General features: G+C 43.1%; 2 protein-coding genes across 2 annotated transcripts; both read left to right on the top strand.

Moving 5' to 3' along the window:
• Positions 1–38,716: 38,716 nt before the first annotated feature.
• On the top strand, positions 38,717–41,924 carry LOC311140420 (NLR family CARD domain-containing protein 3-like; the record flags this gene model as incomplete). The annotated part of the gene is made up of 5 exons (XM_084175463.1): positions 38,717–38,870; positions 39,168–39,252; positions 39,382–39,610; positions 40,023–41,540; positions 41,920–41,924. Exons 1-5 carry the CDS (start codon positions 38,803–38,805, stop codon positions 41,922–41,924), a joined length of 1,905 nt encoding a protein of 634 aa, XP_084031589.1. The 5' UTR covers positions 38,717–38,802.
• Positions 41,925–45,924: 4,000 nt separating this feature from the next.
• LOC311142004 (stonustoxin subunit beta-like) lies at positions 45,925–59,677 on the top strand. The gene is made up of 5 exons (XM_084177551.1): positions 45,925–46,099; positions 48,915–49,088; positions 56,688–56,861; positions 57,045–57,091; positions 57,521–59,677. Exons 4-5 carry the CDS (start codon positions 57,070–57,072, stop codon positions 58,057–58,059), a joined length of 561 nt encoding a protein of 186 aa, XP_084033677.1. The 5' UTR covers positions 45,925–46,099; positions 48,915–49,088; positions 56,688–56,861; positions 57,045–57,069; the 3' UTR covers positions 58,060–59,677.
• The last annotated feature ends 12,412 nt before the right edge of the window (positions 59,678–72,089 follow it).

The following is a 72,089-nucleotide window of genomic DNA, read 5'->3' as shown; positions in this document are numbered from 1 at the left end:
CCCCTGTGGCATTAACGTCCTGCCAACTGGGTTTCCCTGATCAGTTGGACACTGTTGCCCCCCTGTGGCATTAACATCCTGCCAACTGGGTTTCCCTGATCAGTTGGACACTGTTGTCCCCCTGTGGCATTAACGTCCTGCCAACTGGGTTTCCCTGATCAGTTGGACACTGTTGCCCCCCTGTGGCATTAACGTCCTGCCAACTGGGTTTCGCTGATCAGATGGACACTGTTGTCCCCCTGTGGCATTAACGTCCTGCCAACTGGGTTTCCCTGATCAGTTGGACACTGTTGCCCCCCTGTGGCATTAACGTCCTGCCAACTGGGTTTCCCTGATCAGTTGGACACTGTTTTCCCCCTGTGGCATTAACGTCCTGCCAACTGGGTTTCCCTGATCAGTTGGACACTGTTGCTCCCCTGTGGCTAAATATGGAACTCAAGTCTGTCACAAATTCCTCTCTTCCAGCCTTGCTTTTCTCCTAAGCGGAGTGCCCAAAACAAACTGACAGGCAATAACTTTGTTTTGAGAAATTCTTTAAGAATTTTAAACCAGATGAAGCATGTTTATAAGGTGCCAGATATCTCTCTATACACCCCGATATGCTTTAATCATTATTTTGTTCCATCTGGGTCTGATAAGGTGCTTGTTGAATGGAGGGAGAAGGGATTGGCCACAATTGAAGACTTATACATAGATAAGCAATTTCTGAACAACCCTCGCTGGCCTCTGAGTCTTCATCTGTAGCCAAGTGGATCTGACCCAGAGACTTGCCTTTGTTGCATGTGGTCCCTTTTCTATTGCTATCAGCAATCTGCTAACTTTGGCAAGCTGCATGGTATTCTCAGATAGCCTATAATATTCACACTGCATGGTATTCTCAGATAGCCTATAATATTCACGCTGGACGTGAATATCACGACCCATAAACTTAGCGACTTGGTCCATTTCGTGATCTTGTAAATTCATCATCTGGCAGAGCGTTGCTATCTGTTTTTTAAGTTTAGTTGAGCTGAGGCGCTCGGGATATTCCACTCCGCAGACGGAGGCAAAGTGGCGTAGGCAGTCAGATCCCCTGATGGGTGTGTTGGACGACAGTCTGGCAAAGACATAAGGGTTTTCTTAGGGAACTCCTCCCTGGCTCCTATGTAGTATGAGGATGTTAATAGATGATACCAGACGGTCTGTGAGAAGCACAGGAACTTAGTTCTCCCGTTTGCCTGTGATTTCCAGCCGGATGAAGCTTTCTCTTAGGGACTGCTGTAGCTTTGACAGGCTAGCGTAGACGTCTGGGTGTGTGGGAGCTCTGTTCCTTGACCTGGATGTTTGTAGCAGTAGCCTTGATGCTTCTCCCTCCCTCCTCCTATTGAACAGCATCGTGTCTGTGAGCAGGCTATGATTCAGCCTTATCCACGCTTTAGGATTGGTGGTTTTTTATAGTTGTTGTATTGCGTCATCTTCCACACCCCTGAGGTGAGTATGAAGTTTCTTTACATCTTCTGTAAGAGGAATGAAGTCATCTTTGTTCCATGTAGCTCCTTTCAGAGTATTACGTTCACCTCTTGATACATATGTGTTCCAGCTCGTCTCCAGTAACTCAATGGAATTTTTTTGCACTCTTCTCTGTGTCTTTGAACTCTTTCATCAGGCTTTCACCAACTTGTACTCCTGCAGCTGTTTTAAGGGAGTATCCTATTTTGAAGGTGTTTTGTATTAATTTGTATCACTTAAGTACCCAGCCACATTCCTGGCCCCTGACACTGCCAACTTGAAGTTGGTTGGTACAAGGACTTCCTGAAGAGTCTGCCCATTTGGATCTATCTCTGTCACAGCAAGCATGAATCGGCCAGGTTCTCGCATCTTCTGACTTATATACACATGCTGGGACTTGTTTTGACCATGTTTCTCCTATAACATATCCCCAAATGTTCATATTAGATGGATCATTCTAACGTTGAAGGGCTATCTCGTCTTGGTTCATGTTATGCAGTATACCTTTGCACCCTTGAGTGGCACTGGATTGGATCGGAATAAGTCTTGAGGCACTAGATTGGATCCTCTTATTGTTTTCTAATTTATGCTCTTTATTGACTCTACATGATGCCTCACGCTTCCATAAATCCGTTTTAACAAATAATCCCAAACAGTGTGGGCATGGTAAGTAATCACTTGCTTTCACATTGGTTTCTGGTTGCCGCCAAGTGACCATTTCACCCTCTCCCTGTTCAAGAACCTCTATGTTATGCTGATAGTCCCCTTTGCTGCGCAACTCCTCCAGTAACACTGCCCTGCGTCTTGAGCCTGTTTGAAAACTGAGAGCACAGGCAACTTCAATTTCTTGACTGTGTTTCCTTTCAAGGTGGTGCGGCATTTTGCCGTCAGGCTTTCCACAATAAACACAATAGTGTTTTTTGTCCCACACTACTTTTTTAATTTGTTTGGCACTGTTGGCAATAGGTGCCCTTGATTCAGATGCACTGCATGTCGGGTAGGCGAAGTGATCCCATTTTTAACCATTTAATGTGTCTGAAAGTACAAACTCCGCCTACCCACCGGGTCTGGAGCTCAAATCAAGTGCACCTATAGGCCCACTACTGGCCAATCAGATCAATCAGATTACTGTGTCTGCAGCTTCCTTGAGTGGACAGCAAAGTTGATACTATGAGATTTCAAAACTTCTAAAACCATGACTAGAGAAGAGTCTTTGCTGTATTCTTTGACACAGTACAGTACATGTTGAAGTTTTTATTCAGCACTGTCAAAACTTTTATTCAACACTTTTATAAGACAAGAAATGCACTTCTACCTCCACTCTACAACCAGCACTGCAGTTTCAATGAATGAGTAAAAATGAATGGATTAGTGAGAAAAGGTGGAAGAGATATGAGAGAGAGAAGAGAGGATGAGAGAGAGAAGAGCGGATGAGAGAGAGAAGAGAGGATGAGAGAGAAGAGAGAGGATGAGAGAGAAGAGAGGATGAGAGAGAGAAGAGAGGATGAGAGAGAAGAGAGGACGAGAGAGAAGAGAGGACGAGAGAGAGGAGAGAGGACGAGAGAGAGAAGAGAGGATGAGAGAGAGAAGAGAGGATGAGAGAGAGAAGAGAGGATGAGAGAGAGAAGAGAGGACGAGAGAGAAGAGAGGATGAGAGAGAGAAGAGAGGATGAGAGAGAAACGAGAGGATGAGAGAGAAGAGAGGATGAGAGAGAGAAGAGAGGACGAGAGAGAGAAGAGAGGATGAGAGAGAGAAGAGAGGATGAGAGGAAAAGAGAGGATGAGAGAGAAGAGAGGATGAGAGAGAGAAGAGAGGACGAGAGAGAGAAGAGAGGATGAGAGAGAAGAGAGGATGAGAGAGAGAAGAGAGGATGAGAGAGAAACGAGAGGATGAGAGAGAAGAGAGGATGAGAGAGGGAAGAGAGGATGAGAGAGAGAAGAGAGGATGAGAGAGAGAAGAGAGGACGAGAGAGAGAAGAGAGGATGAGAGAGAGAAGAGAGGATGAGAGAGAGAAGAGAGGATGAGAGAGAGAAGAGAGGATGAGAGAGAGAAGAGAGGATGAGAGAGAGAAGAGAGGATGAGAGAGAAGAGAGGATGAGAGTAGGAGTGAGGGAGGAAACTCAGCAAAAAAAGAAACGTCCCTTTTTCTGTCTTTCGTAAAAATCCAAATAACTTCACAGATCTTCATTGTATAGGGTTTAAACACTGTTTCCCATGCTTTTTCAATGAACCATGAACAACTAATGAACACACATCTGTGGAACGGTCGTTAAGACACTAACAGCTTACAGACGGTAGGCAATTAAGGTCACAGTTATGAAAACTTAGGACACTAAAGAGGCCTTTCTATTGACTCTGAAAAACACCAAAAGGGTCCTTGCTAATCTGCGTGAACGTGCCTTAGGCATGCTGCATGGAGGCATGAGGACTGCAGATGTGGCCAAGGCAATAAATTGCAATGTCCGTACTGTGAGACAGCGCTACAGGGAGACAGGACGTGTAACAACACCTGCACAGGATCGGTACATCCGAACATCACACCTGCGGGACAGGTACAGGATGGCAACAACAACTGCCCGAGTTACAAAAGGAACGCACAATCCCTCCATCAATGCTCAGACTGTCCGCAATAGGCTGAGAGAGGCTGGACTGAGGGCTTGTAGGCCTGTTGTAAGGCAGGTCTTCACCAGACATCACTGGCAGCAACGTCGCCTATGGGCACAAACCCACCGTCGCTGGACCAGACAGGACTGGCAAAAAGTGCTCTTCACTGACGAGTCGTGGTTTTGTCTCACCAGGGGTGATGGTCGGATTCGCGTTTATCGTCGAATGAATGAGCGTTACACCGAGGCCTGTACTCTGGAGCGGGATCGATTTGGAGGTGGAGGGTCCGTCATGGTCTGGGGCGGTGTGTCACAGCATCATCGGACTGAGCTTGTTGTCATTGCAGGCAATCTCAACGCTGTGCGTTACAGGGAAGACATCCTCCTCTCTCATGTGGTACCCTTCCTGCAGGCTCATCCTGACCCTCCAGCATGACAATGCCACCAGCCATACTGCTCGTTCTGTGTGTGATTTCCTGCAAGACAGGAACGTCAGTGTTCTGCCATGGCCAGCGAAGAGCCCGGATCACAATCCCATTGAGCACGACTGGGATCTGTTGGATCGGAGGGTGATGGCTAGGGCCATTCCCCCCAGAAATGTCCAGGAACTTGCAGGTGCCTTGGTGGAAGAGTGGGGTAACATCTCACAGCAAGAACTGGCAAATCTGGTGCAGTCCATGAGGAGGAGATGCACTGCAGTACTTAATGCAGCTGGTGGCCACACCAGATACTGACTGTTACTTTTGATTTTGACCCCCCCTTTGTTCAGGGACACATTATTCAATTTCTGTTGAACTTGTTCAGTTTATGTCTCAGTTGTTGAATCTTGTTAAGTTCATACAAATATTTACACATGTTAAGTTTGCAGAGAATATATGCAGTTGACAGTGAGAGGACGTTTCTTTTTTTTGCTGAGTTTATATGTGAGCAAGCCCTCTCTCCCTCTACTTCCACCTCAACAGTCTGTCTCTCTCCCTCTACTTCCACCTCAACAGTCTGTCTCTCTCCCTCCTTCACTCAGCCAGATGACGTTGTAATGAGCAGCACACCAGGTATTGCAATGAGTGCGGTGCAAGAACCCACTGGGCACACACCGGTTGAATCAATGTTGTTTCAATAAAATGACGTGGTTCAACGTAGAATAGACGTTGAATTGACGTCAGTGCCCAGTGGGAAGTTGCTCACACACAGTCAAGCAGAGTATCTGCTACAACGTGGGAGCTACGAGACCCCAAAACAGAGGAAACGTTTGTCCTCGAGCTTCAACACTCTTAGTTGTTGTGGAAATTGACCCACTGTGTTGAATTCCTGTATGCAACGTCATCTCGCTGAGTAGACCTTTAAAGGCTGGTTTCAATGCTTTCCCTCCTCCAGGACTCAACCATAAATGTTTGCAGATCTGAAGGGTCTGGATAGGTTTAAGCTTGGCAGATCTGAATGGTCTGGATAGGTTTAAGCTTGGCAGATCTGAAGGGTCTGGATAGGTTTAAGCTTGGCAGATCTGAAGGGTCTGGATAGGTTTAAGCTTGGCAGCGGTTAGGTTTTCACTACATTGCTTTGACCTTTACAGGTCGGTACACATCAAATAGTTAGGCTACAAGAGGAAGGGAGTAGAGCGAATTGTAACCAGTTACAAGACTTTGTCAGTGTCAGGTAAGCAGTCTCAAAGTGTACCCTCACCAATTGACCGGATTGAGTGAGTTCTGAACAACCCTGGCTGTCTTCTGATCCTGCGTCCAAGTCCTTTTGGGCCTCTTCCTGGTGTCTCTGTCTTGAATCTTTAGTGTGTTTTTCCAGTCCTTTCCCAGGCTTGCCTGAAAAATACAAAGAGATGGCACATACAGAAGAGTAACAACAAATCCACATATAAGCAAGCAACAACATTACAGCGTTCCCCTTTGCTTTACGCAGGCAGCCGCAGTCTACCGTCACCAACTTACCAGACTGAGTGAGTTCTGAACAGCTGTCACTACAGCTTTCACTGGTTCATACTCGGACTCTGATGCAGCTGATAAATCCATCTGTAAATCAGTGTCACTGTCCTCCTTGTACGTCTGTAATATTGAAATTAAAACCATTAAAATGAAAATTCTATTTTTTTTTCTGTGTTTTGTATCATATTTGTACAACAGCTGATGAAACTATGAAAAAATGTGATCAGTGTTATTTCCTGATAGTTGCTGATTGAAAATACAATCTACACAGAACCATCTAATCAGCACGTTTTGCATTTGGTGGAGTTTTGGCTTGCTCGGTGACATCACCAGGTGGTATAAGTTAATAGACCAATAACAAAGTGAGTTTGAAATCTCTCTGCCAATAACAGCTGATTTTGAGGCTCAATTTCCCTCCCATTAGTTGGATTGATGTCCCGGTCGTCTAAGAGCGAAGGAGACCAAGGCGCAGCGTGTGCAAGAAACATGACTTTATTAATTAAAGTTTCGAACTACAAACAAAAGACGACTCATGAAGTCCACGGTACACCGACCGAAACGGAACAAAAACCCACAACACCCAAAGGAAAACATACAGATAAATATGGCTCCCAATCAGAGATAACGAGCCGACAGCTGACACTCGTTACCTCCGATTGGGAGTCACATGACTACACAAGAACTAACCAAAACCACACACACCCAAATGAACACACCCTATTCCCAACCTAACCAAAACAAACCCCAACAACACGAATACACCCTGGCTCAAATACAAGTCCCGGAGCCAGAGTGTGACAGTACCCCCCCCTAAAGGCGCGGACTGCGACCGCGCCTCAACTAGGGCTAACCCAGGGAGGGCTGGGTGGGCATACCTCTTCGGCGGTGGTTCCGGCTCTGGTCGTGGTCCCCACCCCACCATAGTCACTACCCGCTTCCGTAGCCTCCTCCAACTGACCACCCTCCAACTTAACCCCACCGGATAAAGGGGCAGCACCGGACTAAGAGGCAGCACCGGACTAAGGGGCAACACCGGACTAAGGGGCAGCACCAGGATAAGGGGCAGCACCAGACTAAGGGGCAGCACCGGACTAAGGGGCAGCACCGGACTGAATGGCAGATCCTGGCTGGCTGGCTCTGGCGGATCCTGGCTGGCTGGCGGACCCCGGCTGGACGGCTCTGGCGGATCCTGGCTGGACGGCTCATGGCTGGCTGACGGATCTGGCTGCTCATGGCTGGCTGACGGATCTGGCTGCTCATGGCTGGCTGACGGATCTGGCTGCTCATGGCTGGCTGACGGATCTGGCTGCTCATGGCAGGCTGACGGATCTGGCTGCTCATGGCTGGCTGACGGATCTGGCTGCTCATGGCAGGCTGACGGATCTGGCTGCTCATGGCTGGCGGAAGGCTCTGGCTGATCCTGTCTGGCGGACGGCTCTGGCTGATCCTGTCTGGCGGAAGGCTCTGGCTGATCCTGTCTGGCGGAAGGCTCTGGCTGATCCTGTCTGGCGGAAGGCTCTGGCTGATCCTGTTTGGCGGAAGGCTCTGGCTGATCCTGTCTGGCGGAAGGCTCTGGCTGATCCTGTCTGGCGGAAGGCTCTGGCTGATCCTGTCTGGCGGACGGCTCTGGCTGATCCTGTCTGGCGGAAGGCTCTGGCTGATCCTGTCTGGCGGAAGGCTCTGGCTGATCCTGTCTGGCGGAAGGCTCTAGCGGCTCCTGTCTGGCGGAAGGCTTTAGCGGCTCCGGTCTGGCGGACGGCTCTGAAGGCTCATGGCAGACGGGCGGCTTTGCAGGCTCAGTACAGACGGGCAGTTCATGCAGCGCTTGGCAGACAGACAGTTCAGACGGCGTTGGGCAGACAGGCAGTTCAGGCGCCGTTGGGCAGACGGGCAGTTCAAGCGCCGTTGGGCAGACGGGCAGTTCAGGCGCCGTTGGGCAGACGGGCAGTTCAGGCGCCGTTGGGCAGACGGCAGACTCTGGCCGGCCGAGACGCACTATAGGCCTGGTGCGTGGTGCCGGAACTGGTGGTCCCGGGCTGAGGACACGCATCTCAGGGCTAGTGCGGGGAGCAGCAACAGGACGCACAGGACTCTGGGGACACACAGGAGGCTTGGTGCGTGGTGTAGGCACTGGTGGTACTGGGCTGGAGCGGGGAGGTGGCGCCGGAAATACCGGACCGTGCAGGCTTACTGGCTCCCTTGAGCACTGAGCCTGCCCAACCTTACCTGGTTGTATGCTCCCCGTCGCCCGACCAGTACGGGAAGGAGGAATAACCCGCACCGGGCTATGTAGGCGAACCGGGGACACCATGCGTAAGGCTGGTGCCATGTAAGCCGGGCCGAGGAGACGCACTGGTGGCCTGATGCGTTGGGCCGGCTTCATGACATCCGGCTCAACGCTCAATCTAGCCCGGCCGATACGTGGAGCTGGAATGTACCGAACCGGGCTATGCACGCGTACAGGAGACACCATGCGCTCTACTGCGTAACACGGTGTCTGCCCGTACTCTCGCTCTCCACGGTAAGTACAGGGAGTAGGCGCAGGTCTCCTACCTGACTTCGCCACACTCCCTTTAAGGCCCCCCCCAAGAAATTTTTGGCTAGTGCTCACGGGCTTCCAGCCTTGCCTCTGTGCTGCCTCCTCATATTGCCTCCTCTCGGCTTTAGCTGCCTCCAGCTCTTCACGAGGGCGGCGATATTCTCCCGGTTGTGCCCAAGGACCCCTTCCATCCAGTATCTCCTCCCATGTCCATGAATCCTGTGTAGGTGGATCCTGTTGCCGCTTGACACGCCGCTTGGTCCTAGAATGGTGGGTTTTTCTGTCACGGTCGTCTAAGAGCGAAGGAGACCAAGGCGCAGCGTGTGCAAGAAACATGACTTTATTAATTAAAGTTTCGAACTACAAACAAAAGACGACTCATGAAGTCCACGGTACACCGACCGAAACGGAACAAAAACCAACAACACCCAAAGGAAAACATACAGATAAATATGGCTCCCAATCAGAGATAACGAGCCGACAGCTGACACTCGTTACCTCCGATTGGGAGTCACATGACTACACAAGAACTAACCAAAACCACACACACCCAAATGAACACACCCTATTCCCAACCTAACCAAAACAAACCCCAACAACACGAATACACCCTGGCTCAAATACAAGTCCCGGAGCCAGAGTGTGACAATTGATCCATGTTTAAACACGTTTTGAAGCTATATAGTGTTTGTTTACATTTACTTTGTTTACACACATTGGAGTAAGACAAGCTGATATGTTGAGTTCTTATGGGTACAACAGTTGAACTAAGCTCATGAGGCATTTACAACTTATATTCTTCACGAATCAATGGGTATATATCATTAAATTGCATGTCCAAAAATGGATTTTGCAACTGCTGATTGGCACTTTAAAATGCAGGAGATGCAGTAGGTTGGCTACATACATTGGCAACAGAGAGATTCCTGCTTTTATCCATGTTCTGACAAGAAAAAATGAAAAAATGGACATGTCATTAATAATGTATAGTATAACAGATCTATGGCAGCAACAACTGTCTCTCCCAATCAAACCTGCACTTCTAGCACCGCACTGTCTCTGCCAGTCTTGCAGCAAACCAAAATTGTTAAAAATAAAATAAAAAATAAAGATGTATTTGGATCATCCAAATATCCATATTTGAATAGTGAAATATTTCTAAGAACTATCCCTAGCTGCTATTTCCAAATGCAATCACTGCTAAACAAAATGACTCACATTGTGACTTGCGCAAAAAATAACTCTGCCTGCCACAGCAAAGCTACCTAGCTAGGACCACAAGGCACCACATTTGCATTACAATGTAGCTAGCTACCAGTAGCTAATTTAGCTAGCTAGCCTACCTATGGAGGTTTTAACATTAGGCACAACACAAAATGCTTTCATATGAGAACATCTAAAACATCATAGCAAAGATAAGCAATGCACTAATAAGAACTTCTGAAATGTATTAATGACTAGTCTAGCAACCTTTAGCAGCTAGCTAGCTAGCTAGCTAATTAACCTATCCGTATAGCCAGGAAAAGTGGCTAGCTAGCTAGCTGCTAGCTAACGTAATGCTTCAACATAGGTAATACTTTTCCATGCATCGACAAAATATAACATGCTACATTGGCCCAGTTATTGTTGAATAATAATGAAGCTAGGTCAATTCAATTCAAATAATATAGCTAGTAATTTCAAAATACTTACAGCTGAAATACACTGCCGTTTTCTTTGTGAACATGGTGAGATGGAGGAAGCCACATCCACATGTAGAGTTGTGGGGGAGGGGACACATTTCCCAAATAGACACTGGCTTTGGATCAGGTTTAAATTCCTCCCACTAATGATCCTTGTTAGGTTTGAGTGAGGGGAAGCTGATCCTAGATCTGTATCTAGGGGAAACTTCACCCCAGCAAAGAGAGATGGGGGAAGAGGAGGAGAGAGAGCGTTGCTCTCAGGATTGACAGATCATGTACAAAATCTACCAGTAGGAAATTGGTGACAGAATATAATATCTGACCTTTAGCAGTTCTAATGTCTTCATTTGCTCCATTTCATTAGTCTTGTTGATTGATTGCTGATATCTAGTTTCACAGGTGAGATGGTGTTGATGAATAGCATCCATCCGTTTTAGTACTGCATTAATAGTAATGCATTCATAGACATATAGTTGATACTGGTGGTCCTACCCATCCCCCACTTCACTCCATTAACCCTACACTTGCTGCTCACATGGTGGTTTGTCTAAATGTATCTGACTTTAGGTCAGTTTTTAAGGTTCACAAGGTAAAGATTGTGTTAGGCTGTGTCAGGAGCACTAGTGGTAGTGCTGCCGCTCCCAGATCACACATTGCCCTATATAAGTATATACTGTAGCAAGCTGAACCCAACACCTACCAATTACCACCTTCTGATCTCTTGGTTTAATGGATAAGGTGTTGGCTTGATAGTCGCTGGACCTGGGTTCGTGTCCCGGTTGGAGCTACCCCCTAATTCGTTACATTGGTGTCAGAAGTGGGATAGTGCCTGTGAGGCCATCAAAGAGGCATGTACACATGAGAGACTTGCTATAAAGAAGTGTGGTGGCATGCTCTCCCCAAGGAAGGGGGTAATGTAGCAACCTTAATCCAACATCTAGCCACATCATCGAGAGGTTCGGACCTCTTGGCGTAGCGCTTGTTGGGTTCTGACTTCTAAACATGAAATAGACTTATTCATGTCACTGAGGGAGAGAGGGGAATGTATAACGTTTCCATTCTGTCAGGATATGTTATTGTTAGCCATCAGGGATCCTATTGGAGGAGAAGAGACACAGTCTGGTACAAGTCAACATGACAGCCGTGAGTTGGGGAGGAGTGAGCAATTTGGGCAGAGGTCAGGTTAGATGAAGTGAGGAAGAACATATATCACTAATCTTCTGGATAGCAACAGAGGTGTATTGGCTGTTCAGATGGGGAAGGAGGGGCTCAGCATAGGAGAAAGGGTTAAATACCAGTGCTTGTGTGAATATGTTCTTTGTCTTATGCAGCTGTATGATCCAATGGGTGAATAAACTTAGTTTGAGCTTTACTAAACGTCCCTGAGTTTTGCTAGGTTCATTTAGAACCTAACACGCTTAAGGTGTTGGCTTGACAGTTGATGGACCCAGGTTCAAAACCTGTTTGGGGCTACCCCCTGAATTCACTACAATATATTTGTTTGCCTTCGGGCAGGGAGATCTGGGTTTGAGACGAAAGGGGAATTACACCGTTGCTGTTTGCATAAAAACACTACATTGGTGGAAGCAGTGGAATGGTGCCTTGGGAGAGGTGTGCACATTTCATGGGCGGGATCTGTACCCAGGTGTCCCATGGGAAAAACCAGTGTCTTGACCATGAGGTAATTCCCTCTTGTCCTGAGGGTGACACTGATTTTGAAGTTGAAGGCAGGAGTACCTCATTACCAGATCATGAGACAGACTCATGTTTTCTACACACATGGGATAGTGTAAAAGGAACTTAGCCTAGGAAGCCCATGCTAGAAGTGTTAGGAGGTGGAAGTTAGAGAATTAGTCCAGTAACTGAAAGGTCACTGGTTTGAGTCCTGAGCCAGACAACAAAACGTGGGATTTGATCTGAACTGGCAGATCTGTGACCAACCCCTTCAGAAAGACAAATTCCCTTTGTTCCCTGTAACATGGACTAATAAAGTTGTACTGTACTGTGCTGTGCTGCACTTTATTGAACAGAACCTGAGAGTCCAGCATGTCAGGGGATGGGGGGGGGGGGGGGGGGTGAGAGCAGCAGTGGGGGATGGGTAGCTAGTCCTTGATTGGCTGTAGACCTGGGAGCCACAACTGCCAAGAGAAATGCAATCTACCCTTTTTATCAGCCAAGCCAACATACTGTTTTACACACCATTTTTGTGGACTGTTAATGTTTATATTTAAAATCAACACTGAGTTTTTCATGTTATAATCTGTTATTTATCAAATCTGATAGTAAGAGGTTAACTGATTTAATAGTTCAATATTGAAACCATATACAATATGCACTAGAAATGGTTGTAATGAAAACCTGAGACACTCCTATAGACCTATGGAATTATGAGGGGGGGAAATGATGTATTTCTGAAAGATATCAAGTAATTTGAAGTCAATTCTTGCGTGGGAAACTGCAGTCTGGTTTGTTTGTCTGAGTGAACAGAGCAGTTGGGGGAAGGGAATACACATACAATGTTTCAATCTCCAACTGTCTTGTTTCACAGACTCCTGTGAGAGAGAATATAGTAGACGGTTGCTGTCAAAAAGTGATTGGTGAGTTTTCCTGTGTCCTGTGTTTATGACCTTTTAAGGACATCCTGTCCGGACGTTCTCTTCACTATTTAGGGTGTGCTTATGTAACTTGATAGTGCAGCTGTTTCTTTGAAGTAAAGCACGTTGATGAGGAATATATGATCTATTACGCTGTGAGAGAAAGAGCACATATTTACCTGATTTGTTAAATATTAATAGTTAACAATGAATATGATTAACAATAGTAGAGACATTTCTTAACTACCAATGCTGTGCTTTTGGTAAGGATGGTTCCCTCTAGCTCCCTGCAGCTGGTCTGGGCGTGTAGTCAAGGACATGGGATAGAGATCAACTGGAGGAACAGACAGACCTGGATTGTTTCAATTTCTCGTTGCTTACACACAGACACAAGAAGAAAACATGGTGGCTCCTGATCTGCCAGGGAGGGGCGTGCTTGGATGAAAAGCAGAGATTGTTTTGGACTATTTGCAGAACTTATGAAGAGCTATCGAAATCCTGTTGACTCTGTATTAACTTCTGCCTGCAATTGCATAACTAAAGATATTTTACATATACTCAGAAGCCGTTGTCTGTGTCATTTTCTAAAGTTTAAAGTTTGTTTAAGAATAAGAGAATATCAGCACTGTGCAAAGAACCCTCTACAACATGTTTGAAATAAAAAGTAATGGCCTGGTGATTGATGTGTCGTGTACTGACCTAGTTGAACTTAAAGTTTGAACTGTTTGAAAAATGTGAAACAGTTGGGAATTTTTGTAGTAAACTTATGGAACTGCTGTGTAGTGAGCTTGTGACCCCTTGTAGAATGAAAAAGTAATTTCCGGGTAGGTCTGCCTGAGTATAAGTAAGTGTTAGACTTGTCCTGTGAACACTACGAGTGACAAGAAACCTCAAGAGAGATCAACCACAGAAAACTCCAGAAAACACGTCTCCTAGACCAATTCTAGGTGTGTTGTGTCCTTCATGTCTGGGCCACAAGGACAAAACCATCGATGCCATTCTTTGTGATGCACCTGATTGTTTTAACGGTGGGATTGATATGAGTGGAGGCCAAACGGACGATTCAACAGTGAAGATTTTCACACACAGCTGTCTCAACAACCTTTTTCAGCCAAAAACCGGGAGTTTTTCTCCTGCGTTTCGCATGAGGGAATGTCTTAAGATAAGACTTGCTCTATGTCAGATCTAAAAGGCCCTGAATGGACCATCCCTGCCTGGGTACGCACTGGAAGAGGAAGTCTGTGGGCCAGATGATTTGAAAGTCATACGAATCTCTTCAGTAGCGTAGAGTCCAGACTCCAAAGTGACAATTTTAGGTTGTTCTGAATTCAATAGTGCAAATGCCACCTAATCTGTTAGTTCATATGTATTTTCAAACGCTTGCACAGAGGTCAACTATTGTGTGCCTGTCTTTAGCTTCAAGTGGCAAGATTGGTTTAAGTTGCTTGATATGATGAAACAAGTGCAACAGTTTTTCCACCATCGTGAACATTTATCGGCAAGAAGGTTGATCTATCATCGAAAAGAAAACATGTGAAACCTTGAAGGCCATGGAGAGCCTGCGTGGAAGAGGCAACGTCTGAGTCCCTCACAGCTTGAAGACGGGGATTTGGAGACTGATGGGGGTGTCGGGTTACAAAAGGCCCCTGAAAAGGAGAAAAATGCTGATTCTGCTTTCTTTCTAAGAAAAAAACTATTATAATAATTCTACATTTAAACATGTATTGTTTAGTAAGGTGTAGTATTGTGTAATAATACAGTTTATGATCCATATATAGGTTTAGTAGTAAACATTAGTGTCATAGTTTAATATTCAATATTGTTTAGTGAACTTTAATAACTTGTATATAAATGCTTCCATTTCTGTAGCATCATTTTAGAAGAAAATAAAAGGTTTGAAAGAAAATTGTATTTACCTTCAATGAATTACAGCTCTCTCTCTCTTTCTCCCCCCCCCCCCCCTCTCTCTCTCTCTCTCTCTCTCTCTCTCTCTCTCCACAAGAGCCACTGGTTCTTTGGGTTGTGTGTGTGTGGTGTGTCTTTGAAACAACTGTGTTTTTAACCGGTTTTACCTTTTAGAAAGAGTTCTCAGCTATCCATATTTTAATGGTCAACAGTTTGCTCATCTAGGGGGTCCCTTACACACAAGGGAACTGTATGTACACATGGGGTCCCCCAAGTGTCTTTGAAACTACTTTTTTAAACCTGTTTAACCTTTAACCTTTTAAAAATAGCTCTCGGGGGGGGGTGTCCGGGAATGTCCGGGAGGCATCCGAGGATGGAATGTCCAGTGGATGTCTCAGTCAATTAAAAACAAAAAAGGTAATTGTATTCTTAAAAATGTCCCGTTTTACTGCTGACCTAAACAGATCCATTTGACCCCATAAAAGAGCGTCCGTGGGATGTTTCAGTCAACCAAGAAAAAAGACCCAGAGGACCAGAAGGCCTGAAGACATACATCTTAAAGGCATTTTGAAGGTGAGTTGAATGTTCAATATGATGAAGGCTTTTATATCTAACTATGCATATATATATGCATATATATATATACATATATATATATATATATATATATATATATATATATATATATATATATATATATATATATATATAATTTATGTTGTACATTATAAATGAATGTTTTTAATAATGTATTGTATAAAATGATATAATATATAATGAATGAGCTGTTGTGTTATTGATTTTTTTAAACGAGAATGGACTCTACCTACATATGTATATATCCTACTGTTTATACCAAACAAATGTAAATTTTATGTGACGTCCAAAGTATGTCAGAACCCATGAAATTGCATGCAAAGGCTCAAGAGGAGACCACTGGCTCCACCTAGTGGATGTACCGTTACCCCACAGTTACATAAAAATTACTAGTCACTTGATTGTGTGTGTGTGTATCTACAATGTTAGTATAATATTATATATATATATATATATATATATATATATATATATATATATATATATATATATACCTACATATGTATTTATCCTACTGTTTTTACCAAACAAATTTATATTTTATGTGAAGTGTCTAATGAAGAGTGGACCACTGGCTCCCCCTAGTGGATGTTCAGTTACATCACAGTTAATCAAATAATAACCTAGCCACTTGCTTATGTACAGTATGTGAATATAAAGAGACATGAGACAAAACAATGGACCTGTAGAATGGAATAAGTTATAAGACCTCTGTGATTCATTTCATTTGTCAGTTCTTCCAGCTAATGTGAGATGGTTAGATGACATAACATTTGAGGACACATACTGTAATTTAGCTGGCCATCTTTTCCCCTCCCTTTCTGGCTGCCCTCCCCCTTCCCTTCTAAGTTCAAGGTGGTTTATTTGTCATATACATGGAGTTAACAGTGCAATGAAATGCTGACTAGCAGGTTAACCTCTTGACAACAACAATAGAACAAGTCAGTAGCTAAGTTAATATAAAGAGTAATACAATAGTAATAAACTCTGCATTCATAACTATCCTTAACATACCTGGGGTGTTTCTGGGATAGAGGGTTGATATAAAAGTCAATATAATCAGCAATACAGGAAGATTCTGAGACACAATCACTTACTATTGGTTAGCCGCAGGGAACCGCCAACGTCTCAGGAGATATGTATTTTAGGCAGTAAGTAAAACTGCCTAGGCCTTGGAGAATCTGCCCCAAAAAGATAGACCATCTGTTTATCTGTAATGTACTTATCCTCATATAGTTTACTCACTATCTCCTGGATTCATCTTTGTGTTTTCCGGTTGTGTTGAGTGGGACAATGGAACATAGTGTTTACCATTATCCTATTGTCTATTGGTTTCAAGAAGATATTCACTTTATCCATTGCAACAATCTGAGCCCCCTTATCTGCTGGTTTAATCACTATATTCTGATGTTCAATGTTTCTAGAGCTTGATTTTTTGAAAAATGTGTAAGGTTAAGCTGATATACAGGTCTGGTTCTGAATTGTGAAAAGGAAGCCACATCCCAACGTATAACAGTCTGTATAGTTTCTGACACTGACTCCAACTGAGGTTCCCAATGTGAGGGGTTTGGAAATAGTATATGAGGAAAATCTGTTTCATATTGAAAATGATCTAATAACTTCAATCTTCTATGATAGAAGTGTAGATCCCTCCGGAGCTCCCTGCAGTCCATCTGTTTAGGAGTTGGTATGAAAGTCAGTCCTCTTTCTAGAACCTCACTCTCGGCTTGGTTGAGCCCAATGGGACATTGCTGGTCAAGACCTCAAATCGGTTGTGAAGTAGTATGGACATATTGATGGAACAAGGTCACTAAACTGGTGGTTAGACAGGGTAGATCCAAGAGCAGGCCTCTGCTGTCATCTATAAAGCAGCATGTTCTTCAATTAGATGCCAACTAATATCCATACAGGGACAATAGGTGGGGCAGGAGGAAGAATGGTGTTCCTGATTTTCAGAGGAATTCCCCTTTTTTCTTTAGAGCTTCAGATTGAGATTGTTGTTATCCTCCAATATGTTTTTCTTCAGTGAGCCACTCTGGATTCTCCAAGGGGAATACTCCCTCTATTCTCCACTAGAGAGTTGTAGCTCCATGCTTTTGCTGGGAATTGTCCACTGTTGGTATACATTTATTTGGTCCCCAAAATACCAAAATAAAAAAGGTGTATTTGTCTAGTTTTACCTGAGTACCCAGTTAGCATCCATGTGGCTCATTAAAAAGTTTATAAAAAAAAAACGTACTCCTGACGTTTCACCACAATAGGCTTTTTTAGACAATGGTACAAAAAGTAGCCAAACAAAGCCAAAGGAGAGTGATGAGCAGCAGCAGCATCATGCTCAGTTGGTAGAGCATGGCGTTTGCAACGCCAGGGTTGTGGGTTCGCTTCCCACGGGGGGCCGGTATGAAAAATAAAAAATAATGTATGCACGAACTGTAAGTCGCTCTGGATAAGAGCGTCTGCTAAATGACTAAAATGTAAAATGTAATCAAACCAGCGAGGCCGCCGGCAAGCCCAACAGTGATGATGCTGCCGAGCTCCAGTTAGCTCCGTGTGCAGAGCCTACCCACCCTTCCACAAGCACCGCCAGGATAATGGCTCCACTGCCCCCTCCACCTCCGACTGTTCCTGACTATCTTGGAACAGATGTGCCAGCCCAGATTAGCCTAGAATCCTACCGTAGCCGCAGGTTTTCTGTCCAAAAACCTTCATTTAATAGCAACTGGTTCATAAGAAGGGAGTGTCTGGAATACTCGGTTACTGAAGATGCTGCATTGCTGAAAGTTCTGCGTGGGGTCCATCTATTGGGAGATGGCTAACTAGTCTGTATTTTCCACTGATTCATATGGATACCAGTCCATACATTAGCTGTAAAAGTGGGTAAAACCAGACAAGCATATAACTGTATACTTGAGTGTGTTTCAGCAGGGTGAGGTCAGAGAGATGCTTCCAAGTCAGTATTTTTCAGAACTCATAAAATCCTTAACACAATCTGATGGGATGAATGTTCAACCCCATTAAAATGACCATAAAGTCTATATAGCACCTTTAAGTTAAGACCTCACAGATATGTTCATGGCAAAGCAGTTCAATTAATGATATTAATTGATTCTTAAAGAATATAACTTGTAAATCCTGAGCCTCATCTTGAGGAGTCACCTGTGACAGGATTCATAAAGAGTAGGAGTACTGATCTGGGATCCGTTTAGCCTTTTAGATCATAATGAAACAGATTAAATGGACAGGGGGGACCTGATCCTAGATCAGCACTCCTCCTCTGGGAAACTGCCTTTATGAATAAGGGCCCAGGAGTCAGAGGGACCAACTGGAAGTCTCTCTGGATAAGAGCTTCTGCTAAATGACTAAAATGTAAGTGTAGTATGAGTCAGCAGGACCAGGAAACCAAACACATGGTGTTGTAAAGTCTAGTTACAGCAGGTGGTTACTGCCCTCTAGTGGAAGATACCAATAAAACACATGGTGTTGTAAAGTCTAGTTACAGCAGTGGTTTACTGCCATGTAGTGGAAGATACCAATAAAACACTTGATTATCAGGGTGGGGAGACGGTTGAGTGAAACAGAAAGTACAGGATCCACTTGGAGATGACAGAGCAGAAAACACTATATGGAGAGAACTGAAAAATAAAGTAAGTATTTCTGAACAATAATCTATTCTAATGGACAGAGTAAGAGAATGAATACCTGGAATGAGATATTACTAGTTAGTAGAACTGCTACTCGAAATGTATGACTGTAAGTCGCTTTGGATAAAAACGTCTGCCAAATGGCCTATTATTATAATCAATAGGCCTTAGTGTTATAAGGTAGGCTATTATCATTGTCATTATGGAGACACCTATTTTACAACCCTTATTCCATAAAACATATTACCGCTGTAGAACTGATGCACATCAAGAAATAAGGTGACAAATCACAGGAAAACTACTTTAGGCACTCTAGAGCACGTTAGATACATTCTGTCGGAGGTGGTGTAAACTGCATTCTAATGTCGACTTTGCTTATGGAAAACCATATCATGCGAAGGTTTTCACACATGCTCAGTTCTTGGGTTTCGTTCTTGGGTTTTGTTATCAGCAAAACGTCTGGTGAAGATGGTGCAGGAGCTTTTCAATGATAGGGTTTTATGTTTATCTCAGGGTTTCTCAATCCTTTTGTTCTTGCCCAGGACCTACACACCTGATTCAACTAATCATCAAATATTTTAAGACAGTTTATTTGAGGACTGTTAACAATTATTATAGGCCTACAGTAAATTGTTTTTTGGAGAGAAAAAAACACTTAACTATACCTGGTTTCTAGTAAATTATAAGTTTAGCTAAAATAATATAAGAGATGTCTTGAAGAAGGACTATAAAAAAAATAGAAGCAAGATTTGGCACAATGTCAGGAGTTACTGCAATCACATGCAACTGACTGTTAGCGCCACCCTCTGGTTACTATTGGTATATAAAGGGGTGAGGCCATGACTGCAGTTGAAACTGAAAATAACAAAGTATCTGTACAGGCGCCATTTTGAGATGACAGAGCAGCTCATAGTTTAATCTCTAAACTGCAACGCAGTTTGAAAGTAAAGTGAGTATTTCAGGTTAATAATCTAGAATAAAGGGAACATTTGGAATTCACCAAACTAGTGTTGGAGTGCTGCTGGGCCATTCCTACCATGCAGAGCCTTTTCTGGCCCCAGGAAATATCACTTCTTATTTAGTGTAAAATGTGGATTCCAAAAGGCTTTAAATATAAAGTCAGGTGTCCTTTACCTTAAACTGGAGGCAAAAGAAACGCACACCTGTTTAGGAGAGGTGCTGGGTAGCAGAGTAGAACACCTGTTTAGGAGAGGTACTGGGTAGCAGAGGAGAACACCTGTTTAGGAGAGGTGCTGGGTAGCAGAGTAGAACACCTGTTTAGGAGAGGTGCTGGCTAACAGAGGAGAACACCTGTTTAGGAGAGGTGCTGGCTAACAGAGTAGAACACCTGTTTAGGAGAGGTGCTGGCTAGCAGAGTAGAACACCTGTTTAGGAGAGGTGCTGGCTAACAGAGTAGAACACCTGTTTAGGAGAGGTGCTGGCTAGCAGAGTAGAACACCTGTTTACGAGAGGTGCTGGCTAACAGAGGAGAACACCTGTTTAGGAGAGGTGCTGGCTAACAGAGTAGAACACCTGTTTGGAGAGGTGCTGGTTAGCAGAGGAGAACACCTGTTTAGGAGAGGTGCTGGATAACAGAGTAGAACACCTGTTTAGGAGAGGTGCTGGATAACAGAGTAGAACACCTGTTTAGGAGAGGTGCTGGCTAACAGAGTAGAACACCTGTTTAGGAGAGGTGCTGGCTAGCAGAGTAGAACACCTGTTTAGGAGAGGTGCTGGCTAGCAGAGTAGAACACCTGTTTAGGAGAGGTGCTGGCTAACAGAGTAGAACACCTGTTTACGAGAGGTGCTGGCTAGCAGAGTAGAACACCTGTTTAGGAGAGGTGCTGGCTAACAGAGTAGAACACCTGTTTAGGAGAGGTGCTGGCTAACAGAGTAGAACACCTGTTTAGGAGAGGTGCTGGCTAGCAGAGTAGAACACCTGTTTAGGAGAGGTGCTGGGTAACAGAGGAGAACTCCTGTTTAGGAGAGGTGCTGGGTAGCAGAGGATAACACCTGTTTAGGAGAGGTGCTGGGTAACAGAGGAGAACACCTGTTTAGGAGAGGTGCTGGCTAACAGAGGAGAACACCTGTTTAGGAGAGGTGCTGGGTAACAGAGTAGAACACCTGTTTAGGAGAGGTGCTGGCTAACAGAGTAGAACACCTGTTTAGGAGAGGTGCTGGGTGGCAGAGTAGAACACCTGTTTAGGAGAGGTGCTGGGTAGCAGAGTAGAACACCTGTTTAGGAGAGGTGCTGGCTAACAGAGTAGAACACCTGTTTAGGAGAGGTGCTGGCTAGCAGAGTAGAACACCTGTTTAGGAGAGGTGCTGGGTAACAGAGGAGAACTCCTGTTTAGGAGAGGTGCTGGGTAGCAGAGGATAACACCTGTTTAGGAGAGGTGCTGGCTAACAGAGGAGAACACCTGTTTAGGAGAGGTGCTGGGTAGCAGAGGAGAACACCTGTTTAGGAGAGGTGCTGGGTAACAGAGGAGAACACCTGTTTAGGAGAGGTGCTGGCTAACAGAGTAGAACACCTGTTTAGGAGAGGTGCTGGCTAACAGAGGAGAACACTTGTAAAATAAAAGGAGAGTCTCACTCTATGAGCTCAGATGAAATAATTTAGTAACCTGATGACCAACGTTTCAATAGACAGCGGTCTTCATCATTTATCTTAAAAATACCAAAATATGGATCCTTAAAGGGAATTTTATGCATTTCTAAATGGGTTAAATGGAATAGTAACTGAATTCTGGACACTGACTGTAGGCCTGTAACCTAATATAATATGAACTCCTGCAGAATTATGGATTTCTTGCATTTAAATGATACAACAAATGTTAATTTTGTCTGGGGAACAGGGGAGGATAAATGTTATTCATTTCAGTATCTCTTGAGATAATGTGAATGAGACTGTAAGGTGTTATTTTTGACACTATTATGCAAACAGTATTTTCAACCTTATCAACCTTATTAAACCGTTCAAACCGATGACATTTGGACATTTTGCACAGGATCTGGCTGACTGGATCAAGCTGCACAGGTGGCCTACTTTTTGAAGGGATTTGTTTGACAATCAGATGAAAACATAATCACATATGATATGTGAAACTGAGCCTGAGCAGACCTCAGAAACATCTGTCACAGGGATAAGATGTGTACATGCATCAACTCAAAAACAGAATACTGAAGTATCCTGAATAATATCGGGATATTGGTGTGCATGTAAAAGTGGTCGCTGTTAAAGCAGGGGTTAACTGCCATCTAGTGGAAGATACCAATAAAACACTTGATTATCAGGGTGGGGAGGCGACTGAGCTGAAACTGAAAGTACAGGATCCATTTGGAGATGACAGAGCAGAAAACACTATATGGAGAGAACTGAAAAATAAAGTAAGTATTTCTGAACAATAATCTATTCTAATGGACAGAGTAAGAGAATGAATACCTGGAATGAGATAGTACTAGTTAGTAGAACTGCTACTTGAGCTGAGTTGCTGACAGACAGCAGTTTTCAAAGTGGAAACTAATCAGTAGGTCTATGTGTTATCAGGTAGACCATTATCATTGTCATAATGGAGACACCTATTTTACAACCCTTATTCCATAAAACATATTAACGCTGTAGAACTGATGCACATCAAGAAATAAGGCGACAAATCACAGGAAAACTACTTTAGGTTCTCTAGAGCACGTTAGATACATTCTGTCGGAGGTGGTTTAAACTACAATCTAATGTCGACTTTGCTTATGGAAAACCATATCATGCGAAGGTTTTTACACATGCTCAGTTCTTGGGTTTCGTTCTTGGGTTTTGTTATCAGCAAAACGTCTGGTGAAGATGGTGCAGGAGCTTTTCAATGATATGGTTTGATGTTTATCTCAGGGTTTCTCAATCCTTTTGTTCTTGCCCAGGACTTACACACCTGATTCATCTTATCATCAAATATTTTAATACAGTTTATTTGAGGACTGTTAACAATTATTATAGGCCTACAGTAAATCATATTTTGGAGAGAAAAAACACAACTAAACCAGGTTTCGAGTAAATTATAAGTTTAGCTTAAATAATGTAAGAGATGTCTTGAAGAAGCACTATGAAAAAAATAAAGCAAGATTTGGCACAATGTCAGGAGTTACTGCAATCACATGCAACTGACTGTTAGCGCCACCCTCTGGTTACTATTGGTATATAAATGGGTGAGGCCATGACTGCAGTTGAAACTGAAAATAACAAAGTATCTGTACAGGCGCCATTATGAGATGACAGAGCAGCTCATAGTTTAATCTCTAAACTACAACGCAGTTTGAAAGTAAAGTGAGTATTTCAGGTTAATTATCTAGAATAAAGGGAACATTTGGAATTCACCAAACTAGTGTTGGAGTGCTGCTGGGCCATTCCTACCATGCAGAGCCTTTTCTGGCCCCAGGAAATATCAGTTCTTCTTTAGTGTAAAATGTGGATTCCAAAAGGCTTTAAATATAAAGTCAGGTGTCCTTTACCTTAAACTGGAGGCAAAAGAAATGCACACCTGTTTAGGAGAGGTGCTGGGTAGCAGAGTAGAACACCTGTTTAGGAGAGGTGCTGGGTAGCAGAGGAGAACACCTGTTTAGGAGAGGTGCTGGCTAGCAGAGTAGAACACCTGTTTAGGAGAGGTGCTGGCTAACAGAGTAGAACACCTGTTTAGGAGAGGTGCTGGGTAGCAGAGGAGAACACCTGTTTAGGAGAGGTGCTGGCTAGCAGAGTAGAACACCTGTTTAGGAGAGGTGCTGGCTAACAGAGTAGAACACCTGTTTAGGAGAGGTGCTGGGTAGCAGAGTAGAACACCTGTTTAGGAGAGGTGCTGGCTAACAGAGTAGAACACCTGTTTAGGAGAGGTGCTGGGTAGCAGAGTAGAACACCTGTTTAGGAGAGGTGCTGGCTAACAGAGTAGAACACCTGTTTAGGAGAGGTGCTGGCTAGCAGAGTAGAACACCTGTTTAGGAGAGGTGCTGGCTAACAGAGTAGAACACCTGTTTAGGAGAGGTGCTGGGTAGCAGAGGAGAACACCTGTTTAGGAGAGGTCCTGGGTAACAGAGTAGAACACCTGTTTAGGAGAGGTGCTGGCTAGCAGAGTAGAACACCTGTTTAGGAGAGGTGCTGGCTAACAGAGGAGAACACCTGTTTAGGAGAGGTGCTGGCTAACAGAGGAGAACACCTGTTTAGGAGAGGTGCTGGCTAACAGAGTAGAACACCTGTTTAGGAGAGGTGCTGGGTAGCAGAGTAGAACACCTGTTTAGGAGAGGTGCTGGGTAGCAGAGTAGAACACCTGTTTAGGAGAGGTGCTGGCTAACAGAGTAGAACACCTGTTTAGGAGAGGTGCTGGCTAGCAGAGTAGAACACCTGTTTAGGAGAGGTGCTGGGTAACAGAGGAGAACTCCTGTTTAGGAGAGGTGCTGGGTAGCAGAGGATAACACCTGTTTAGGAGAGGTGCTGGCTAACAGAGGAGAACACCTGTTTAGGAGAGGTGCTGGGTAGCAGAGGAGAACACCTGTTTAGGAGAGGTGCTGGGTAACAGAGGAGAACACCTGTTTAGGAGAGGTGCTGGCTAACAGAGTAGAACACCTGTTTAGGAGAGGTGCTGGCTAACAGAGGAGAACACTTGTAAAATAAAAGGAGAGTCTCACTCTATGAGCTCAGATGAAATAATTTAATAACCTGATGACCAACGTTTCAATAGACAGCGGTCTTCATCATTTATCTTAAAAATACCAAAATATGGATCCTTAAAGGGAATTTTATGCATTTCTAAATGGGTTAAATGGAATAGTAACTGAATTCTGGACACTGACTGTAGGCCTGTAACCTAATATAATATGAACTCCTGCAGAATTATGGATTTCTTGCATTTAAATGATACAACAAATGTTAATTTTGTCTGGGGAACAGGGGAGGATAAATGTTATTCATTTCAGTATCTCTTGAGATAATGTGAATGAGACTGTAAGGTGTTATTTTTGACACTATTATGCAAACAGTATTTTCAACCTTATCAACCTTATTAAACCGTTCAAACCGATGACATTTGGACATTTTGCACAGGATCTGGCTGACTGGATCAAGCTGCACAGGTGGCCTACTTTTTGAAGGGATTTGTTTGACAATCAGATGAAAACATAATCACATATGATATGTGAAACTGAGCCTGAGCAGACCTCAGAAACATCTGTCACAGGGATAAGATGTGTACATGCATCAACTCAAAAACAGAATACTGAAGTATCCTGAATAATATCGGGATATTGGTGTGCATGTAAAAGTGGTCGCTGTTAAAGCAGGGGTTAACTGCCATGTAGTGGAAGATACCAATAAAACACTTGATTATCAGGGTGGGGAGGCGACTGAGCTGAAACTGAAAGTACAGGATCCATTTGGAGATGACAGAGCAGAAAACACTATATGGAGAGAACTGAAAAATAAAGTAAGTATTTCTGAACAATAATCTATTCTAATGGACAGAGTAAGAGAATGAATACCTGGAATGAGATAGTACTAGTTAGTAGAACTGCTACTTGAGCTGAGTTGCTGACAGACAGCAGTTTTCAAAGTGGAAACTAATCAGTAGGTCTATGTGTTATCAGGTAGACCATTATCATTGTCATAATGGAGACACCTATTTTACAACCCTTATTCCATAAAACATATTAACGCTGTAGAACTGATGCACATCAAGAAATAAGGCGACAAATCACAGGAAAACTACTTTAGGTTCTCTAGAGCACGTTAGATACATTCTGTCGGAGGTGGTTTAAACTACAATCTAATGTCGACTTTGCTTATGGAAAACCATATCATGCGAAGGTTTTTACACATGCTCAGTTCTTGGGTTTCGTTCTTGGGTTTTGTTATCAGCAAAACGTCTGGTGAAGATGGTGCAGGAGCTTTTCAATGATATGGTTTGATGTTTATCTCAGGGTTTCTCAATCCTTTTGTTCTTGGCCAGCATTTACACACCTGATTCAACTAATCATCAAATATTTTAAGACAGTTTATTTGAGGACTGTTAACAATTATTATAGGCCTACAGTAAATCATATTTTGGAGTGAAAAAAACACAACTAAACCAGGTTTCGAGTAAATTATAAGTTTAGCTTAAATAATGTAAGAGATGTCTTGAAGAAGCACTATGAAAAAAATAAAGCAAGATTTGGCACAATGTCAGGAGTTACTGCAATCACATGCAACTGACTGTTAGCGCCACCCTCTGGTTACTATTGGTATATAAATGGGTGAGGCCATGACTGCAGTTGAATCTGAAAATAACAAAGTATCTGTACAGGGGCCATTTTGAGATGACAGAGCAGCTCATAGTTTAATCTCTAAACTGCAACGCAGTTTGAAAGTAAAGTGAGTATTTCAGGTTAATAATCTAGAATAAAGGGAACATTTGGAATTCACCAAACTAGTGTTGGAGTGCTGCTGGGCCATTCCTACCATGCAGAGCCTTTTCTGGCCCCAGGAAATATCACTTCTTATTTAGTGGAAAATGTGGATTCCAAAAGGCTTTAAATATAAAGTCAGGTGTCCTTTACCTTAAACTGGAGGCAAAAGAAATGCACACCTGTTTAGGAGAGGTGCTGGGTAGCAGAGTAGAACACCTGTTTAGGAGAGGTGCTGGGTAGCAGAGGAGAACACCTGTTTAGGAGAGGTGCTGGCTAGCAGAGTAGAACACCTGTTTAGGAGAGGTGCTGGCTAACAGAGTAGAACACCTGTTTAGGAGAGGTGCTGGGTAGCAGAGGAGAACACCTGTTTAGGAGAGGTGCTGGCTAGCAGAGTAGAACACCTGTTTAGGAGAGGTGCTGGCTAACAGAGTAGAACACCTGTTTAGGAGAGGTGCTGGGTAGCAGAGTAGAACACCTGTTTAGGAGAGGTGCTGGCTAACAGAGTAGAACACCTGTTTAGGAGAGGTGCTGGGTAGCAGAGTAGAACACCTGTTTAGGAGAGGTGCTGGCTAACAGAGTAGAACACCTGTTTAGGAGAGGTGCTGGCTAACAGAGTAGAACACCTGGTTAGGAGAGGTGCTGGGTAACAGAGGAGAACACTTGTTTAGGAGAGGTGCTGGGTAGCAGAGTAGAACACCTGTTTAGGAGAGGTGCTGGCTAACAGAGTAGAACACCTGTTTAGGAGAGGTGCTGGGTAGCAGAGTAGAACACCTGTTTAGGAGAGGTGCTGGCTAACAGAGTAGAACACCTGTTTAGGAGAGGTGCTGGCTAACAGAGTAGAACACCTGTTTAGGAGAGGTGCTGGGAAGCAGAGTAGAACACCTGTTTAGGAGAGGTGCTGGCTAGCGGAGTAGAACACCTGTTTAGGAGAGGTGCTGGGTAACAGAGGAGAACACCTGTTTAGGAGAGGTGCTGGCTAGCAGAGTAGAACACCTGTTTAGGAGAGGTGCTGGCTAACAGAGTAGAACGCCTGTTTAGGAGAGGTGCTGGGTAACAGAGGAGAACACCTGTTTAGGAGAGGTGCTGGCTAGCAGAGTAGAACACCTGTTTAGGAGAGGTGCTGGCTAGCAGAGTAGAACACCTGTTTAGGAGAGGTGCTGGCTAACAGAGTAGAACACCTGTTTAGGAGAGGTGCTGGGTAGCAGAGGAGAACACCTGTTTAGGAGAGGTGCTGGCTAGCAGAGTAGAACACCTGTTTAGGAGAGGTGCTGGCTAACAGAGTAGAACACCTGTTTAGGAGAGGTGCTGGGTAGCAGAGGAGAACACCTGTTTAGGAGAGGTCCTGGGTAACAGAGTAGAACACCTGTTTAGGAGAGGTGCTGGCTAGCAGAGTAGAACACCTGTTTAGGAGAGGTGCTGGCTAACAGAGGAGAACACCTGTTTAGGAGAGGTGCTGGCTAACAGAGGAGAACACCTGTTTAGGAGAGGTGCTGGCTAACAGAGTAGAACACCTGTTTAGGAGAGGTGCTGGCTAGCTAAGTCGTAGTCTAGTTACAGCAGGTGTTTACTGCCATCTAGTGGAAGATACCAATAAAACACTTGATTATCAGGATGGGGAGGCGACTGAGCTGAAACTGAAAGTACATGATCCATTTGGAGATGACAGAGCAGAAAACACTATATGGAGAGAACTGAAAAATAAAGTAAGTATTTCTGAACAATAATCTATTCTAATTGACAGAGTAAGAGAATGAATACCTGGAATGAGATATTACTAGTTAGTAGAACTGCTACTCGAAATGTATGACTGTAAGTCGCTTTGCATAAAAACGTCTGCCAAATGGCATATTATTATAATCAATAGGCCTTAGTGTTATAAGGTAGGCTATTATCATTGTCATTATGGAGACACCTATTTTACAACCCTTATTCCATAAAACATATTACCGCTGTAGAACTGATGCACATCCAGAAATAAGGTGACAACTCACAGAAAAACTACTTTAGGCGCTCTAGAGAGCGTTAGATACATTCTGTCGGAGGTGGTCTAAACTGCATTCTAATGTCGACTTTGCTTATGGAAAACCATATCATGCCAAGGATTTTACACATGCTCAGTTCTTGGGTCTCGAGTGGAAATTTGAAATGGAAGTTATGGAACTCCATCATGTGCTTCTGTTATGAGAAAACCTCCACAATGAAACTGACATTAAATGTGGAGAATGATAGATATGTTGGCCATCAAGTAGCCTATTCATTGTTATGCCTGTCTAGGCTACTGTAGCCTGCCATTTTATACTATAAATATGTTGAAATGACTGGAGTCGTTGCAAATCATTTTGTGCCACTTGTGTAGCCAACCTGGAGCTGGCAAACAGATGTAATAAATAGCCTTTAACTTCAGTTTATTGTTGTTGTAGCCTTGTGTTATTATGTAATTAATAATGGCCATGTTTAGTTAATTCAATTGGAAGTTATGAAGTGTCACCATGGTCACAGTTCTATCTCAACTGCTGATCAGATGTTAGAATGCATTAGATTGAAGGTAACAGTCAGCCAGATTAGGCTACAGGTAAAGAAATAACCTGGCTGTTGTTGACAAGCATGGACCTATTTAGTTAATATCCATGTTATTAATATTTAATACAGATTGAAATTACGACCCCATCCTCAGTAGCCTATTCCAGCAGGCTACTGGGCAACAGAAGCACTTCCTACCTCAACATCGTCTTGCTATTCATGTTAAATAAATTAATATGTCAATTTGAACTAAGCAAGCTGCTAAATCATTCAGCTTTTTTCTTGCCTACATCTTGCCCAGGCTACTGGAGGCTATCTGAAATAAGATGTAGGCCTATCAGGGTCTATGTTTTGGCCTAGTTGTCAGGCCTTGAGGGTGGGTTTTGAGTAGTCATTGGGCTAGAAAAAGTAATTGCATTAAATCACCTGACTGTTTGGACGTGTCTGTTAGTTAATGTTTTATTTCTAAGAGATCATGAATAAAAGAGAACAATGGACATTCTATAATTAGTTGTCACTGTGTTCACCACAACCAACATGCTGCATCTCTGTTTAGGGGTCAGTGGTCTAAAATGAGTCTCTCTGGGGAGAGAGAGGAGGGGGGCCCTGCCTCTAAAAGGAGTCTCTCTGGGGGACATGACACCAAAGCTAAGAGTTGAGATGACAATTTTGTTTAAGAATTCTTAAGTTTATTTCCAAAACGCTATATCCACAATTTTTTTTTCAGCAGCAATGATTGCCTTGGGTACCTTCAATATTACTGGGTACCTAAAATATTACTGTTCTCAGATTTTGTATTAATGGATTTGAGATGTGTATAAAAATCCATGTTTTTTTGGCTAAATGCTATATATCCATTGTTTAGCTGGAATGGAATGTCCGTATCCTGTATATTTGACTGTGATATGTGGTTGTCTCACCTAGCTACCTTAAGATGAATGCACTTACAGATGCCATATCTTAATTTGACCCAGTTTCTCACAGCAGGAAAATAATCCTGCAGCAATAGGAAATGTAAATTATTATGTGCATTATAATTCATGAAATGTTTTTGTAGTGGTCGGTAAATTTTTCATTAGGGCAAATCAAGTTTGACATTTTTAAAGTGGAAATTACAAACTCTAGAAGCCTTTTTAAAGCTTGAATAAACTACAATATGGTAACTGTATTGTAAGTCACTCTGGGCCCGGTTTCCCGATAGCGATGGAATTTAGGCTTACCAGTGTTTTAAGATGCATCTTTCCTACAACGGCTGAAGATGTAACATGTATTTCCCACGCACCACGCAGAGAGAACGGCTGAAGATGTAACATGTATTTCCCACGCACCACGCAGAGAGAACGGCTGAAGATGTAACATGTATTTCCCACGCACCACGCAGAGAGAACGGCTGAAGATGTAACATGTATTTCCCACGCACCACGCAGAGAGAACGGCTGAAGATGTAACATGTATTTCCCACGCACCACGCAGAGAGAACGGCTGAAGATGTAACATGTATTTCCCTCGCACCACGCAGAGAGAACGGCTGAAGATGTAACATGTATTTCCCACGCACCACGCAGAGAGAACGGCTGAAGATGTAACATGTATTTCCCACGCACCACGCAGAGAGAACGGCTGAAGATGTAACATGTATTTCCCACGCACCACGCAGAGAGAACGGCTGAAGATGTAACATGTATTTCCCACGCACCACGCAGAGAGAACGGCTGAAGATGTAACATGTATTTCCCACGCACCACGCAGAGAGAACGGCTGAAGATGTAACATGTATTTCCCACGCACAACGCAGAGAGAACGGCTGAAGATGTAACATGTATTTCCCACGCACCACGCAGAGAGAACGGCTGAAGATGTAACATGTATTTCCCACGCACCACGCAGAGAGAACGGCTGAAGATGTAACATGTATTTCCCACGCACCACGCAGAGAGAACGGCTGAAAATGTAACATGTATTTCCCACGCACCACGCAGAGAGAACGGCTGAAGATGTAACATGTATTTCCCACGCACCACGCAGAGAGAACGGCTGAAGATGTAACATGTATTTCCCACGCACCACGCAGAGAGAACGGCTGAAGATGTAACATGTATTTCCCACGCACCACGCAGAGAGAACGGCTGAAGATGTAACATGTATTTCCCACGCACCACGCAGAGAGAACGGCTGAAGATGTAACATGTATTTCCCTCGCACCACGCAGAGAGAACGGCTGAAGATGTAACATGTATTTCCCACGCACCACGCAGAGAGAACGGCTGAAGATGTAACATGTATTTCCCACGCACCACGCAGAGAGAACGGCTGAAGATGTAACATGTATTTCCCACGCACCACGCAGAGAGAACGGCTGAAGATGTAACATGTATTTCCCACGCACCACGCAGAGAGAACGGTCGCCAAGTGCGTTGTTGGAGCATGTCGTTATTTAGAGGATTGAAAGAAAGGGAGCGCTGCTCTCTGATCAGTTTTCTCCATTCAAATCTTTCCTTAACATTATAATTAGTTCCCAATACTGATGACAGATCAGCTCCTAGAGAGATATTACCACCTACGGCTGCAAATATTGAGACGGCTTATTCTAAATCACAGATTTGGCACATCATTGGGCACATGTTAGGCTACACATCATGAAATATATTGAGACAAATTACAGACCGTAGTCTACAAGTAGCAAAATAGAACTCAATTGATTGAACATGAAACGTATTTCAATATAACTGAAATAGGACTATAGCCTACTGTTTATATTTTAATGCAGTCATCTCGGTTTTCATTTGAAGCATCATTTTATACGTCGCTTGTTTGCATCAATTGCAAAGACATTTGCAACTTTGTATTTGTAGTCAACTTTGTTCTGAATTTATCGGCGGTCACAGAGAGACGGATTAACCATGTGATTCTATGTTTAGCGGAGATCTTCTGTGTATAAAGTGACGCGGGAGGGCAAAAAAGCATCTAACGACGCACTTGGCTGTTCTACAAGTGGTCTGAGGCAGGTGTTAGAATATGAGCGTTTTCAAGTGCAACGTTAATAACGATGGTTTTGAGAAACAGCTCAGAGATTTAACAATGCTCCTACGAAGGTTCTAACGATTAACTTAGCCTTAAGATGCTTTTGGGATACCAGGCCCTGGACAAAAACATCTGCTAAAGTCAAAGGTAGATGTTTTACATACAGATCTCATATTACTGGATTTTATTTTATTTTTATTTTTTTTATATTGATGTTACAAATGTATCATGTGTACAGTTCTTTATTAAAAATGTAGTTATTTGTTATATTTGACTGTGTAAAACCTAGCAGTACTACTTATTTATCTGAGAGTGAGGCAGATGTACATTCAATAATTAGTTGTCACTGTGTTAACCACAACCAACATGCTGTATATCTGTTTTTATTTTTAAAACTTTTATTTCACCTTTATTTAACCAGGTAAGCCAGTTGAGAACAAGTTCTCATTTACAATTGCGACCTGGCCAATATAAAGTTTAGGGGTCAGTGGTCTAAAATGAGTCTGTCTGGGGAGAGAGAGGACCAATTTTCTACTCTGAGACGCTTTGTGGATATGGGCCCAGATCTCAAAATATTGTTTTAAAAAACAAAGAATTTTTGTTTTACATAATAATAAAAAAAGAATATTACTAATGTAAGCCACTGTAAATACTTGGTTTAGTTTATTGTGTTGCTCTGCTCATGTCCGCGTTCTGGAACTGTCCGCGTCCCCGTACAGAACTGTCCGCGTCCACGTACGGTTTGGCGCCAAGCATATTGTCCAGTTACGCGCAGAGTGGTCTGAGGTGATCTTGGGGAGCAACGACGGAGTTCGTTACAGTGTTGAGACACCGAAGTTTATTGTTCAATTTGCTTTTTTGCGTAATGGTCAGTGACAGTATGAGTGTAGCCAGATCCTTTTCACTCGCTATCCTTGTTTCATCTTGTGGTTCACCGGATTTGTCATCACCCTCGAGGGACAGACGAAAGACCTGCTAGCTAGCCAAGCTAGTCTGTACAGCTAGCTAAGCTAGCTACTCTACCAGCAGCATCCTAGTTATCCTGGCTACCACTACATCATCACCGGCTGCCTGCATTTCTTGTGGACCGATGGAGATCCCTGGTTGTTTCTTCCACCTGTTAAATACCGTGGAGGGCTTCTCCCTCTCTCGTTGACGGATGCTGGCTTCCTACCCTCCCACTGTCCGGTTCTCCTCTCTTCACTAGATGGATGGTAACTTTAGTGTTTAACCCCTCTGTGTCCAAGGACTGAACTTTTGAATATTATTTTCGGGGCGCCTCAAGTGACATTTTTTACAACGTTTATTTCTGATAAAATTAGTTCATTGCATCCGCCATGGAGCCCAGTTTCATAATATTACCTTCTGTCCCTGGTTATGAAGTAATTGCGAAAAAACAGGCCTTATGTTTGGGCATTTTTCACCCTACCAGTTCCTATTAGTTCTATTGAGCTCCGTGGCACCGACTCGCCTTCAGAACGTTCTATTCCCAGCCCATTGTTCTGCGTCACAATGCCAGCTTCACTATTGTTATCAATGAGACCTGCCTGCGTTAACCCTGTAGGTTTACCTCAGGTAACTTATTATTAACAAGGTTACAGCTACTTGGTGAGCGTTAACCCTGTAGGTTTACCTCAGGTAACTTATTATTAACAAGGTTACAGCTACTTGGTGAACGTTAACCCTGTAGGTTTACCTTAGGTAACTTATTATTAACAAGGTTACGGCTACTTGGTGAGGTTACGGCTACTTGGTGAGCGTTAACCCTGTAGGTTAACCATTTTCTAGATCCAAACTGCTACAGACCTATATCCATCCTGCCCTGCCCTTCGAAAGTATTTGAAAGCCAAGTTAACAAACAGATCACCGACCATTTCGAATACCACCGTACCTTCTCCGCTATGCAATCCGGTTTCCGAGCTGGTCATGGGTGCACTTCAGCCACGCTCAAGGTCCTAAACGATATTATAACCGCGATTGATAATAGACAGTACTGTGCAGCCGTCTTCATCGACCTGGCCAAGGCTTTCGACTCTGTCAACCACCGCATTCTTATTGGCAGACTAAATAGCCTTGGTTTCTCAAATGACTGCCTCGCCTGGTTCACCAACTACTTCTCAGATAGAGTTCAGTGTGTCAAATCGGAGGGCCTGTTGTCTGGACCTATGGCAGTCTCTATGGGGGTGCCACAGGGTTCAATTCTTGGGCCGACACTTTTCTCCGTGTATATCAATGACTCTCAGATCCACCTCTACGCAGACGACACCATTTTGCATACATCTGGCCCTTCATTGGACACTGTGTTAACAGACCTCCAAATGAGCTTCAATGCCATACAACACTCCTTCAGTAGCCTCCAACTGCTCTTAAACACTAGTAAAACTAAATGCATGCTTTTCAATCGAACGCTGCTGGCACCCGCCCACCCGACTAGAATCACCACTCTCGACGGGTCTGACCTAGAGTATGTGGACAACTACAAATACCTAGGTGTCTGGTTAGACTGTAAACTCTCCTTCCAGACTCACATAAAGAATCTCCAATCCAAAGTTAAATCTAGAATCGGCTTCCTATTTCGCAACAAAGCCTCCTTCACTCATGCTGCCAAACATGCCCTCGTAAAACTGACTATCCTACCGATCCTTGACTTCGGCAATGTCATTTACAAAATAGCCTCCAACACTCTACTCAGCAAATTGGATGTAGTCTATCACAGTGCCATCCGTTTTGTCTCCAAAGCCCCATACGCTACCCACCACTGTGACCTGTACGCTCTTGTTGGCTGGTCCTCACTACATGTTCGTCGTCAAACCCACTGGCTCCAGGCCATCTATAAATCACTGCTAGGCAAATCCCCGCCTTATCTTAGCTCATTGGTCACCATAGCAGAACCCACCCGTAGTCTGCGCTCCAGCAGGTATATCTCACTGGTCATTCCCAAAGCCAACACCTCCTTTGGCCGCCATTCCTTCCAGTTCTCTGCTGCCAATGACTGGAACGAATTGCAAAAAATCTCTGAAGCTGGAGACTCTTATCTCCCTCACTAACTTTAAGCATCAGTTGTCAGAGCACCTTACCGATCACTGCACCTGTACACGGCCCATCTGAAATTAGCCCACCCAACTACCTCATCCCTATATTGTTATTTATTTTGCTATTTTGCACCCCAGTATCTCTATTTGCACATAATCTCTTGCACATCTAGCATTCCAGTGTTAATACTATTGTAATTATTTTGCACTATAGCCTATTTATTGCCTTACCTCCATAACTTGCTACATTTGCACACACTGTATATATATTTTCTGTTGTATTTTTGACTTTATGTTTTTTTTACCCCATATGTAACTCTGTGTTGTTGTTTTTATCGCACTTCTTTGCTTTATCTTGGCCAGGTCGCAGTTGTAAATGAGAACTTGTTCTCAACTGGCTTACCTGGTTAAATAAAGGTGAAATGAAAAAAATAAATAAAAGGTTTACCTCAGGTAACTGATTATTAACAAGGTTACAGCTACTTGGTGAGCGTGCCCACTGTTCACCTGATTATATACCATATTGTGGTCACCAATAGTGAGGTGAGACACAGTTTAAGAGGCGATGGCTGGTGGATAGCCATCAAACATTAAACATTTTCTGGTCATGGTTAACCATATTTGTTTTAAGAAAAAAGTGTACAATCTAAACAAAACGCATGTCCCTGTCCTCTTTTTCAAGATGTGGGCGATTTAAACAGCCAGAAGACATTTTTTAATGAAGAAATAACCTTTTCTTTGAGGACTTGTTGTTTCTAAATGGCTGCTGGGTAATTTGATATGCATCAAAATCTTCGTTCATAGGCATCAAATTGAGCGAATGCTGCTCAGGTTCACTGAGTTGCAAACCAAATGGGTATAATGGGGTGATTGTTGTCTAATCAGGCGGTCTAGCTAATGGATTTGTATATCTGACGCAGTTGATGCCTCAGATTATGAGCCAAGCAAGTGTCATGAATTAGTTATGTAGTACCCACATACGGCCACAAGGACGAGCAAGAGTGCCATAAACCCATACTGTTTTTGGCCATATAAACCCTAAACCTAACAATCAATGAAATGTATTTATAAAGCCTTTTTTACATCAGCAGATGTCACAAAGTGCTATACAGAAACTCTTACCCTACTTATAACCCTAACCCCTAATTCTAGGGTAGGGTAGCCTAGAACACTTTTAGAAACTATTTTAGTAATAATATTATCTTAGTAAATACAATTATAGTATTAAATAGCGTTTTGATTATTTTGTTGTTATTTTATTGTATGTATAATTACAAGACAGAACACTTGATAAATAAGACACATTTGTTTTATTTTTAAATGTGGTTTGAATTGGGTGACCTAGTAACCTCTGTGTGAAAGTCCAGCAATTGGCGTGGGGCAGGTTTGAGACTGATCTAATACACTTTATTTCTCAGCTGCCTCACCAACGTCTGTACGTGAATTAATAACTTTTAATTGTTAAATATTTCCAATAGATGGCAGCATAAGACCACGAAGCATCAGTTATAGGCTACAAGCAGCAATATGATTTACATAAATTAGCATGCAACCAAATACTATATGTCCCATGATTTTCTAAAATGGTCACTCATTACTTTAGTTAGCTATATATCTCGTATTAGGCCTGTGATGCTTTTGGAAGAGCAATTAAATAGTGACTATAGCATGTGTTGAACCCCGGGTAAATAATCACTAGTCAGATGCTCCAACCTCAACCCTAGTATAGATGCATTTTTAAATATCTAATATTGCGATTAAACATTTTTACATTTTAGTCTACGCTCTTATCCAGAGCGATTTACAGTAAGTGAGTGCATACATACATTTTTTATTTTTTGTTTTTGTTCATACTAGCCCCCTGTGGGAAACGAACCCACAACCCTGGCGTTGCAAACGCCATGCTCTATCAACTGAGCTACATCCCTGCCGGCCATTCCCTCCCCTAGCCTTGACGACGCTGGGCCAATTGTGCGCCGCCCCATGGGTCTCCCGGTCGCGGCCGGCTACGACAGAGCCTGGATTTGAACCAGGATCTCTAGTGGCACAGCTAGCACTGTGATGCAGTGCCTTAGACCACTGTGCCACTCAGGAGTACAACCTCGGAATAGATAAGACAAGATTGCGTCTTCCAGCCCACCAATAAATTACATCTTGCAACCCTCGCGGTTAGCAAATGTACCTCAACATGCCCCTCGCTTGTGCTAGAAGGCAGAGTGCTCGCTGCTGGTTGATGAATCTGACAATAAATGTACTAGGAAAATACGTTTTTTGCGACCAGAGGTGACTAAATTAATGTTCAGGCTTATTGATAATCGTTATAGTAATGAAGCATAATTTCAAAACATGAGCATAAAAACAGCTAATAATAAACATGAATCATCATTATATTATTTCACGGTAATGTGTTAAATGCTTTTTCAGTCATTCCTCTTGCGTTAGCAGTGTGGAAAGGGACAGTAAAAAGCATGTGCAGGAGTTTTCCTGTGAGGGGGAGTGGTGGTGTATCCAGAGAAAAAACTAAACAAACCTTCTGAAATGTCATTCATGGTCTTATGCTGCCATCTATTGGAATTATTTAGCAACTGCAGTAGTACTGAATAAAGTATATCCTTACTAAAGTAGTAATTACTCAGAATTTCAAAATAGGACATTTTCTAGTTCATTTACCACTTACAACCATAACATAACAATTTATAGCATAACAAACAATGAAACTGACATAAACCAAAAACACCATACATTTAGTTAACTATATATATATATATATATATATATATATATATATATATATATATATATATATACTATTTATTTCGATGGGTGACATTATCTGCCAAAGTAATACCACTGTAGATAAAGAAGAGCTCTCCAGTAGGTGTACCAAAACATTCAAAGGCCATTTTCTCAAAATTTAGGTTACAAGTTTATCATCTTTCAAAGCAGAATTACTTTCCCATTTTTCCTCAACTGTAGTGTATGATATACCTTTTTCTAGCTGAGTCTCTACTTTTATCCAATGTAAAAAACACAATTTCAAATTTTGCTACATAAGATCGAATCGAGCCGGTCGGTCACATTTGACTGTATAAAACCTAGCAGTACTACTTATTTCTCTGAGAGTGAGGCAGAAATATATTATTACTGTGTAAAACCTAGCAGTACTACTTATTTCTCTGAGAGTGAGACAGATATATATATATATATTATTACTGTGTAAAACCTAGCAGTACTACTTATTTCTCTGAGAGTGAGGCAGAAATATATTATTACTGTGTAAAACCTAGCAGTACTACTTATTTATCTGAGAGTGAGGCAGATATATTATTACTGTGTAAAACCTAGCAGTACTACTTATTTCTCTGAGAGTGAGGCAGACATATATTATAACTGTGTAAAACCTAGCAGTACTACTTATTTCTCTGAGAGTGAGGCAGATATATTATTACTGTGTAAAACCTAGCAGTACTACTTATTTCTCTGAAAGTGAGGCAGATATATAGCATTTTTACAAAAAAATAACATTATTTTTCTCTGAAATGAAATCATCAAGTGATGGATTTTAAACAAATACATTTCTGTCATTGAACAACCCCATGCCATGATTAGATAGTGAAAAAACACACCAATCTCTTTCATAATGTCTTTAAACAATAAAAGCTAATTTACCAACATTTCTGAAAATGCCGTTTTAGAATGAAACTCTTCTTATGTTTCCTGTTTCTCCATCTGAGCTCAGAGTAGATGAGAGACGTAATGTTTGTCTCTGTTGTGTTGAAGCCCAATCAAGCAGGAGAGACCAGCCTCCCCTGTACCCAGCTGTGTGTCCATGAATAATGACTGGTCTATGATGGAATCTCTAAACTTTAGAGAGGGAGACTTTTCTACTGAACAAAGGTAAGAAGAACTCATGGGTCATGGTCAGTGAGTTAAACAACACTGTCTCTAGTCATTTCTCCTCTCCCATTTGACCATTTATGTTTGTTGTTTTCATAATCCATAGGCTAAGTGTGTGTGGGTGTGTGTGTGTGTGTGTGTGTGTGAGTGTGTGTGTGTGTGTGTGTGTGGGTGTGTGTGTGTGTGTGTGTGTGTGTGTGTGTGTGTGTGTGTGTGTGTGTGTGTGTGTGTGTGTGTGTGTGTGTGTGTGTGTGCACTCCCTGGATGAGGAGATGTAATCTCATGTTTTGTCCACAGAAACCAACAGGAGTTATCAGAGTCAGAGATGCTCAGTGGTCAGTCTTCCCAGAGTCATCAAACAGACCTGGCCTCCATATTCATTGTATGTGGTCTTGTTATGTACATTTGTTTTTGTTTACCTCAAGTAAAGTTGATCTGTCAATCATTCATTCATTTGTTAATGAGAAAGTATTTAGTCTCTTGCTTAACTTATTTACTTGATTTATTTCAGTTGCTTGAAGAGAATATTATGACATTTGTGAAGAACGAGCTGAAGAGGTTCAAGAGGATTCTTAGTCCAGAACTCCCAGAAGGCTTTGAGAGTCAGAAGCAGGATAAGGAAGTGGTGGATGCTGAAGATGAGAAGCAGGAGAGCAGTGCCAGAGAGGGGGTTCTGAAGATCACACTGCATGTCCTGAGGAAAATGAACCAGAAGGAGCTTGCTGACACACTGGAGAAAAGTAAGAGCTGTCTGCCTCATGTTGAATGCTGTTTTTTTGAACATGTAAAAGCTGTAGCTAAAGTACAGCTAAAGTAGCTGTGTAACTAAATGATATTGTAGCATCCTTAACACAACACCTAGTGACCTCATCAAGTAGCAGCAGGGATGTGTTGTGTTGATTAATTGAGAGAGAGAGAGAGAGAGAGAGAGAGAGAGAGAGAGAGAGAGAGAGAGAGAGAGAGAGAGAGAGAGAGAGAGAGAGAGAGATCATACCAAAAATAATATAATAAGTCACACCAGTGTGTAATGCATTATCAAAACATTTACACATTTATACAGTCACTTAAGATAAGACATTAATTGTATTTAAAACTTTATAACAGTAGGCATTAAAACAGACGTAATATTAATATCCTCTGTGTTATTTCTAGATTCAGATGAGCTTGCTGTGATTTGCCAACGTGAACTCAAATCTAATCTAAAGAAGAAGTTTCAATGTGTATTTGAAGGGAACGCTAAACAAGGAAACCCAACACTTCTCAATAAGATCTACACAGACCTTTACATCACAGAGGGTGGAAAAGGAGAGGTCAATAATGAACATGAGCTGAGACAGATTGAGACAATAACCAGGAAACAAGCAAGACCAGAGACTGCAATCAAATGTAACGACATCTTCAAACCCTTAACTGGACAAGACAAACTTATCAGATCTGTGCTGACAAAGGGAGTCGCTGGCATTGGAAAAACAGTCTCTGTGCAGAAGTTCATTCTGGACTGGGCTGAAGGAAAAGCAAATCAGGATGTCCAATTTGTAATTTCATTCCCTTTCCGGGAGCTGAATTTGATGAAAGGTGAAAAACTCACTTTGATTGAACTTCTCAATCACTTCTCAATGGAAACCAAAGAATCAAGAATCTCCAACTACAACAAGTACAAATTTCTGTTAATCTTTGATGGTCTGGATGAGTGCCGACTGCCCCTAGACTTCCAGAAGAACAAGATCTGTTGTGACGTCACAGAGTCAACCTCAGTGGATGTTCAGCTGACAAATCTCATCAAGGGAAATCTGCTTCCCTCTGCTCTCATCTGGATAACTACCCGACCTGCAGCAGCCAATAAGATCCCTTCAGGGTGTGTTGACCAGGTGACAGAGGTACGAGGGTTCAATGACCCACAGAAGGAGGAGTATTTCAGGAAGAGATTCCGTGATGAGGACCTGGCCAACAGAATCATCTCACACATAAAGACATCAAGGATCCTCCACATCATGTGCCACATTCCAGTCTTCTGTTGGATTTCTGCAATAGTCCTTGAACACATGCTGAAACATAACAGAGAAGAGATGCACAAGACTCTGACTGAGATGTACTCACACCTTGTGGTGTTTCATACCAAACAGAAGAATGAAAAGTATCTTGGGAATGAAGAGACAGGTCCACACTGGAATGAAGAGAGCATTCTGTTACTGGGAAAACTGGCTTTTCAACAGCTTGTGAAGGGCAATCTAATTTTCTATGAAGAAGACCTGAAAGAGGCTGGCATTGATGTCAATGAAGCCACAGTGTACTCAGGATTGTGCACACAGCTCTTTAAAGAGGAATGTGGGCTGTACCAGGACAAGGTGTATTGCTTCGTGCATCTGAGCATTCAGGAGTTTCTGGCTGCTGTATATGTGTTCCTCTCATTCATCAACAACAATGAGAATCTAATGGCCGAACCTCAAGTTACTGAAGTTACTTTCTACAAAAGTGCTGTGGATAAAGCCTTACAAAGTGAGACGGGAAACCTGGACCTGTTCCTCCGCTTCCTTCTGGGCCTCTCACTGGAGTCCAATCAGAAGTACTTACGGGGTCTACTGACAAAGACAAGAAGCAGCTCACAGAGCCATGAAGAAACAGTCAAGTACATCAAGGAGAAGATCAGCGACAATCCCTCTCCAGAGAGATGTATCAATCTGTTCCACTGCCTGAATGAACTGAATGACCATTCTCTAGTGGAGGAGATCCAAATCTACCTGAGATCAGGAAGTCTCTCAGAAGAAGAACTGTCACCTGCACAGTGGTCAGCTCTGGTCTTTGTGTTGCTGACTTCAGAAAAGGAGCTGGATGTGTTTGACCTGAAGAAATACTCCAGATCAGAGGAAGGTCTTCTGAGGATGCTGCCAGTGGTCAAAGCCTCCAGAGCTGCTCTGTGAGTACATAAAATGACATATCAGAACTAATCATCAGGAATAAATATTATGTTTAGAGTAAAATATGTATTATAATATTTATATTATATTATATTGAAACACATATTGAATAAATGCATTGATTTCCACATTAGTATAATATTATGACCATACAATTCTAGGAGACGGAAGATGAATATACAGTGAGGGAAAAAAGTATTGATCCCCTGCTGATTTTGTAAGTTTGCCCACTGACAAAGAAATGATCAGTCTATAATTTTAAAGGTAGGTTTATTTGAACAGTTTTGAGACAGAATAACAACAAAAAAATCCAGAAAAACGCATGTCAAAAATGTTATAAATTGATTTGCATTTTAATGAGGGAAATAAGTATTTGACCCCCTCTCACATTTACATTTTACATTTACATTTTCGTCATTTAGCAGACGCTCTTATCCAGAGCGACTTACAAATTGGTGCATTCACCTTATGATAGCCAGTGGAACAACCACTTTACAATTAGTTTATTTTATTTTTTTATTTTTTTGGGGGGTGGGGTAAGGGGGGTAGAAGGATTACTTTATCAAATCCCAGGTATTCCTTAAAGAGGTGGGGTTTCAAGTGTCTCCGGAAGGTGGTGAGTGACTCCGCTGTCCTGGCGTCGTGAGGGAGCTTGTTCCACCATTGGGGTGCCAGAGCAGCGAACAGTTTTGACTGGGCTGAGCAGAAACTGTGCTTCCACAGAGGTAGGGGGGCCAGCAGGCCAGAGGTGGATGAACGCAATGCCCTCGTTTGGGTGTAGGGACTCATCAGAGCCTGAAGGTACGGAGGTGCCGTTCCCCTCACAGCTCGGTAGGCAAGCACCATGGTCTTGTAGCAGATGCGAGCTTCAACTGCAAGCCAGTGGAGTGTGCGGAGGAGCGGGGTGATGTGAGAGAACTTGGGAAGGTAGAACACCAGACGGGCTGCGGCGTTCTGGATGAGTTGCAGGGGTTTAATGGCACAGGCAAGGAGCCCAGCCAACAGTGAGTTGGAGTAATCCAGACGGGAGATGACAAGTGCCTGGATTAGGACCTGTGCCGCTTCCTGTGTAAGGCAGGGTCGTACTCTGCGAATGTTGTAGAGCATGAACCTACAGGATCGGGTCACCGCCTTGATGTTAGCGGAGAACGACAGGGTGTTGTCCAGGGTCACGCCAAGGCTCTTTGCACTCTGGGAGGAGGACACAACGGAGTTGTCAACCGTGATGGCGAGATCATGGAACGGGCAGTCCTTCCCCGGGAGGAAGAGCAGCTCCGTCTTGCCGAGGTTCAGCTTGAGGTGGTGATCCGTCATCCACACTGATATGTCTGCCAGTCATGCAGAGATGCGATTCACCACCTGGTTATCAGAAGGGGGAAAGGAGAAGATTAATTGTGTGTCGTCTGCGTAGCATTGATAGGAGAGGCCATGTGAGGATATGACAGAGCCAAGTGACTTGGTGTATAGCGAGAATAGGAGAGGGCCTAGAACTGAGCCCTGGGGGACACCAGTGGTGAGAGCACGTGGTGCGGAGACAGATTCTCGCCACGCCACCTGGTAGGAGCGACCTGTCAGGTAGGACGCAATCCAAGAGTGAGCCGCGCCGGAGATGCCCAACTCGGAGAGGGTGGAGAGGAGGATCTGATGGTTCACAGTATCAAAGGCAGCAGATAGGTCTAGAAGGACGAGAGCAGAGGAGAGAGAGTTAGCTTTAGCAGTGCGGAGAGCCTCCGTGACACAGAGAAGAGCAGTCTCAGTTGAATGACCAGTCTTGAAACCTGACTGGTTTGGATCAAGAAGGTAATTCTGAGAGAGATAGCAAGAGAGTTGGCTAAAGACGGCACGCTCAAGAGTTTTGGAGAGAAATGAAAGAAGGGATACTGGTCTGTAGTTGTTGACATCGGAGGGATCGAGTGTAGGTTTTTTGAGAAGTGGTGCAACTCTTGCTCTCTTGAAGACGGAAGGGACATAGCCAGCGGTCAATGATGAGTTGATGAGCGAGGTGAGGTAAGGGAGAAGGTCTCCAGAAATCGTCTGGAGAAGAGAGGAGTGGATAGGGTCAAGTGGGCAGGTTGTTGCAAGTCGCAAGATTTCATCTGGAGAGAGAGGGGAGAAAGAAGTCAAAGCATAGGGTAGGGAAGTGTGAGCAGGACCAGTGGACTTAACGAACGATGATCAGATGTCGTCAATCTTCTTTTCAAAACTCCACAGAGAGGGAGCTGGGGGGGAGGGGGAGGAGGATTCAGACAGTAGCTACTAAATACCTAACGCCAATGTTTCAGACAATGAGGTTAGAAAAACAGCTGAATGGTAGGCAGCTAGCTGGCATAATTACAGGTACTCTCAAGCGTGAAACAACTATCCACAGTTGCTAATAGTTACCAGTAGCTACCCGCTAGCTAGTCCAGGTGGTGGGTTAGCTAGCCTCGTGCTTCACCGGGCTCAGCCGAATACAATACTTACCTACAATAATTACCTACAATAACCTACGATAACTACAATAACCTACGATAACTACCTACAATACCTAACTACGTCTCAATACATGGTTTAAGCTTTACTTGACACCATATAAGCCATATAAGCCAAGCTTACCTCCCTCCAGAGAGAGACACAACCTCACCCGACGACGATCAGACATAAATCAATCAGAAAGATTTCTGGCTCCCAGGTGTCTTTATACAAGTAACGAGCTGAGATTAGGAGCACACTCTTAAAGGGAGTGCTCCTAATTTCAGCTTGTTACCTGTATAAAAGACACCTGTCCACAGAAGCATTCAATCAATCAGATTCCAAACTCTCCACCATGGCCAAGACCAAAGAGCTCTCCAAGGTTGTCAGGGACAAGATTGTAGACCTACACAAGGCTGGAATGGGCTACAAGACCATCGCCAAGCAGCTTGGTGAGAAGGTGACAACAGTTGGTGCGATTATTTGCAAATGGAAGAAACACAAAAGAACTGTCAATCTCCCTCGGCCTGGGGCTCCATGCAAGATCTCACCTCGTGGAGTTGCAATGATCATGAGAACGGTGAGGAATCAACCCAGAACTACACGGGGGAGGATCTTGTCAATGATCTCAAGGCAGCTGGGACCATAGTTACCAAGAAAACAATTGGTAACACACTACGCCGTGAAGGACTGAAATCCTGCAGCGCCCGCAAGGTCCCCCTGCTCAAGAAAGCACATATACAGGGCCGTCTGAAGTTTGCCAATGAACATCTGAATGATTCAGAGGAGAACTGGGTGAAAGTGTTGTGGTCAGATGAGACCAAAATCGAGCTCTTTGGCATCAACTCAAATCGCCGTGTTTGGAGGAGGAGGAATGCTGCCTATGACCCCAAGAACACCATCCCCACCGTCAAACATGGAGGTGGAAACATTATGCTTTGGGGGTGTTTTTCTGCTAAGGGGACAGGACAACTTCACCGCATCTAAGGAACGATGGACGGGGCCATGTACATTCAAATCTTGGGTGAGAACCTCCTTCCCTCAGCCAGGGCATTGAAAATGGGTTGTGGATGGGTATTCCAGCATGACAATGACCCAAAACACATGGCCAAGGCAACAAAGGAGTGGCTCAAGAAGAAGCACATTAAGGTCCTGGAGTGGCCTAGCCAGTCTCCAGACCTTAATCCCATAGAAAATATGTGGAGGGAGCTGAAGGTTCGAGTTGCCAAACGTCAGCCTCGAAACCTTAATGACTTGGAGAAGATCTGCAAAGAGGAGTGGAACAAAATCCCTCCTGAGATGTGTGCAAACCTGGTGGCCAACTCCAAGAAACGTCTGACCTCTGTGATTGCCAACAAGGGTTTTGCCACCAAGTACTAAGTCCTGTTTTGCAGAGGGGTCAAATACTTATTTCCCTCATTAAAATGCAAATCAATTTATAACATTTTTGACATGCGTTTTTCTGGATTTTTTTGTTGTTATTCTGTCTCTCACTGTTCAAATAAACCTAACATTAAAATTATAGACTGATCATGTCTTTGTCAGTGGGCAAACGTACAAAATCAGCAGGGGATCCATTCACTGTATATGTTGTTTGAGATAATTAACCAAATGCATATGCCATTGTCCTTCTACACTACTGGTTAAATTAACAGTGTGTTTGTGAAATCATAATGATCTCTCTGTCAGGCTGTCAGGCTGTCTAGTCACAGAGAAAGGCTGTGCTTCTCTGGTCTCAGCTCTGAAGTCAAACCCCTCACACCTGAGAGAGCTGGACCTGAGTAACAATGACCTGAAGGATTCAGGAGTGAAGCTGCTCTCTGCTGGACTGGGGAATCCCCACTGTAAACTGGAGACTCTGAGGTCAGTATTCCTGTAGTTGGTCAACAAGTAATAACTGTTCACCAGATCCACATGTGTTTACCAGGCACACATAGTCCACACCATATGTGTTTGGACATTGAAGCTTACAGTTTTAAATGTGGTGCTATGCTACAGCATTTTGGATTTGAGATTGAATGTTTCATATTAGGCAACAGTACAGAATGTCACCTTTATTGGAAAAACATAATCTAAAACAAAGCCAAGACATACTGCAAATGCATTCAACAAGTTTGTAGAATCACAAGCTTGATGTATTCACTGCAAGCAAAGAATATTGGACCAAACACTAAACTTTTGACTAAGTAATTACGACTTTTTCAAATGGGAGAACTACATACAGTGGGGAAAAAAGTATTTAGTCAGCCACCAATTGTGCAAGTTCTCCCACTTAAAAAGATGAGAGAGGCCTGTAATTTTCATCATAGGTACACGTTAACTATGACAGACAAATTGAGGGAAAAAAATCCAGAAAATCACATTATAGAATTTTTAATGAATTTATTTGCAAATTATGGTGGAAAATAAGTATTTGGTCACCTACAAACAAGCAAGATTTCTGGCTCTCACAGACCTGTAACTTCTTCTTTAAGAGGCTCCTCTGTTTTCCACTCGTTACCTGTATTAATGGCACCTGTTTGAACTTGTTATCAGTATAAAAGCCACCTGTCCACAACCCCAAACAGTCACACTCCAAACTCCACTATGGCCAAGACCAAAGAGCTGTCAAAGGACACCAGAAACAAAATTGTAGACCTGCACCAGGCTGGGAAGACTGAATCTGCAATAGGTAAGCAGCTTGGTTTGAAGAAATCAACTGTGGGAGCAATTATTAGGAAATGGAAGACATACAAGACCACTGATAATCTCCCTCGATCTGGGGCTCCACGCAAGATATCACCCCGTGGGGTCAAAATGATCACAAGAACGGTGAGCAAAAATCTCAGAACCACACGGCGGGACCTAGTGAATGACCTGCAGAGAGCTGGGACCAAAGTAACAAAGCCTACCATCAGTAAAACACTACGCCGCCAGGGACTCAAATCCTGCAGTGACAGACGTGTCCCCCTGCTTAAGCCAGTGCATGTCCAGGCCCGTCTGAAGTTTGCTAGAGTGCATTTGGATGATCCAGAAGAGGATTGGGAGAATGTCATATGGTCAGATGAAACCAAAATAGAACTTTTTGGTAAACACTCAACTCGTCGTGTTTGGAGGACAAAGAATGCTGAGTTGCATCCAAAGAACACCATACCTACTGTGAAGCATGGGGGTGGAAACATCATGCTTTGGGGCCGTTTTTCTGCAAAGGGACCAGGACGACTGATCCGTGTAAAGGAAAGAATGAATGGGGCCATGTATCGTGAGATTTTGAGAGAAAACCTCCTTCCATCAGCAAGGGCATTGAAGATGAAACGTGGCTGGGTCTTTCAGCATGACAATGATCCAAAACACAATGAAGGAGTGGCTTCGTAAGAAGCATTTCAAGGTCCTGGAGTGGCCTAGGCAGTCTCCAGATCTCAACCCCATAGAAAATCTTTGGAGGGAGTTGAAAGTCCGTGTTGCCCAGCGACAGCCCCAAAACATCACTGCTCTAGAGGAGATCTGCATGGAGCAATGGGCCAAAATACCAGCAACAGTGTGTGAAAACCTTGTGAAGACTTACAGAAAACGTTTGACCTGTGTCATTGCCAACAAAGTGTATATAACAAAGTATTGAGAAACTTTTGTTATTGACCAAATACTTATTTTCCACCATAATTTGCAAATCAATTCATAAAAAATCCTACAATGTGATTTTCTGGATTTTATTTTCTCATTTTGTCTGTCATAGTTGACGTGTACCTATGATGAAAATTACAGGCCTCTCTCATCTTTTTAAGTGGGAGAACTTGCACAATTGGTGGCTGACTAAATACTTTTTTTCCCCACTGTACATGAAGTGCTTTCATTTCTAATCGGTAAAATACATATGTATGAATACCTTTAAATAATAATAATATGCCATTTAGCAGACGCTTTTATCCAAAGCAACTTACAGTCATGCGTGCATAAATTTTTACGTATGGGTGGTCCTCTGTAGCTCAGGGTGGTCCTCTGTAGCTCAATTGGTAGAGCATGGCGCTTGTAATGCCAGGATAGTGGGTTCGATCCCCAGGACCACCCATACAGAAAATTACTCCAGTCATCATCCACCATTTTAATATTGGGCAAAACATAACCCAAAACACATCCAAAACAAACTGCAAATGAAACCAACGAGTTTGAGTCACAAGCTTGATGTAGTCATTGCGTTCAAGGACTTTCGGACCAAATACTCAACTTTTGACTACTTTAATACAATGTATGTAAATTTGTCAAAATACTTTTTGACTAGATACATAAAGTGCTTTCATTTCTAAACGGTGACATTATATACTGTCACCTCATATGAAACATTTGATCTCAAATCCAAAATACTGGAGTATATAGCCACATTTAAAATGTCAGCTTCACTGTCAAAATAGATATGGTGTGGACTGTATACTCAATACAATAAAAATCCAATACCTCACTGTCTGTCTTTTGACTGATACTGCTTTTTAAACTGGTCTGGTCAGTCTACTCAAATATTTGTAATATACATTTTTCTATCTACAAGCAATACTTTGAAAATTTGTCATTTCTAATAATTAATAATTAATTTATGAATAGATATATCAGGTGTCAGGACATCTGAACATTTTGAAAAAATATACTGCCACTATTTTCACCACCAAAGAATAGCAGTGTGATTTTAATATGATTTGACTCTTTGCAGGCTGTCAGGCTGTCTAGTCACAGAGAAAGGCTGTTCTTCTCTGGGCTCAGCTCTGAGGTCAAACCCCTCACACCTGAGAGAGCTGGATCTGAGCTACAATGACCTGAAGGATTCAGGAGTGAAGCTGCTCTCTGCTGTCCTGGGGAATCCCCACTGTAAACTGGAGACTCTGAGGTCAGTATTCCTGTAGTTGGTTAACAAGTGATAACTGTTCACCAGATCCACATGTGTTTACCAGGCACACATAGTCCACACCATATGTGTTTGGACAGTGAAGCTTACAGTTTTAAATTTGGCGCTGTACTCCATCATTTTGCATTTCAGATATAATGTTTCATATTAGGCAACAGTACAGAATGTCACCTTTTATTTAAAGGTATTCATACATATCTGTTTTACCGTTTAGATATGAAAGCACTTTACGTATCTAGTTCTCCCATTTTAAGAAGTCTTATTTATTTGGACAAATTCACTGATATTGTATTGAAGTAGTCATATGTTTAGTATTTGGTCCCATATTCCTTGCCTGTAGTGATTACATCAAGCTTGTGACTCTACAAACTTGTTGAATACATTTGCAGTTTGTCTTGGTTTTGTTTTAGAATATGTTTTTCCTAATAGAAACTGAATGGTGAATAATGTCCTGTCATTTTGAAGTCACTTGTATTGTCAGTAAGAATAGAAGATGTTTCTGAACACTTCTACATTCATGTGGATGCTACTATGATTATGAATAATCATTAATAAATCGTGAATAATGATGAATGAGAAAGTTACAGAGGAACAAGGATCATACCCCCTCTGTTATTGGTAATTTTGAGAGGTTAGCATGCTTCACATTATCGCAATTCGTCCTTCATATGTAAATACAGCCCATCTATCACTACTTCCTTTCACCATCTTACGAAATCATGTCATTAGAAATTATAACCACAAACCACTACTACGTAATAATATATTTTCCTTCACCTAAATCTAAATAATTATTTTAATACCAGTCGTATTAAACAATCCAATACACCATCAACTCAACATGTCTCATCGCCCAATTAACTTACTTACATTGTAACACAGAAAACCGTCTCTATATCTATCATACTCTACCGCTAACTTTCGATCTAACGTTACTTTAACATATTGACAACTCATTCTTAAATTATAGTCGAAACAAACAAAACATCTATTCACATCGATGCAACGTATGAAAAAATAAATAATGTATGCACTCAATAACTGTAAATCGCTCTGGATAAGAGCGTCTGCTAAATTATGTAAATGTAATATGTTATACTATCCGCCAGGTGTTGTTAATACCATCAATTCAACCTCGTTATTCAGGTCATTCATCACTGTAAAAGTTTTTATTTTCTTTCCCTCCCTGGGTTTGAACCAGGAACCCTCTACACACATCGACAACATTCACCATCTAAACACCATACAAATCCGCAGCCCTTTCACAGCAAGACCTCGTGTAGCTCAGTTGGTATAGCCTTGCGCTTGCAACGCCATGTCTGTGGGTTTGATTCCCACGGAGGACCAGTAAGAAAAAAATAATGCATGAACTCACTAACTGCAATTCGCTCTGGACAAGAGCATCCACCAAATGACGTAAATGTAAAGTTAAACAACGACTTCCACGTCGCAGCAAGTTACGTCACTACTCTACACGTCACTAGTACGCACCACTAACTAGCTAGCTTTCACACCAAACATTCAACCCTTTATGACTTCCTTCTCCACAGAAACTATTGATACTTGTACACCTAACGTAACATAAAATTCCCTACAGCGAATCCCAATGGCGAACACCCACAGACAAAAACCATGGAAACTCTTCCATTTGTTACTAACAGACCAAATAAAACCCCTTCTCAAACAGCGTTCCCTCCAACGACCTCCATCGTAGGGTTAAAAACTAACGTAACACCGTTAACCATCCTAAATTGCTGTAGGAAAACGTCAAATTTGGTTCAGTTTATCACCAACCTTACATAATTAGAATACATCAGATCTAGGTAAATATCCTTTCAAAGTAGGCTAGAAGTAATACCAAACACTTTGTATTATCCGTTCAAGCATCAGTTGAATTACACTCACAAATACAGATTTTAGTTAGTACCATGGAACCGATGCCTTTTGAAAGCACAATAAGTCCCACAAATAGCCCAACTACAATGGTTTGTAGTCTTAACCTCTGGTACATAATAACGACACAATTACCAGAAAATAGCCTTAAAAAGAATCTTTCAAGTGTTTCTTTGCAAAGTTCTCACACGTGCTCAAAATGAATAAATTAGCAGTCAACGAGTGAAATCCACATTCATTGATTTGGAAATAGATCTGGCGATCTTAATAAAATGGATTATGTTTCCCTTGCGACATAATGAAATTCCTTTATTACATCATATTCGCTCCATAATGAGTTTTATTTTGATGTAAACCCTAAATTGGCTTTGAACTATATAAAACATTACATCTATAACAACATTACTTATGGTCCGATTATTCATTAAACCTTATCACATGATCCAACAACGGTACAAATTAGAACCCATATTAATTACTTTCCCATCCATGATGTACGTCTACGTTTGGGTGAGCAAGTTAATACATAACGTTAGATACTTCTAAGGTACTTACATCAAATAATCCCTTTGTGGTGTTTTTAACCATTCTTAATCGACACAAATGACTTCTACATTTTACCAGCGGAACCCCAAAAAATTGACTGTAATTTCCCAGACACTGGCCTTCCTGTCCATAAAACACAGACTTTTCCACTACTCTCTAAGATAACATCGAGCTCTATTTACCCCTCCTTGATATTCTATTATATATCATAATTTATTATATGACATTATCATACACATGTATTATTCATATCAACCACCGCATTCGTATTTCTAATGATTCTTTATTGCCGCAAGTTCATTTTACCATACCGCATTCACACAACGCTTTTTACCAACATACAATCAATATTATTTGACATTCTACTATGGTTAATTTTACCATAATCCTATATTACTCCTAAATTTCCCAACAAATTATCCCCTAAAAGCTTGACCGAAATTCAATGTGTCAACGTCATATCATCAACCCCTTTGATCTTTTTCTCCCGTCCTTTTATATTAGTATTCGCTTTTATTGTTAAACTCTTTGTGCTTCTTTGATTATTTTTGGTCAGAACTTATTTGTTATTAATGTGCATTTGACAATCTCTTATGTAATAATAATATAATATCTCCTGATGTCCACTTTTCTTTTGTGTCGAACACCTCATGCATCTTTCCCTTGCTCGTGTTTTTCTTAACTTTAAACCAGTTAGCTGTATGTGTGTTTCTACCCCTAGTACTTCAATGGACATCCACACACTATTCACTCTTCCTCTTTTGGTGTGAGACCGGGTGCGTCCTTTCTACCAGGTTACACTTAAGCAACGGTCCAGACCTTTCTCCATCAAGGACAGAGACTTCCACACTCACTTGCACTCTCACTCTTTCATGCACTTGTCTAAGTTACCTGTAAATACAACCCCTATCTTGATTCACTTCCTCGACACAAGAAAAACAGTATATACAGGATTTTTATCTATCTATATAGCCCTCTAGGTGATTCACTTCCTCGACACACCTTCACTGGTCTTCTACCTATCCTACGCTTTCCTAAGCGACCTGTAAATTTGGCCCTTTTTCTGATTCACTTCCTCGACACAGAAAAAGCGATATTACACAGGATTTCTGCCTACCTAAGCATTCCTCCAAACGATTCACTTCCTCGACACGTTTAGAGCGGTATCTGTAGGGCTTCTATCTATTTATTCTCTGATCGTTCAAACAGATTGTCAGCTGCCCGTGTCGAAATGACCCAGACAGAATGATCAGCGAAATTAATCAAATGAATCGACCGAATCGAACAGATGCATCAGATGAGCAGTCGAGTGACCTCGATGATTAAATGCACGAATCGAGCATTCGAATCAAATTGATCGGTCAGACTGTCCAGATGAGCAACCTGAATGAAACAGATGAATCATCCAACTTGACCACAACCAATTGAATCACAATGGATTAAACAGAATGACCAGCAGGACGAACAAATGAATTAAATGATTTGAACAAAAGGCTCAGACGGCCAACCGAGTAACATCGACGGGTACAAGATGCGTCAGACAAAACAGTCGAATTATTCAAACGGATGCATTCATACTGACCAAATGATCAACCCAAATGAAACAGATAACTCACCCCACCCAACCACAATGAATGAACCACACCAACCCAAGCAGACCATCCACCCGCTCGGACCGAGCAGATCTACTCTTACTTAAACTATTTTCTACTTATTGCAACCCTCAAGGATTTTTATCCCTCCATCATTTTAAATTCAAAAGCTCCCAGTTTCTAATTTTCTGGATCTTAAATTTGGAGAGACCTACTTGGTATTCTGCAGCTGAAGCCGGGCCCCGGACCGAACCACACAAACTTAATACTATATAAGTAAGAACTTGGCATACCTTTTTTAAAGCGGCCGCTTTGTTTGTATGGTCCGTCCAAGCCGTTTCATAGCCGCAGAAGTCCACCGTCTCTGGTCCCTGTTTTCAAGTCCTGCCGGGATCGCCATTTACAGTGGGGAAAAAAAGTATTTAGTCAGCCGACAATTGTGCAAGTTCTCCCACTTAAAAAGATGAGAGAGGCCTGTAATTTTCATCATAGGTACACGTCAACTATGACAGACAATTGAGAGAAAAAAATCCACAAAATCACATTGTAGGATTTTTTATGAATTTATTTGCAAATTATGGTGGTAAATAAGTATTTGGTCACCTACAAACAAGCAAGATTTCTGGCTCTCACAGACCTGGAACGTCTTCTTTAAGAGGCTCCTCTGTCCTCCACTCATTACCTGTATTAATGGCACCTGTTTGAACTTGTTATCAGTATAAAATACACCTGTCCACAACCTCAAACAGTCACACTCCAAACTCCACTATGGCCAAGACAAAAGAGCTGTCAAAGGACACCAGAAACAAAATTGTAGACCTGCACCAGGCTGGGAAGACTGAATCTGCAATAGGTAAGCAGCTTGGTTTGAAGAAATCAACTGTGGGAGCAATTATTAGGAAATGGAAGACATACAAGACCACTGATAATCTCCCTCGATCTGGGGCTCCACGCAAGATCTCACCCTGTGGGGTCAAAATGATCACAAGAACGGTGAGCAAAAATCCCAGAACCACACGGGGGGACCTAGTGAATGACCTGCAGAGAGCTGGGACCAAAGTACAAAGCCTACCATCAGTAACACACTACGCCGCCAGGGAATCAAATCCTGCAGTGCCCTACGTGTCCCCCTGCTTAAGCCAGTACATGTCCAGGCCCGTCTGAAGTTTGCTAGAGTGCATTTGGATGATCCAGAAGAGGATTGGGAGAATGTCATATGGTCAGATGAAACCAAAATAGAACTCAACTCGTCGTGTTTGGAGGACAAAGAATGCTGAGTTGCATCCAAAGAACACCATACCTACTGTGAAGCATGGGGTGGAAACATCATGCTTTGGGGCTGTTTTTCTGCAAAGGGACCAGGACGACTGATCCGTGTAAAGGAAAGAATGAGTGGGGCCATGTATCGTGAGATTTTGAGTGAAAACCTCCTTCCATCAGCAAGGGCATTGAAGATGAAACGTGGCTGGGTCTTTCAGCATGACAATGATCCCAAACACACCGCCCATGCAACGAAGGAGTGGCTTCGTAAGAAGCATTTCAAGGTCCTGGAGTGGCCTAGCCAGTTTCCAGATCTCAACCCCATAGAAAATCTTTGGAGGGAGTTGAAAGTCCGTGTTGCCCAGCGACAGCCCCAAAACATCACTGCTCTAGAGGAGATCTGCATGGAGGAATTGGCCAAAATACCAGCAACAGTGTGTGAAAACCTTGTGAAGACTTACAGAAAATGTTTGACCTGTGTCATTGCCAACAAAGTGTATATAACAAAGTATTGAGAAACTTTTGTTATTGATCAAATACTTATTTTCCACCATAATTTGCAAATAAATTCATTAAAAATCCTACAATGTGATTTTCCGGATAGTTTTTTCTCATTTTGTCTGTCATAGTTGACGTGTACCTATGATGAAAATTACAGGTCTCTCTCATCTTTTTAAGTGGGAGAACTTGCACAATTGGTGGCTGACTAAATACTTTTTTTCCCCACAGTATGTGGTAGAAATATTTGACTCAAAAGTAGTTAACTCAAAAATATCTCTCAAGAAACTGGAGCTTGTAAATCCAAAAGTTGACTTTATTATCGCATAACAAAGCGGAGCTGCTCCATGGAACCACTCCCTGCCCTGACACAGAGCTCTCCTTTTATACAGACACAATGCAGTCATGCTTATCCAACATACGTAGTTACTCCATTATATGTACATGATTAACATCCTTCGGAGTCACATGTTGTTTTACTCACGAGGGCTACGTGCGCTTCTCTAAATGGGGCCTCTGTCACTTGTCTCATTATATTGGTGGCGTGACTCAAATAATTCTACACATACAGTACGTACGTTAAAGAACAATCACACTCTGTATTGACTATATTCACTATCCAGACATCTGGAGGACAAAGTATCAATCACACTCTGTATTGACTATATTCACTATCCAGACATCTGGAGGACAAAGTATCAATCATGTTCATTCTGTTTTACCCTTATCATTTCATAACACATTATAAAACATATCAACTTAAACATGGTTTAAACATGTCGTCAGTAACCCATTCTAAACCACATATATTTAAGCCCTCCTGCTGGACCTATGGTTTTTCCTTGTGACTATGTACATGTGACTATGTGCATCAGGTCATAAGCACAAACAAGTGACAACACTAGTTCCATTGTTACTCCAATCTCCACACAGCTACAACGAGAAGTTTTATCTCCATCACATGTCATTGCCATACCCAGACCAGCTGCAGGGAGTTATCAGATGCACTAAAGAAATGTCTCTGCTCTGATTTAACCCTTTAATTGGTTCTTACTCCATAAGCATTTAAGGCATATAGGCGTTTCATTCTACAACATATGTACTAGAAAATCATCCATATTATCTACTCACTTAGACAGAAAATTACTCCCGTTATCATCGACCATTCAGTTACTATCGGGCAAAACATAACCCAAAACACAACCAAAACAAACTGCAAATGCAACCAACGAGTTACAACCAAATACTCAACTTTGACTACTTTAATACGCTATAAGTACATTTGTTAGAATACTTATGACTTCTTCAAATGGGGGGACTAGATACATAAAGTGCTTTCATTTCTAAACTGTGAAACGGATATGTATGAAAATACCCTCAAATAAAAGGTGACAATATATTCTGTCACCTCATATGAAACATTTTATCTCAAATCCAAAATGCTGGAGTACAGAGCCACATTTAAAATGTTAGCTTCACTGTCAAACTAGATATGGTGTGGATTGTATACTCAATACAATCTAAATCTGATACCTCACTGTCTGTCTTTTGACTGATACTGCTTTTTAAACTGGTCTGGTCAGTCTACTCAAATATTCGTACTATACATATTTCTCTCTACAAGCAATACTTTGATAATTTGTCATTTCTAATAATGATACATTCATTTATGAATAGATATGGCAGGTTTCAGGACACTGATGTATCTGATAATTTAGAAAAAAATATACTGCCACGATTTTCACCACAAAAGAATAGCAGTGTGATTTTAATATGATTTTACTCATTGCAGGCTGTCACGCTGTCTAGTCACAGAGGAAGGCTGTGCTTCTCTGGTCTTAGCTCTGTGGTCAAACCCCTCACACCTGAGAGAGCTGGACCTGAGCTACAATCACCCAGGACATTTAGGAGTCAGACTGTTCTCTGCTGGACTGGAGGATCCACACTGCAGACTGGAGAAACTCAAGTATGTAGAGGGTTTATGTCAATGTTCATATCAGACATGTTGGAGTTATCAGGCTAGTTAAGACCAACATTCTGACCACCACTTGGACTAAGTTATATAAAGACTGTGTGTGTGTGTGTGTGTTTGTGTGTGAGTTCAGGTGTATCCCTCAATGACTGTCTGTTCTTCTGCTTACCGCTACAGTGTGGAACATGGTGGAGAGAACAGAATGAAACCTGGACATAGAAAATGTGAGTGTTGACTGCTGTGAAGAATATGACTAAGAATAAGTCTTAATTCAAGTGAAGTCAAAGTCAAAGACCACCATCATTACTTACTTGGTCATATTAAATATCAGCTGTAGTTCTACAGAAGCATAAATCAGGGACACCAATGTTTACAAAGAGTTGCTTTGACAATGTGTGTGTGTGTGTGTATGTGTGTGTGTGTGGTGTGTTCGTGTTACTTTAGAAATGTGTGTTTGTGATCATGCATGCATACCGGTGTGTGTCCAGTGTGTGTGTGTGTGTGTGTTCAGGATGTGTGTGTGTCTCAAGTTACCTTAACTTCTCCTTTTGATACCTAGAAACATCTACATTAAATGAATTAGTGAAAAGTTAGTTAACATTCTAATGTGAATGATGATGATTTCTAATATTGTGTCTGGTTTCATCCATCAGATGCCTGTGATCTCACACTGGACCCAAACACATTATACAGACGCCTCTCTCTGTCTGAGGAGAACAGAAAGGTGACACATAGGGGAGAGAAATGGCATCCGTATCCTGATCACCCAGAGAGATTTGAGGACTGTGGACAGGTGCTGTGTAGAGAGGGTCTGACTGGGCGCTGTTACTGGGAGGTAGAGTGGAGTGGGCACAGGGTTGATATAGGAGTGACATATAAAGGAATCAGCAGGAGAGGAGGGGCTAATGACTGTTGGCTTGGATACAATGACAAGTGCTGGAGTCTGCTCTGCTCTGAAAACAGTTACATTGCCTGTCACAATGATAATCACACTACCTTAGACATCCCCTCCTCCAGCTCCCACAGAGTAGGAGTGTATCTGGACTGGCCAGCCGGCACTCTGTCCTTCTACAGAGTCTCCTCTGACACACTGACCCACCTGTACACATTCCACTCCACATTCACTGAGACCCTCTATCCAGGGTTTCATCTTTGGTATCATGGCGCCTCAGTGTCCCTGTGTCAAACATAACATGATGTTTCACTCTAATCATGGTCATGTTCAGCAAGACACACTGGAGCAACAATGTTGAATAGCTCTCTAGTGTGTAAACATATGATTGTAAATATTCATGAATACACACCATTGAAGTTGACAGACATTGTCAACTAGAGTCAATCATTAATATAATGTCACTCCCTCTCCCCCTCTCTGGCGCTAGACGTCGCCAGTCTACTAACCGCCAGTCCTGGCAACCCATCATTAGACACACCTGGCAACCTTCATTACTCACACCTAATCCTCAACATTACACACACCTGGCAACCTTCAATACTCACACCTGCTCCTCAACATTAGAACCACCTGGCAACCTTCATTACTCACACCTGCTCCTCAAAATTAAACACACCTGGCAACCTTCATTACTCACACCTGCTCCTCAACATTACACACATCTGGAAACCTTCATTACTCACACCTGCTCCTCAACATTACACACACCTGGCAACCTTCATTACTCACACCTGTGCCTCAACATTACACACACCTGGCAACCTTCATTACTCACACCTGCTCCTCAACATTACACACATCTGGAAACCTTCATTACTCACACCTGCTCCTCAACATTACACACACCTGGCAACCTTCATTATTCACACCTGCTCATCAACATTAGACACACCTGGCAACCTTCATTACTCACACCTGCTCCTCAAAATTAAACACACCTGGCAACCTTCATTACTCACACCTGCTCATCAACATTACACCTGCTCCTCAACATTACACCTACCTGGCAACCTGCATTACTCACACCTGCTCCTCAACATTACACCTACCTGGCAACCTTCAATACTCACACCTGCTCCTCAACATTACAACTACCTGGCAACCTTCAATACTCACACCTGCTCCTCAACATTACACACACCTGGCAACCTTCATTACTCACACCTGCTCCTCAACATTACACCTGCTCCTCAACATTACACCTACCTGGCAACCTTCATTACTCACACCTGCTCCTCAACATTACACCTGTTCCTCAACATTAGACACACCTGGCAACCTTCATTACTGACACCTGCTCCTCAACATTACACACACCTGGCAACCTTCATTACTGACACCTGCTCCTCAACATTAGACACACCTGGCAACCTTCATTACTGACACCTGCTCCTCAACATTAGACACACCTGGCAACCTTCATTACTGACACCTGCTCCTCAACATTAGACACACCTGGCAACCTTCATTACTGACACCTGCTCCTCAACATTAGACACACCTGGCAACCTTCATTACTGACACCTGCTCCTCAACATTAGACACACCTGGCAACCTTCATTACTGACACCTGCTCCTCAACATTAGACGCACCTGGCAACCTTCATTACTCACACCTGCTCCTCAACATTACACACACCTGGCAACCTTCATTACTGACACCTGCTCCTCAACATTAGACACACCTGGCAACCTTCATTACTGACACCTGCTCCTCAACATCTCCTCTCTGATGACTTCCCCTTTATCCAGCACTCTGTTGTCACCCATCAGGCAGAATTGGTTTTGTTTCTATGTTAGACGCTGCTCTTGTTTTGTGTCGCTCCATGTCATTAAACTCACTAACTGCACCTGCTTCCTGACTCCCTGCGTTTACCTTACACTTTATGATCACACACACACACACACACACACACACACACACACACACACAGTGTTGTGTTCAGTACGTAGAAATGGGTTTTATTTTTTACACAAGATAGGTCAAAGTAATATGGTGGCTGTCTACCGGGACATTGCTTTCACCTGTCCAGTTCTCTCATGTCAGTTGAGATGAAGGAAGTTAGACAGAAAATCCACTGGAACGCCCCTCCTACTGGTTATTAGTGGGAAACCCATCTATCAATCCACTGGAACGCCCCTCCTACTGGTTATTAGTGGGAGACTCATCTATCAATCCACTGGAACGCCCCTCCTACTGGTTATTAGTGGGAAACCCATCTATCAATCCACTGGAACGCCCCTCCTACTGGTTATTAGTGGGAAACTCATCTATCAATCCACTGGAACGCCCCTCCTACTGGTTATTAGTGGGAGACTCATCTATCAATCCACTGGAACGCCCCTCCTACTGGTTATTAGTGGGAAACCCATCTATCAATCCACTGGAACGCCCCTCCTACTGGTTATTAGTGGGAAACTCATCTATCAATCCACTGGAACGCCCCTCCTACTGGTTATTAGTGGGAAACTCATCTATCAATCCACTGGAACGCCCCTCCTACTGGTTATTAGTGGGAAACCCATCTATCAATCCACTGGAACGCCGCTCCTACTGGTTATTAGTGGGAAACTCATCTATCAATCCACTGGAACGCCCCTCCTACTGGTTATTAGTGGGAAACCCATCTATCAATCCACTGGAACGCCCCTCCTACTGGTTATTAGTGGGAAACTCTGAGCTTCCTACATATTATGAACATAGCATCAGTAACAGGTTGGGCGAGTTGCTCTGCTCAGACGCTGCTGACTCCTGCCAGATCTTCCAACTCCTTGACAGGTGTTTTACATCAGTAACAGGTTGGGGTGAGTTGCTCTGATCAGACGCTGCTGACTCCTGCCAGATCTTCCAACTCCTGGACAGGTGTTTTACATCAGTAACAGGTTGGGGTGAGTTCCTCTGCTCAGACGTTGCTGACTCCTGCCAGATCTTCCAACTCCTGGACAGGTGTTTTACATCAGTAACAGGTTGGGGTGAGTTGCTCTGCTCAGACGCTGCTGACTCCTGCCAGATCTTCCAACTCCTGGACAGGTGTTGTATGTATCAGCTTACCACATCAGATGCTATAGAAATCTGGTGCCTGACAGCAAAGTCCACCACGTGGCACGGAACCATTGCTCGATGCATGCAACGTCTGAGCAGGGGAACGCAACCGTTAACTTTCCTAACAGTGCATGTACAATCAAAGATGGTGGATGAATGAAGATGTCGCACTCAGGCCGTTTACCATTGAAACAATTTGTCACAGTTCCGGTCTACTTTAAGTGGCAATCAGCAGTTGCTACATCCATTAATGATATGTCCCCATTGATTCTTGAAGAATGTAACTCATAAATGCATCATGAGCTTAGTTGAAGTGTTGTACCCAATCAGAAGCCAGAATATAAGCCTGTTTTACTCCAATGTTTGTAAACAAAGAACATGTAAACACACACTATATAGCCTCAAAACATCATGGATAAAACGTTCATGTTTGTATAATGGATGATCAATCCTTGCATCCCTTAGCTCTGTCTATGAATTTGAGAGCCCCATCCCTCAGCTGTTTACTGAATTAGGGGCGGGGCTCATCCCTCAGCTGTTTACTGAATTAGGGGCGGGGCTCATCCCTCAGCTGTTTACTGAAATAGGGGCGGGGCTCCATCCATCAGCTGTTTACTGAATTAGGGGCGGGGCTCATCCCTCAGCTGTTTACTGAATTAGGGGCGGGGCTCATCCCTCAGCTGTTTACTGAATTAGGGGCGGGGCTCATCCCTCAGCTGTTTACTGAATTAGGGGCGGGGCTCATCCCTCAGCTGTTTACTGAATTAGGGGCGGGGCTCATCCCTCAGCTGTTTACTGAATTAGGGGCGGGGCTCATCCCTCAGCTGTTTACTGAATTAGGGGCTCATCCCTCAGCTGTTTACTGAATTAGGGGCGGGGCTCATCCCTCAGCTGTTTACTGAATTAGGGGCGGGGCTCATCCCTCAGCTGTTTACTGAATTAGGGGAGAGCCCCATCCCTCAGCTGTTTACTGAATTAGGGGCGGGGCTCATCCCTCAGCTGTTTACTGAATTAGGGGCGGGGCTCATCCCTCAGCTGTTTACTGAATTAGGGGCGGGGCTCATCCCTCAGCTGTTTACTGAATTAGGGGCGGGGCTCATCCCTCAGCTGTTTACTGAATTAGGGGCGGGGCTCATCCCTCAGCTGTTTACTGAATTAGGGGCGGGGCTCATCCCTCAGCTGTTTACTGAATTAGGGGCTCATCCCTCAGCTGTTTACTGAATTAGGGGCGGGGCTCATCCCTCAGCTGTTTACTGAATTAGGGGCGGGGCTCATCCCTCAGCTGTTTACTGAATTAGGGGCGGGGCTCATCCCTCAGCTGTTTACTGAATTAGGGGCGGGGCTCATCCCTCAGCTGTTTACTGAATTAGGGGCGGGGCTCATCCCTCAGCTGTTTACTGAATTAGGGGCGGGGCTCATCCCTCAGCTGTTTACTGAATTAGGGGCGGGGCTCATCCCTCAGCTGTTTACTGAATTAGGGGCGGGGCTCATCCCTCAGCTATTTACTGAATTAGGGGCGGGGCTCATCCCTCAGCTGTTTACTGAATTAGGGGCGGGGCTCATCCCTCAGCTGTTTACTGAATTAGGGGCGGGGCTCATCCCTCAGCTGTTTACTGAATTAGGGGCGGGGCTCCCACTTTGTTATTGTTTCTGCTGCTGATTGACGCTTTAAGGGGTGGCTCTCTGTTAGTGCTATCTGGGATCCTTGGGACGTCCCGGCCCTAAACCCTAACCTTAACCCTTACCCTAACTTTAACCCCTACCCTAACCATAACCCTTAAAAGGGAAAGACTGGGACAGAGCTGCTGCTGTCTTCAAGTCCCAAAACAGACCTACGGTAGCTTGCAAAACATCCATTTACGGATGACATCTTCTATACACCTTCTTCTAGGCTCGCTGTGTTGTAGACAACATATTTAATCGTGGCCATGAAAGATTGACCTCTAAAACAATTGGGGGCTTGCTTCACAAGAGTTGTTGCAGCACAGTTTCACACTCAATACGTGCAATATTATTTACAAAAAGTATTGCAGAAGATTTTGTGCAACTTCCTTCGAGGGAAAATACAAATTTATATGCGACTTCATTCATAGGAAACTTTTAGAAAACTTCAGAACAATCATTTGAAAGTTGAAGCAATGCTTGATGGACAGTGGTGTTCTAAACTGCCTTGTTCTGTGTCCTATGTTTCTGTCAGAAAACAAACGTGTTAATCCAATATTGTTCATCATAATAGGTAATGCATTTTATACAAGGCTACATCGGAGATCGGTCTCGCATCTTGAGTGTTGCCAGATTGTAGAAAAACACCAGACTGTTTCTTTGTTGTTGATGTTGGTATAAATGATATGGAGTATACGGTCCATTGGGCCTAAGCCTTATCAACACTCAATTAGTGTAATAACATGCTAAAAGTATTGTAGCAGATTTTGTGAATTTTTGCGTCCCACATTTATTTATTCTTATTTAATGATTTAATATTTGAATTCGTTTTGAAGTATAAGTTTACAGTACAGCGATTCATCATAGAGGGAGTGGAGTAAACTTCCTCATCATAGACCAGCTCCTATACCCATTCCCTATGTACCTTGAGTCATGCCACGTTCACCTGCTGGTCAGAACTAGGAAACTCTGAGATTTTGGACTTGCTAACTGGTGGTAGTTATACACGACAACAGAAGGGTGTGGGTCAACGTGTGTCCAGCCCCTATACGTGCTATGTGCAGTCAACTAGTATAAGTAGTGCTTGTGAAGTAAGTATGGTGATTATTATTAAAGTGCTGGTCATCTGAGATAACAACAAGTATACAACAAACAAGATAACTATAGAATTAAGAAACTAAAGTAAATAAATTAATAATTAAAACAATACTAAAAATACATGGAAAAAATGTAATATCAAATTATCACGTTTGGTTGCTTTGATACTAATGAGTGTTATGTCTTCACAATATTATTTACAAGGAGCGGTTCTCATCTTTTTTCACATACATCTGTCTGCAGTTTTATTTTATGGGTGATCTTTTCCATTAAATACATTTCTTTCACTCTACAAATCCACTCTTCCATAGTAGGTATGTCACCATTTAACCAACGCTCTGTACTACGTCTTAGCTGCAGACAAGGATATTCAACAGGTTGGCATTTTGGAATCCTTCAGGCATTACTCCAGGGAATATCTGAATACATTGTTTACAAAGTCCAAAACATTCCAGAATGTCATTATTGCAGGACAAGACCAAGCAATCTGTAGGTAGTTTGAGGCCAATTCCCCACATTCTCTCCAGCATTCACTGGTTGTTTCTGGTCTCATCTTCCCCATTATGCCTGGAGTTAGAAAGTACCTCATGATTTTCCATTGATACTCTTTCCATATGTTTGAGGGGTAATGGTGTCAGCATTCCTACAGCTCACCTCGCACTTCCCACATTTATTTATTTTAAAAAACAAACGTGTAAACCCAATATTGTTAATCAACCAGTTTGTCATCAAAATAATTATAATAGAGTAGCCTTATGTTAAAAAGAAAATCAATGCTGTTTTCTATGCTTGATAAAGGATGATGGATATACTGACTAAATACAGGTCTCTCCGCCCTAAAAATGGGCGTCGTCAAAGCAGCACTGTGGGCCGTCTAGCTCCCATCTATCCTTTCTTTGGATTGGTGGATACATCTCATTATTGTAATCGTTGTTTGCATATTCGATAAGGGTTGATGACATCAACAGCCTGTATCCAATGGAGAGAGATGCTACTAGCCTCTGATGGTTGGCTTCCAATATGTTGCATTATCGCCCCCCACTGATCCATGATCCTTTATGATGCAAAAATAATACTACTATAAAAACATTAAACAATAAACACCCTTCCAACTAACCCTAAACTCATTTAAGCCGACGACCCCATTCTACTACGTTGACCCCATCTGCTCCTGCACCATGCCAACGGCCTGGGAGGACGGGACACCACCACTCAACACACCCTGGAACTCTTCTGAACGCTAAGAAGACAAACTGACTTAAGCAATAAGGCCCAGGGGGTGTGGTATATGGCCAATATACCATGGCTAAGGGCTGTTCTTACGCACGACGCAACGCGGATATTGGCAATAAACCACAAACCCCAGAGGTGCCTTTATGCTATTATAAACTGGTTACCAACGTAATTGGAGCAGTAAAAATACATGTTTTGTCATACCCGTGGTATGATTGGCTTTCAGCCAATCAGCATTCAGGGCTCGAACCACCCAGTTTATAATGAAGCATATATCACTCGTCAGCCTATCCCTCTGTGCTGGCACAGATCTACTCCTTACAGGAATCCTCTCAGGATGCCTCACCCTTGACCCTTGACCCATCCTCCTCTACTCTCTTCACTGCCTCAGCATACGACACCTTCTGCACTACTCTGACTCTGGCCACCTCAACCTGCCTCAATCGCACCGGACACTTCCAATCCCCAGCAACATGGGCATTATCATATGTTTGGTTGCTTTGAGACTAATGAGTCTTATGTCTTCACAATATTATTTACAAGGAGCGTTTCCCATCTTATTTCACATACATCTGTCTGCAGTTTTATTTTATGGGTGATCTTTTCCATTAAATACATTTCTTTCTCTCTACAAATCCACTCTTCCATAGTAGGTATGTCGCCATTTAACCAACGCTCTGTACTACGTCTTAGCTGCAGACAAGGATATTCAACAGGTTGGCATTTTGTAATCGTTCAGGCATTACTCCAGGGAACATCTGAATACATTGTTTACAAAGTCCAAAACATTCCAGAATGTCATTATTGCAGGACAAGACCAAGCAATCTGTAGGTAGTTTGAGTCCAAAACATTCCAGAATGTCATTATTGCAGGACAAGACCAAACAATATGTAGGTAGTTTGAGGCCAATTCCCCACATTCTCTCCAGCATTCACTGGTTGTTTCTGGTCTCATCTTCCCCATTATGCCTGGGGTTAGAAAGTACCTGATGATTTTCCATTGATACTCTTTCCATATGTTTGAGGGGTAATGGTGTCAGCATTCCTACAGCTCACCTCGCACTTCCCACATTTATTTATTTTAAAAAACAAACGTGTAAACCCAATATTGTTAATCAACCAGTTTGTCATCGAAATAATTATAATAGAGTAGCCTTATGTTAAAAAGAAAATCAATGCTGTTTTCTATGCTTGATAAAGGATGATGGATATACTGACTAAATACAGGTCTCTCCGCCCTAACAATGGGCGTCGTCAAAGCAGCACTGTGGGCCGTCTAGCTCCCATCTATCCTTTCTTTGGATTGGTGGATACATCTCATTATTGTAATCGTGGTTTGCATATTCGATAAGGGTTGATGACATCAACAGCCTGTATCCAATGGAGAGAGATGCTACTAGCCTCTGATGGTTGGCATCCAATATGTTGCATTATCGCCCCCCACTGATCCATGATCCTTTATGATGCAAAAATAATACTACTTTAAAAACATTAAACAATAAACACCCTTCCAACTAACCCTAAACTCATTTAAGCCGACGACCCCATTCTACTACGTTGACCCCATCTGCTCCTGCACCATGCCAACGGCCTGGGAGGACGGGACACCACCACTCAAAACACCCTGGAACTCTTCTGAACGCTAAGAAGACAAACTGACTTAAGCAATAAGGCCCAGGGGGTGTGGTATATGGCCAATATACCATGGCTAAGGGCTGTTCTTACGCACGACGCAACGCGGATATTGGCAATATACCACAAACCCCAGAGGTGCCTTTATGCTATTATAAACTGGTTACCAACGTAATTGGAGCAGTAAAAATACATGTTTTGTCATACCCGTGGTATGATTGGCTTTCAGCCAATCAGCATTCAGGGCTCGAACCACCCAGTTTATAATGAAGCATATATCACTCGTCAGCCTATCCCTCTGTGCTGGCACAGATCTACTCCTTACAGGAATCCTCTCAGGATGCCTCACCCTTGACCCTTGACCCATCCTCCTCTACTCTCTTCACTGCCTCAGCATACGACACCTTCTGCACTACTCTGACTCTGGCCACCTCAACCTGCCTCTATCGCACCGGACACTTCCGATCCCCAGCAACATGGGCTGCCCTACAGTTGGCACACACAACTTTATCCACCAAACTACACAATCCTCTGTCCCACGCCCTCCTGCACACTTCCCACGTCTTGGAATCTCCCTCCTACACCCTGCTGGGACATGCCCATAACCGTTGCTCCTGAAACAGGGCAGTGGATTCGGCACAAAAGCTCTATCAGGATAACTTCTATATCCTAACATGACTTTGTCGGGTAAAGACTCTGACTCAAAACTCAAAAGGACTGACAGTGACTCCTCTGTTTCACCACGCTCACCACCGGGTCTGCGTCGCACCAAACGGCAGGCAATACAAACACCAGGAATCTTCAACTTCAATTGCTCCACCTCCACTCTTAACACTACCCCAGAAATCACTCCTTTCAATGGTGTCCTGTTCCTAAGAGCAAAGCAAGAAATGGATCTTAACCCAGGTTGCGTGACACTGAGTGCCCGCTCCCTCTGGGCTGAAGAAACACAAACAACTATCACAAGTCCACTATGGGTTTCCCTCACTGATTCAAATGCACCCAACTCCTTTCCCACCCTGAAACTACAACTGGATCAGCCGAAAAGAATGGATCCACTCTCTCCAAAAATGTCACTCCTACTGGACCAGATTCTTCTTTATCAGGTCCATCGATGCAAGGCTCGGACTCCAAGCTCTTCACAACACCTTCCACCTCACTTAACTCTCCCTCATTCACTTCCATTTCCCCTCCAGAACTCAGTCTGGCATACAGCTCACTCTGTTTGTACTTGACAACCATCTTCTTCTTTGACACAATCTGTCTTTTTTTATTTTCCGCCATCTTCAGATTCATTCAACGTCTCTCTCTTCAACCTGTTCTTCCTCTCTTTTTCCCTCCATTCCTCCTCCCAAATCCAATGAAACTATTTCTTGTAAAAGTACTTGACTTTTCCGAATAGAAATCTCTTTCTTGCCTCCTCAAGCGACGCCATCTATCAAAAAGCCCGCGTCCACTGAGTTTACCAATTCCAAACTCCCGACCCAGCCTCCCCAATCTTCTATCCATCCTGTTGATAAAGGTATCTTTATCCATCTTCTGGCTGCTTTATAAGTAAATGGAGACTTTGTCTCGTTTAAGTCACATTTTCTACCCATTTCTTGTGTTCTGACAAACCAAACCAGGTTGTAAAATACAAACCAACTGAAGGAGACTATCCCAAAAACTTTATTTTTTTTAAAAAAGTAACCAAATCCCACTGGCCTGGGTACTGTTTAATCTGTCTATATATTTATATATAAAGAAAAAGAAAAGAAAAATACACTGTTGTTAAATTACGAGCCTAGTTGGTTTAGCCTTGGAAAAAGACAGGAACCTTCCCGCTAGCCATGATTGGCTGAGATAATGGATGGGCTGGACATGCCGAGAGATGAGTTTGGATTGGTCTACCATGTAGCACGGCTCTCTCTATAACATGAGCTGATCAGTATGTGTAGGTAATCCTTTCTAACGTGGCTTTTAAAAAATATATATCATGTAGAACTGCAACTTGTTGCTCTCCACTATCTGGAGGAATACGTTTTGAAATCAGTGGAATGCTCGGTGGAAGCAGAGTATGACAGCTAAGGAGATGGAGAAAATTCTGGCTTTTGATTGCAAATATGCAGAGGGAGTTGAAAAGAGAACACAGAAGGCTGTTGTATAAAACACTTGTCTCCGGATTACGTCTTCAAACTAAGGGCAACCATGGCATCCGTGACAGAGAGGGAGAAGGGATCATTACATTTACATTTTCATTTTAGTCATTTAGCAGACGCTCTTATCCAGAGCGACTTACAGTTAGTGAATACATACATATTTTTTTTCATACTGGCCCCCCGTGGGAAACGAACCCACAACCCTGGCGTTGCAAACGCCATGCTCTATCAACTGAGCTACATCCCTGCCGGCCATTCCCTCCCCTACCCTGGACGACGCTGGGCCAATTGTGCGCCGCCCATGAGTCTCCCGGTCGCGGCCGGCTGCGACAGAGCCTGGATTCGAACCAGTCTCTAGTGGCACAGTTAGCACTGCGATGCAGTGCCTTAGACCACTGCGCCACTCAGGAGTACATCATGGAGATCATCCAGGAGTACATCACTCAGGAGATCATCCATGTATACGGGTAAGAGAGTCTAGCTAGCTACATTTTAGCTAGCTACATTTTCAGATATTATACGTTTCTAATTTTGTCAGAAAGTCGTTTTCATTGCAAGTTAAAGTGTACTGTTAGCTAGCTAACGTTAGCTTGCTGGCTCGCTAGCTAACGTTGCGTGTATGATTTGTTTAGTAATAAAAGGTGTATTTCAGAGCCATTTGCATTGCTAGTTATAGCCTAATGTTAGCTAGCTTACATTGAACCTGGTTGGTTAGCTACCAGCAGATTCATGCAGGGTAGTAACGTTACGATTTGGGATTATGGTTCATTGTTTAGCTAGCTAGCTAGCTACATGTCTAAACAAAAGACTCCACTATGCAAGAAACCATTTCAGTGTACCGTTTACACCTTATTCATCCTGTTCATGTGACACATAAACTTTGATTTTGTTTGATATAGTGTGTGTGTTTACCAGAGACGGCAATGTGAAGAACAACATGACCTGCACCAAAGTCAAATTAGGATATAATGTTACAGTTATATCTACGAGACAGTGTCCAAGTTATATAATCCTCTGCTAGAATGCCCTGCTTTTATTTCGTCACACTCACAACCATGAGCTATTTTCTGTAATTAGCTCACCATTAACTTGTAAAATAATGATTTAGTTATGAGTTTATTTTCCTGTAATAAGGAATATAAATGAGTTAAAGGGAAGACGTTGTCAGCTATATGATATGGTCATTATTGGAACTGGCTAGCCAGCTAACTTAACGTTAGTTAGCCAGCTAACAAGCTAGAAACAAACCAAAACATTGTTTAGAAAGTTGCTTTTAGTCAACTGGTTTGCTAGTTTGACATTCATTTTTAAACAGGTGGGTTTATTGGTGTTAAAGAACACTAGTTATGCTATTTTGGACCACCAGGCTGCTGATGAACAGGAGACCAGATACACCCCCATCATCAACCAGGTTGAACCCTGATAGCCCCCCAGGAGACCAGATACATCCCCATCATCAACCAGGTTGAACCCTGATAACCCCTCAGGAGACCAGATACACCCCCATCATCAACCAGGTTGAACCCTGATAACCCCCAACCCCCAGGAGACCAGATACACCACCATCATCAACCAGGTTGAACCCTGATAACCCCCATCCCCCAGGAGACCAGATACACCACCATCATCAACCAGGTTGAACCCCTCATAACCTACTCCCCAGGAGACCAGATACACCCCCATCATCAACCAGGTTGAACCCCTGATAACCCACTCCCCAGGAGACCAGATACACCCCCATCATCAACCAGGTTGAACCCTGATAACCCCCACCCCCCAGGAGACCAGATACACCCCCATCATCAACCAGGATGAACCCTGATAACCCCCACCCCCCAGGAGACCAGATACACCCCCATCATCAACCAGGTTGAACCCCTCATAACCTACTCCCCAGGAGACCAGATACACCACCATCATCAACCAGGTTGAACCCTGATAACCTCCACCCCCCAGGAGACCAGATACACCCCCATCATCAACCAGGTTGAACCCTAATAACCCCCACCCCACAGGAGACCAGATACACCCCCATCATCAACCAGGTTGAACCCTGATAACCCCCACTCCCCAGGAGACCAGATACACCACCATCATCAACCAGGTTGAACCCCTCATAACCTACTCCCCAGGAGACCAGATACACCCCCATCATCAACCAGGTTGAACCCCTCATAACCTACTCCCCAGGAGACCAGATACACCCCCATCATCAACCAGGTTGAACCCCTCATAACACATTTATAAAAAATAAAAACAGAAATATAAATATTCAGACCCTTTACTCAGTACTTTGTTTAAGCACCTTTGGCAGTGATTACAGCCTCAAGTCTTCTTGGGTATGACGCTACAAACTTGGCACACCTGTTTTTGGGGAGTTTCTCCCATTCTTCTCTAGAGATCCTCTCAGGCTCGGTCAGGTTGGATGGGGAGCGTCACTGCACAGCTAATTTCAGCTCTCTCCAGAGATGTGGTTCATTCGATCGGGTTCAAGTCCGGGCTCTGGCTCGGCCACTCAAGGACATTCAGAGACTTGTCCCGAAGCCACTCCTGCGTTGTCTGGGATGTGTGCTTAGGGTCGTTGTCCTGTTGGAAGGCGAACCTTCACTCCAGTCTGAGGTCCTGAGTGCTATGGAGCAGGTTGTCATCCCAGATCTCTCTGTACTTTGCTCCGTTCATCTTTCCCTTGATCCTGACTAGTCTCCCATCCCCACAGCATGATGCTGCCATCACCATGCTTCACCGTAGGGATGGTGTCAGGTTTCCTCCAGACTTGACGCTTTGGCATTCAGGCCAAAGAGTTCAAGCTTGGTTTCATCAGACCATAGAATCTTGTTTCTCATGGTCTGAGAGTCCTTTAAATACCTTTTGACAACCTCCAAGCGGGCTGTTATGTGCCTTTTACTGAGGAGGGGCTTCCGTCTGGCCACTCTACCATAAAGGCCAGATTGGTGGAGTGCTGCAGAGACGGTTGTCCTTCTGGAAGTTTCTCCTATCTCCACAGAGGAACTCTGGAGCTCTGTCAGAGTGACCATTGGGTTCTTGGTCACCTCCCTTACCAAGGCCCTTCTCCCCCGATTGCTCAGTTTGGCCGGGCGGCCATCTCTAGGAAGAGTCTTGGTGGTTCCAAACTTCTTCCATTTAAGAATGATGGAGGTCACTGTGTTCTTGGGGACCTTCAATGCTGCAGAAATGTTTTGGTACCCTTCCCCAGATCTGCGCCTCGACACAATCCTGTCTCGGAGCTCTACGGACAATTCCTTCGACCTCATGGCTTGGTTTTTGCTCTGACATGCAATGTCAACTGTGGGATCTTATATAGACAGGTGTATGCCTTTCCAAATCATGTCCAATCAATTTAATTTACCACAGGTGGACTCCAAACAAGTTGTAGAAACATCTCAAGGATGATCAATGGAAACAGGATGCACATGAGCTCAATTTTGAGTCTCATAGCAAAT

Source organism: Coregonus lavaretus, assembly GCF_964263955.1.
Source record: "Coregonus lavaretus genome assembly, chromosome: 2".
NCBI classification, from domain to species: Eukaryota; Metazoa; Chordata; class Actinopteri; order Salmoniformes; family Salmonidae; genus Coregonus; species Coregonus lavaretus.
The sequence above is the reverse complement of the archived record's forward strand: the minus strand, read 5'-3'. Positions and strand labels throughout refer to the sequence as shown.

Bases quoted from the DNA above. Each gene is read 5' to 3' on its own strand.
- LOC311142004 (XM_084177551.1), top strand. From the start codon at position 57,070: ATGAAACCTGGACATAGAAAAT. The intron at 57,092-57,520 runs GTGAGTGTTGAC...TTCATCCATCAG, and splicing joins GAAACCTGGACATAGAAAAT to ATGCCTGTGATCTCACACTG.